This window comes from Lonchura striata, chromosome 21 (assembly GCF_046129695.1).
Source record: "Lonchura striata isolate bLonStr1 chromosome 21, bLonStr1.mat, whole genome shotgun sequence".
Classification (NCBI taxonomy): Eukaryota; Metazoa; Chordata; class Aves; order Passeriformes; family Estrildidae; genus Lonchura; species Lonchura striata.
Window position 1 is genome coordinate 3491476 of NC_134623.1, and position 71015 is coordinate 3562490.

Here is a 71015-nt window from a genome sequence, read left to right on the forward strand (position 1 = left end):
TGAGCTGGCAGCTCTCGCAGGGGGAAAGGCCTTGACCTACCCTCACCATCTCCCAGAGGCTCAGTGATGGCTGTGGGCTGGGAAGCTGCACCACCTTCACCAACAGGTTCAGCTGCAAAGAAAGGCAGGACAGAACAGCTCCCGTGGTGCTGTAGGAGATCCTCAGACTGCACCCAAGGCTCAGCCCCGGGGCACAGCCCTGGGCCCGGCCCCTTCCCTCTCTGCTCTTCTCTGTGACTGCACAGAGCACACACAAGGACACTCTGGCATTGCACACGGGAGGAAGATGGACAGCTAAATGCTCCTTCCTCCCACTGACAGTGATCCTGTGGGATCACTCAGGGCTCCAGAAAGGGAGCAGGGCGAGGCTCCCAGATTCCTTCAACCCTGAGGTGATTTTGAGGGAACTGGAATTGTGGAGAACTTGTGTCACATTGGCTCTGATTATTCTCTCAGGAAAGGCACACTGAAAACTTGCCTCCAACATCCTCCCAGAATGTCAAGCTATTTTCCAGTAGGGCTTCCAAATAATCCATGTTGTCATCCCAGTCTAGAAGGGAGCACAGATCAGAATAATTTCCATGGTGTGCTGGGTTCACCGTCTGCCTTTAGGAACTGAGCACTTCTAAAAGGTTCGCATAAGGCCTTGGGATCCACATGTGAATGGACAAGGCCAAAGGTGCACAGGGGCCTGGAGAGCTCTGAGCTGGCTCCTGGTCACTCCCCAGACTCTTTGCAGGCCCTACCGAGATCTATGGAGGGGAGGCTGGAGCAGTCCCAGTCCCTATGGTCTCTCTTCCTCCCACAATGGAAATTCTCCCTAAACCCCTGGGGAAGGTCCAGCAGGCAGTGCCACAGGTATCCCTGCCTCCCTCTGTCCCTCCTGCCCTCCTACTGCTGGGACAAATCCCCCAGCCCAGGGGCACATAGCCAGGCTCTCTCAGGGCACACTGCAGCCTTGCTCTCCCACGCTGACCTTCCCCACCACGGGCACCCTGTGCAGTCACTCCCAGGTTTCGGGATGTGCCTCCAATTGAGGGATCCCAAGCAAGACTGGTCAGTACCCGAGTGTCCTGAGCATAACAATTCCTCTGGGCTGTGCCGGCCCTGTCCGGGCTGTGCCCACACTGCCAAGCAGCAGAGAGGGCAGCTCAAGGTTCAGCAGGGCTCAGGCCCTGAGGCTCAGCAATTACCTCCTGTGACTGTGCCTGGCATCGCCTCCTTTCCTGCAGCAGAGGCTGCCAATGAGCCACTGCTTCCTTTTGGAAGCTCAGCCTTCAGCACAGCCTCTCCTTCCATCTCTGGGGCAAGGAAAAGAGATAGCTGCATCATCTGGGCTGTTTCCCAGCAGGAAGGTGGCATCTTCAGCAATCAGTGCTTGTCAAGTTCATGGTTACAAATTACAAAGTCTCTATAAACTATTTGGCTAAACCAGGGCTCTCCATTCTCCAAACTGGTGTCCTTTCTGATTGACACAGAGACTGGGAAATTGCAGGGGATCTCAGAGTGTGCATCGGCCAGGGTGCAGTTGGAGCTCCCTGTCAGCTGGTGCCAAATGTCTTTCTGAAGAGGCTGGGGAGAAGCTGCAGCCAGGCCAGGCTGGGAAACAGCCTTGCATGTCGTGAGAACAGCAGCGGGGCAGCGAGGCTGCCATGGATCCCTTCCTGCTGTGCTGAGCGCGGCCTGTCCAGATGTACAGGGAAACTTGCCTCCAACATCCTTCAAGAACGTCAAGCCATTTTCCAGTAGGACTTCCAAAGAATCCGTGTCGCCATCCCAGTCTAGAAGGGAGCACAGATCAGAATCCTTTCCATACTGTGCTATGGTCTCCTTCTGCCTTTAGGAACTGAGCACTTGTAAGGGGCTCAGGTAAGGCCAAAGGGGCCTGGGGAGCTCTGAGCTGGCTCCTGGTCACTCTCCAGACTCTTTGCAGGCCCTGGAAACCCCTCTGGATGATAGGGTGGAACTGCTCCATGTGCATTGGGACTCCCTCCCTCCCACAGAGGAATCCCTCCCTAAAGCCCAGGGGAAAACCATCCCCAGCGCTTCCCGGGGTGCATGGAGCACTGTCCTGGGAAAGGGCAGCCAGGCTGCCGGCTCACCTGCTCCCCATGCCTGTAGCGGAGCAGCCTGGGCAATCCTGGCAGGCAGGGCAATGGCCAGGAGGAGCAGGAGGAGGAGGCGCAGGGCAAGGGCCATGGTGCCTTGCCCTGTGCCAGTCCTGCTGCTCTTGCTGCCACCACTGTCCTGACACCGCTGTCCCAATGTCAGCACCGCTGCTGCCACCGCCGCTGCTGCCGAAGCAGTTCTGCTCCAGGACTGCCTGCTCGGGCGTTGTGGTGCTCTGCAACCACGGGGCTCTGGGACCTCTGTGACCTCAGAGCCTGCTGTGACCTCAGCCTGCTGTGACCTCAGAGCCTGCTGTGACCTCAGGGCCTCAGCTGTACCCCCAGAGTGTACCCCCTTCTGTACAAATGGCCTGCCCTGACTGTAAATGTTTTGTTTCATCCAAGGGCCATTGCTCAGTAAAACCTTTATTTTGCCTGCTGACATTGCTGGTCAGACTGCATCCCTGGAGATGCTCTTGATGCTTGCAGTATGAATTTATTTTATTGTTTCCTTGTTAGGTGGTTCGTTCTGTAGTACCCCCATGTTCTCCCTGAGTTTGTTCACCCCTGGATTTTACTCTCCCTCAAAGCTGACCCTCATGCCCTTCCCTGCCTCTTGTTCCAGCTCTTTCACTGCCTATCCTAGCAACCCAGACCCTTCATCCTCAAACCTTCCCTATCACTGTCGCATCCGGCCAATCCCTGATTGCAACACCCCTTTGGAATGCCCCAATTCCTCAAGGCCCCACTGGCCCCTGTGACCCATCCTCTCCACCCTCCTACCCCAATGGGCTCCAGACCCTGGATGTGATCCCCTCACTCCTCCCCTGAGGATTCCCTCTTGGTGAGCTGTTTGTATGCACCCCCTGACTTGTATCTTGCACTGGAGTGCCGGGGGCTCTTTGTTTCTGCTCTCTTCACCTGAAATAAACTCTTTTTTGTGGAACCTCAAGACAGAGAGCTGCCTCCTCTCTCCTCTGCCCGGTCCCTGTGGTGGCTTGTGTGTGGCATCTTAGAACAAGTGGCTCTAAAGGTTCTACCTCTGGTAAATGCCCATAGCGAGGCAGTTCCCCACTCCTGGTGTGGTGCTGGAGTTCTAAGAGCTAGACTGAGTTCTGGTAGTGACTTCACTAATCTACAGAATGCCCCTTCTTCAGTGCCTGCGCTGGTGCTCTGCCATCTCACACACCAGAGTGGGATTCACATTCTGCAGCCCAGAGTTAGGTTTTTGCAACATTGAAATGCGTGTGGTCAGCAGGATTGCTGGGGATAAATCTCTGCAAAGCTAAACAAAATGTCTGCACCATCCCTGGTGGCTGGATTTAAATAGGCACAGCAATTTTGGAAAGATGAGGACACAATAGCAGAGAACAAAGTAAAAATTAGCTGAAAATAAAAGGAGGAAAGGCTAAAGGAGTGATTTGTGCACATTTAGGGATTTATTTGTCTTGAATGCAAAGCAAAATCAGAAGGTCCTAAGTGCCCGAAAGATTGGCAATGTGAATGTCCTCCATAGCAGAGTGTTGGACCTCTGGATCCTTAATACAATTTTATTGTGCTGGAAGAGTGGCAGTTAGAGCTGGTGCCTCTGGGGGATCCTGAACAAAGAACCTCTGGGCTTTTATACCCTCCCAGCTGAAGTGTGATAGTCTGGGGCCTTCCTGCTGTGTCCGAGTGGCTGGTCACTGGCTGGCATTACAGGTCCCCAGGTTCTCTGCTGAGACATCCCTCTCCTACAGTCAGGTTTAGTCTGTCACATTTGGCTTTTCTTTCTGATCCACCACTGCCACGGTGTCTGTCCTGGAAAATGCTTGCCCAGCTCAGCTGGACACCGAGGTCAGCACTGGCCACCTTCCCAATCCTCGGGAGGTAAGGACAGCGGCTTTGGGTTTGGAATTCCTGATCCCCAAGGAGACCTTGGCTACAATGACAAAGGCAAGGAGTTGTCTCTTGCAGGGGTTTGTATTCCAACTTTATTTGGCAGCTCAGAAGAGCTTCTACCCGTCCATCAGTCGACGTTCTGGGTAGAACCTTCTAGAAAGAAAGGAAGGGCTGCCGAGTGATGGATGGGTCCAGGGCCGGTCCTCAGAAGGGCTAAATTTCAGGGGAGGAGGGAAAGGAGGATTGACCTAGGGATGGGAGGAGGCAAGGGAGGGCAGGACCACTTACAAGGGGGTACAGGAATAAACCACTGAACAAATGGAACAAACTCAATAACACAATACAACACACCACCAGGATCACAAGAGCCCATTGTCCTGAGGATGTAAAAATGCCTGTCCTTGCTGGAACGTTGCTGTTGTGTGACACTCCTGCAGGCAGAGCAGGCAGGTGCAGGGATGTTGACTCTCTTCCCTGGTGCCAGCCCTGCTGCATGCATCAGAGCTCCTGGGCCTTGGTGCTCGCTGGGACGTGGCCCGGCACCACAGGGAGTTACAAAGCATCTTCAAGGAATCCCCACACGTTGAACCACATGATTTAGTATGGGATTTTGAGTTGTTTCTCAACTTGAAGAGACCCTAAACAAGTCTGTAAAAGGCCTAAGCAAGTCCCTTATGAATTGTCTCCCTGGCAAGTTCAGTTCTGTCCCCGAATGCTCCTCGGCGTTCTCAAGGCAGTGGCAGGAGCCGGGTGCTGACCCGGAGCCCCGTTGGGCAGGGAGAGCGCGGCACAGAGCGAGCCCTTGGCGCCCGGGATGGCCACAGGCCCGGGAGAGCCGGGCGGGCAGCGCCAGGGCCCCGCTCAGGGCCCCCCGGGCTCCTCTGGCATCGGTTCCGTCCCCTCGGGCGCTGAGCGGTGCCGGTGCCGCCGCTCTGCCTGCGGGGCTGTCTGTGCCCGGCCCCGATGGAGGCAGGGCCGCGGCTGTGGCCCCTGGGCTCGGGGTGCCGCCTGCCCGGCGCTCAGCACCGCCCGTGCCGTGCCCGTGCAGCGCGACCCGGCGGGGCAGCTCCGCCTCGGCCCCTCGCCACAGCCGTCCCAGCACGGCGGCTGCCCCTGGGCCGCGGCAGCCCCGAGCCGGACGGGCCCGGCAGGAACCCGGGAGGGCTCCGTCCCCTGCGAGCCTCACAAGAGACTCCAGCCCCACTGCCTGCAGCAGGAGGGACGCAAAGCACCGGCACGCTTAGGAGAGTCCACAGCCCTCTCCACACCTGAAACGAGGCCCCAAAACCCCGTCCTGTGCTCAGCAGAGACCCCCAGCACCCTGCACACCTTGGCAGAGATCCCAACCCCCCTGCATGCCTCACATAGGATTCCAAATCTCATGCATGCCTTCAAGTGGACCCCAGTGCCCTCCATGCCTCAGAGGGATCCTAAAATATCCCTGTGTGTCTCACAAGGGACCCGAGCTTCTCCTGCACCTTATGGGGTCTCCAAAGCCCCCATGTGCCTTATGGGGAAGCCCAGGCCAGCAACGCCAAGTGTTTTGACCTGGAAATCAAGTGTGGTTGCAGCTGGGTTGTTGGAGAGCAATGTTGGAACAAGGCCATGATTCTATAGAATATCTGTTCCTAAAAACCTCTGTTTGAGACCCCAGAATCAGGCTATATCTGGCCTGGGAACAGAGCTTGGAAACCCAGCTCTGTGTCTAGGCCTGGGGAGCTGCATTGTTGTACAAGGTCTGGGAATGAGACAATAAGGACAGGCATAGCCTTGAAGATATGCTCAACAAAGATGAACTGTCCTTGGAAGACATGACTTAGAGATGAGAACTTGGCTTGAAAATCTTAGCTACAGCTGTAACATCAAGTAGGATAAAGAAAACAAAGACCTGTGTAAATTAACCAATGAGGGCTTACTGATGATTTTGCTTGTAAAATACCTATATAAGATAAGTGACTTTTTGATTAAAGGCTAGCTTGCTATCAATCATATTTATTGTGTGCTTGTTTCCCCACTGCCCACATCATACTGGCACCTGAACTCAGGGACTTGGTCTCTGCCCCAGGGACCTGGTCTCTGCCTGGTGGCTCTGTCACGAGGATGGTGAGACCAGTACAGCGCCGAAAAGCAGCATTTGGCAGGCTAAAAGAAGACCAATGCTGGCATAAGGAGTTGCTCTCATGCCTGAGTCTGCAAAACTCTCCATCCAGGAGGAGCTACAGTGCTTAGAAGGTACAAAAGGCTGCACTAAAAAAGGATAGATTATAATGGAAAGCAAAGTAGCTCTTCAATTGTTAACTATTTTCTTAAAGAAACATGAATGAGCTGATATAGATCTTGATAAAGATCCACTGGCATTATACACCTATGGCCAAGATCAAGGCTTGTTTAAAGCCTCAGGGGATCTCTTTGATGAGAAAGAGAGACTTGAATTAGGGAACATTCTTTGGTTTAAGGTGATTGATGATGATTAGGCTGCCAGAAAGTTAATGAAGGCTTGGTGTTCAGTCATAAATTGTTTGCAGAGGTATCAGGCAGAAAAGAAAGTTGCTGCTCTCACTACTGCAACCTTGGAAAGAGTTAATAAAGCAGGAATGCATTCCTTAGGGGTAGACTACAATCCCACTCCTCCAGTAGGGAATATTATTGAGATAAGGAGCAAACCAAATGAGAAACAACCTACTGCTCTTCCTGCTATTAATCCTGCCTCTAGTTCTACTCAGTTGCCCACAGATCCCCTCCCCGGGAGTGAACAATTAGCAACAAGGAATGAGAGACTCCCAGACAGCGAGGCAGAGCAGCTGCAGAATGAAATTGCTCAGAACCACCATAAAGGAGCTCTAATGATACCTACTGGTGCTCTTTCTAAACAACAAACTTTTAAAGAATTACCAATAATACACAGAATGGATTGGTTAAGTATCCAAAAGAAAGCAATAAGTAATAAGGATTATGCCATGTGTTCTGCTATTACTGACACAGATTTTCAGGCTTTCTCTGTTGTGTGTACACCAAATCCAGCAGGAGGGATGACAGCTAATTATCATCCTGTAGATTGGAAATTGCTTTCACAATTAAGAGCAACAGTTAATGACTGTGGGTTACACGGGGAGCCTGCAAAGCAAATGCTTGGTTACATAGGGGCTCAGTTTTGCTTCTTCCAGAAGACATTAAGGGTATCATGAGAATGATTATGATGCAGTCTCAGCTGATGATGTGGCAAGCTCACTGACTTCAATTGACTGATCGTTTTGCTGGAATTCTACAACAGCAAAATGTTCCTTTAGAAGGGGTGGCAGTTGAACAGTTGATGGGTACAGGACAGTTTGCCACAACTGAGATGCAGGCACAAGTAGGGGCTGAGAAATTAAAAGCTGCTGTGCAGTTAGCTAAAGAAGCATTCCTCAAGGTTAGAACAACACCAGTGTCTCCATCCTATATGTCCATAAAGCAAGGCAGAGAGGAATCTTTTGCCTCCTTTGTTGATAGGGTAACTGAAGCTATTAACCAAGGCTGTGTACAAGACTTTATGAAAGGAAATCTATTACGACAGTGTATTTTAGAAAATTGTAATGCTTCTACCAGAAGTGTTCTTAATACAATGAGCATTGAAGCATCAGTAGAGGAAATGCTAGAGAGAATGTCGAGAGTTCTTGCAGGTCCACAGGCAATGTTAGTTGAGGCACTTAGGGATGTAGGGAAAGATTTGGTGCAAGCCCAAATGCAAGCCTTTTCTTCTTGAATTCCATTGCAACCTATAAATAATTCTAAGCAACAACAACCTTGTCCAAAGTGCTCCAGGTGTAGGAAAATAGGACATTTTCTTTGTAACTGCAGAGAAGGGACAGTGTGGTGTAACAAATGTTCCATGAACTCCCACTCCACTGAAGCCTGCAGACAATTGGGAAACACAATGAGGAGCGTGAAGAGCTGTGGCACGAAAACCCCAACAGTGGCTCCTGTGTGGCAGGTCCCAAACAGCTACAGCCAGCCAGCTGCCTCCGGCCAGCAGCAAGTGGAAGCCTCGGCCTGGACCTGGCAACCACAATACACATTATGTTAATTGATAGAAAGCCTGTAAAGATCCCTACCGGGATCCAAGGACCAGTGATGCATAAAGAAAAACCTTGTGGTGCACTTGTTTTGGGTCGTTCTTCAGCAGGTTTGAAAGTACTTTTTGTACTACCTGGAGTAATCGATCCTGATTTTACAGGTGAAATCCTTATTGTTGCTGTGATATTTTATCTACCTCTGATTATTCCTGATGGCGGCAAAATTGCTCAGCTTGTACCTACGCTGCAGCTGACAGAAGCTGCCTCTTCCATTATGCAATGGCAGAGGGGACCAGAGGGTTGTGGATTTACAGGAGGTATTGCTTTATTATGTTTGCTGATGGAGGAATGGCCACAAGCTCCTGTTCTTTTGGAAAATGGCCAACAGAGGCTACAGCTATCTGCACTGCTGGATACTGGAGCTGACACCACCATTGCCAGCAAGGACTGTTGGCCTGCCAGCTGGCCTCTGCTCCCAATGCTCTCTGGTGTAGAGGGAGTAGGAGGTTCAGCTTCAGTTTGTAAGAGCAAGGACAAAATTCCATTATCACTGGATGGTCCCACTTGTGTACAATTTGTTACTGTTATGTCATTACCACACAATGTTCAAGCATTAGTTGGCCATGACATTCTCATGCAATCAGGGGCTCGCCTTGTGACAAAAGGTCGTTTTTAGTAGCAGTCACTACTTGGGCTTTCCTGATCTGCCTGACCTGGAAATCTGATGATCCAGTGTGGATCCAGCAGTGGCCGCTAAAGAGAGAAATCCTAGAACAAGCTCATTCCCTTGTTACTGAACAGTTAGAGCAAGGTCACATTAAACCTTCTACTAGCCCCTGGGATACTCCAATATTTGTTATTGAGAAAAAATCAGGAAAATTTCGTCAGCTGCATGATTTACGTGCAGTCAATGCCCAGATGGAAGCAATGGGGACCTTACAGCCAGGTCTCCCAAATCCAGCTATGCTGCCTGAGGGTTGGAATCTCCTTATAATTGATTGAAAAGTCTGTTTCTTTACAATTGGCCTTCATCTAAAGGATACAAAAAGATTTTCATTTACCTTACCTTCTTTAAATCATGAAGCACCAGCAAGCAGATATGAGTGGACGACCCTTCCTCAGGGAATGCGCAACAGTCCTGTGCTGTGTCAACCTTTTGTGGATGCTGCTCTGTTACCTGTTGGAGCTGCTTTTCCTGACACGGTGATATATCACTACATGGATGATATTCTGTTGGCACAAGAAAGCTCGTTCACTGCTCAGCAGGAGTCTTTCATTCTTGCGCAGTTGCTGAGTAACAACTTGTGTGTTTCTCCGGAGAGAGTACAGCACTCTGCTCCCTGGAAATATTTAGGCTGGGTGATTTCTGACATGCATATTTGGCCACAGAAAGTTGATTTGCAGCTGGAGTTAAAAACCTTACATGACATGCAACGATTTATGGAGATATACAACTGCTTCTTCCATTGGGGTTCTAATGAGATTATTCAAGTTGAGCACAGACTTTCTGTTCAGCAGATGCACAGGCAGGGGCTTCTTGGGCCACTGCTTTGGCACCTATATTTTTAAGTAGGGGATTGCAGGAAAAAAGAAGAGAAGCTCATCAACGACTGAAGAGAAACAGCCACAGAGAGGAACCAATGGGTGAAGAAATGTCAGGAGGAAAAAGGCAGAAAATACTAGATCAAAACAAGTTGTCTTGATTAAGGTAAATTTGGAAGAGAATTTTTGAAGAGCTTTTTTTAGAAAGCAGATTTATTTAGTGGTAGTTTTTGTTTAAAAGTTTTAGGCCAGATTTTGTCTCCCAGCTGTATAGTAGAGTAAGTTTTTCACATTTGGTCTTGTATTGACTGGGTTCAGGGTTATTGTCTGTTTAGCTGCTGACTTTGGTTCACTGTTTGGTTTAGCTATAACCTGAGTAGCTGGGCTGTTGACTGCAGCTTGAGTTACTGGGGTAGCTGCTGATTTATCTCCCTGCCCCCTGCTTCTGTCCACTCTTCTACAGTATTTAGCAGTCTGCGATAAGCAAAGGCTAGGGCCTAGCTTATTGCAATGATCTTTTTCTCATTAAAGTCATCATGGTAGCTCTCTCTAGATATTTCTATACCTCATCTGCCTTCTGAATTTGTTCATATGAAAATTTCTAGGCTGGGGGATCAGAAAATTCTTTCAGGGTTTGACTCATTCTCTCTTATTTTCTACACGACTCAGAATTCTCCCCGCTTGGGTCTACTTCTGGGTTGGGGGACTCATCAGCCCCTCTGGACATCTTAGCCCTCAGTCTAGAGAAGCTGTAGATTATATAGAGGAAGTTTACCAGATTAGGTATGAGGAAAGTGGTCTCTTTAACATTCAGGAGAAAATGAACATTTTCAAAAAGGGATGAAACAGATCCAAAGGATAAGAAGGAAAGGAAAGGCTGGAAAGCTTCATCCCTTGTTTTTCCTCTAATGAACTGGGTGTAATTTCTAATAAGCCCCAAAAACATACTACTGGAACTGGGACATAGGGTAGGATGGAGAAACTATAAACCAAATATATCTTGAACTTCAGTACTTTTGTAAACTCCCTATAAACTCCCTATAAATTATTATTACTGAGCCTAGCACAATAGCTACTCAAACTCATGCCCCTCTACTGTAAAAGCTATGTATTAGAACAATAGTGGAGCTGTTTTTAGATAAGAAAATAATCCTAGTGACTAGAAAGCTCTTACAACTTCAAAAAAGCCTTGGGACTAGAAGCGCGTGAAGGCCCCCACCCCGAGAGACATTACCACTTCAAGTTACATGGTTACTGACGGCTTTGCACCACTACAGAGTAAGCACAACCAAAATGCAATCATTACAGGTTTTTCTTCTTTCTTGGGCCTCACATTGGGTGCCAAAAATGGCTGGTTTAGGGTAAACTTGAGAGAGAACTTTTGCAGTGGTTTTTTTAGAAAGCAGATTCAACTGGCCCATCCCGCAACCGGTATGGGAAAAAATACTTCTTTGGAGAGAAGTGACAATAAGAGAAGGCGTTAACAAGAATGCAACTTCTTTATTGATGAATTCAATACTAAATTCTGTCATCTTAGACTAACTAATCCTATGTTTTTAACAAATAATCATCTACTCAATCCTAACTTGAAGAATCCTAAGAACTTAATCTTCTTTTAAAATAAAACAGCCTGAGTTCACAGATGTTTCCTTGCTGAAGCAGACGACTGGTGCCAGGACTCCACTTGCTGCTTGCCAAATTCAGATACTCATTGCTGAATGTGGGACAGCTTTTTGTGGAGGTGCTGGCATCTGCTCTTCATCTCAGAGTAGCTGGAGCTACCCTAGGATGGAGAAATCAAAAGAAAATTAGGGCATGTCAACATTTCTGCACAGTTTAGAATTTCATGACCTTTTCTTTCAAATAGCCTTGAGGCAGACTCAGAGGCTACCAAGCCAGGCCAGTCTGGTTTTATTCATGTAAAAAAATAAAATTACTCTCAGTTTGACTTTGGAGGTATTTTTCTCTGTGAGCCACCATCCTTCTGGGAAATTTGCAAACTGAGGCTGTTGTATTACACACCTAAGAACAAACTCTAGACAAGTCTGAAACCACAACAACAACAACAACAACCCAAAGCACAGCAGCTCCTAAAGAGGGCAAAACTCATTAACGCTTAAAGCCACTGAAGGGAGTCAAACCTTCTTCAATCCCTTCTCCCTCAAATCAACAGGTGTGAGGTTTATCAAGCTCATGATACAAACCCAAGATGAAGTGGCAATGAGAATAATCAATGCCACATCCCAACACTGTCACACCAAAGCTTCTGCTCCTCTGGGCCTGGAGATCTGGTTCTCTTTGCAATGACAAAAATTCATTCCACATGGGAATAAACACTTCAAACCATCCTGAGATAAATATTTACAAGGAATTAATCTTTAACAAGTTAAAATTCAATGCAAGGACAGACAACAACATATGCCAGTTATGCATCCCAGGCCAGATGCGCCTGACTGGTGTGCAGGATAAGTTTGAAAATAAAACTCTAGATGCCTTTCTACATTTTGAGAGGTTCCCGAGAAGCAGCAGCTTCGACTACTGGCCTCTGCCCAGTGACATTTGCTAGCAAGAGCCCGAGCACAGGCCTCACTGCACTGCTGCCCTGCAGGGCCAGGCTTGCCCTCAGCCTTCCCCAGAGCATCCCTGGCTGTACCCAGCGGGGCCCAGGGCCCTGCCTGCTCCAAAGGCCACAGCTGCCCCAGAGCCCCAGAGCTGCAGGAGCCTGCCTGCCCTTGCCAACATCACTGCTCTGAGACAAGCTGGGAGCAATTCCCAGTGTTTTATACCACACACACCCACACCCATTTCTCCCTCCCCTCCTGCACTGCAAATACGATGAGGGGATGCAGCAGCACTGCTGCAGCTGAGCCTGTGCAGCTGCACTGCAGGAAGGGAGGGCCCATCCGGGCCTGACCCACCTCGGTGTTCATCTCAGCACTTCTCCCCACCTGGCCCATATCCTCCTTTAGCTTTCTACCTCCTTAGCTGACATTTACTATTAAAGAATGTCTGTATTATTGACTCTGGAATATGGTCTTTCTTGCACCTTAATTCATGCAGAGGCTTAATCATCAAATCTTTACTCCATCATTATCCACACTGGAGTTAGGAAAAGATGCACATTGATACTTTCATGGAGATCCAAGGGACAGTACTGCTTCAGCCTCCCAAATTCTCTACACATCTTTCTCGACACGGTAGTCTTCAACACACAAGTGCTGTCATGGTAGAACTCAAAAATTTGTGTCTTTCTTGAACCTGAAGGGTGCAGGGGAAATGGAGCCGACATTTGCAGACAGGTAGAAAGTAGAATGGGATGTCACAGCAAGCACCCAGGAAGAAGAGTGGCCACCAGGTGCTGGCTGGAGGTAACTGAGCTACTGCTCAATCCTCCGCTTCTTGCTCATCGCAGGACTGGTCAAGCCAGAAGCCCAAAGCTGTTTCTACAACAATAACAAAACAGTTCATTAATCTCTGACTAAAGTCAGGTTTTGCCCCCATTCTAAAAAAGCAGGATTTGTGAACTGGCAAAGGCTGAAAACACATGTTCTTTAAATTAAAACAGCTGTCAAACATGGAGGACCTCCAGGTAAATATCTGTTCTTTCACATTCCTAGTTTCTCATCTTAGGACTTAGCCAGTCCTTCTCCAAGTCTACTGATAAAAGGCTTTGGGAAGCAGCCACTCCCTTCAGCAGTTCCAGCAAAACCTCCCCAAAGGGGAGAGCCAGTAAGTTTTATCTGGGTCCCAATTTCTGCTTGCACACACCAGGAAAAGACTCAGCTTTTGCTGTCAAACATCCACATGATTTACTGATGAGGCCCCTGGCTGTTTTAGAGTTTTATGTGTTAAAAACGAGATTAGTGCTTCACTCTTAGAATTCAGGAGTACAGGGTGTGACGGTTGGTTGTGAATTCTCATCAGGATGAACAAAGACAGCAGCCACATGTCAAGGAATTCTTGTGCTTTTAGGAGCAGCTGTCTTAAATCCAGCAGGCTACCTGCTGCGCAGACTCAAAAGCTGCTGGCTAACAAGCCATTGAATTTGTACAAGAGAGTGTCACAAGTGGTTACCAGCAAGCCCTCGCTGTTGCTCAGTGCCCTTCAATCATCTCTCAGCTCCTCCCAAGGACCTTCTCACAGCTGCTGATTCACAAGCCACAACACAGAGCCACAAGCTCCCCAAACCCCCAGCAAACTTCCAACCTGAGGATGGAGTAGAACAGGACAGCCATGTGTGCCCAGGCAGAGTGAGGGAGGAGAGAAACAGAGGCAGAGGAGGGACTGAGGAAATATCACCATTCTGTAGCTCCTGTGTTGGTGCAGCCACATGGATAGTGCAGAGCTGGAGTCAGCAATGAGAGTGACAGAGAGACAGAGGGACAAGAGAGCGAGAGGGCCCCATCTGCCCCAACCTGCTGCAGCCTCTTATGTACAGGAGATTTTCCCTGCAGAGCCAGCCCTTTGAGGCCTCCTCCAGGGAATGAGTTGAGGGTGGGGACTGAGCTCAAGTCTTCAGGCAGAGCAGAAATGTGGCTCAGGACAGTGCTGCTCCACCTCTGCTGGATCCTCTCTTCTCATCACATCTTCCTGTCACAGCACTTGGAATGTCTGAGGCAAAACATGCTTAGGACTGGTCCGGCACATTCACATCACAGCTTTTATACCACCAGCAAGTCTGCTGAAACCTAATACAGAGTACAGAATGTTAAAAATGCACAAAATACCTGAGCAGGTCTTGCTGGAGCATCTCTCTCAGAAGGCCCTGGAGATGTTGCTTGGCTGCTGCTAGTGGGGTTCTGAGATGGAGCTGCTTTTCTGTAAGGATGGTCCAATATTTCAAGTTACAAGGCCAAAATATCAACTGTCATAATCCTTTCCTTGCAGATCTTCAGTGCCAGGACTCCAGGAATCAGCATGAAGCTGAGTTGAGGGAGCTTTAGGCAGGATATCAGGAAAACATTCATGCCCCAGAGGGTGCTTGAGCACTGCAACAGGCTCCCCAGCCCAGTGGTCCCTGCAGCAAGGCTTCAGGAAGTGTTTGGACAGCACTCTTGGGCACCTGGTGTGATTCTTGTGGTGTCCTGTGCTGGGCCAGGATTCTGCCAGGTCCCTGCTGCCTCAGCATATTCTAAGAACCTAGGCTTCATTTCCCAGGGCTTTCTTTTGAAAAGGCTCTTTTCCTTCCCCAAAGGACTGAACTTACCTAGAAAGTATTAACTTCAAATTCGCTCTCTCAGTTTTGCTGTAGCCAGGCCAATCAGTCTAAAGGGTTTGAAACAGATGTTCCTTCAGCCTGAAGGAATTATCCTTTGCATTCAGGTCAGCAACCTACAGGAAGACATTTTGGAAAACAAATGTTCATTACACCTATATATGCAAACTACAGAAACCTACATGGGCTACTTGAGTTGGGATGGCAAAACGTGGCTCCCATTATATTGTGAATGTCTTCAGGGTGAAAAATCCCTGCCACTGCCCAGGACAAACACTGCAACAAACCTCACAGGTTCAGGGAATCAGTTCCTTAAAGTCACTGTAGGATCAACTGAAAGTGTATCCATGTTGAATTGGAGTCCTTTGACTAGGTTCCAAGATGCTTTTTCCTAGCTAAAGAGGAAATAGTCCTATTCGGTATATTAATGCTTGCATTATTCAGCAAAAGCCTATGTGGATGGGGAATATTTAAGAAGGAAGGAAGGATTTACTGCATCTTTCAATGGGTGTGCATTTTATGAAAGCCTATGAGAAAGACATCCCAGTGGAACTTAACTCAAAGGAGTATTGGAAAAGTCTCTAATTTAAACAGGTGAGGAAGTAGTAAAATTATGAATGGCAGAATAGCATGATGGAATAAGTTGTGGCACAAGCTCCACGATCTCACCTCCTGAAGGATTTTTCCAAGGGAATCCTTGTCCTTTTGCCTGACTCCATCTCTCTGCAGCCGAGCAAGTAACTCTGGCTCCTTGTAATCCCTCAGAGCAAGTAAATGAATCACCCTGTCCCTGTAGGGTTGGCCGTAAACAGCAGCGCAACCGCTCCAGTCAATGTCTGCAAGTCTCACAGACATCATCCTCTTCTTCTCAGGCACAGGACCTGAATTGCTTTGCTGGGCTCCTCTGACCTCTGCTTTTTCTCCTAAAGAGAGGGAAAACCAGAAACAAATAGTTCAAACTGGAGGTTTGGAGAAGGCAAGGAAGCTGATACAAAAGGATGTACCAAGACTTCTGAGCCTCTATTTGTCCGTCATTTACAGATCTCCAAGAATCCAAATGTAAAGCATTAAAAAGAAACAGTCATTAAAAGCTGGTAAAGGAGTGATGCTGGATGGGAAGTTTTTATGAAAAAATATTTTTATGCATTTTGCTTTTAGATGATTTCCCCAGTTTGTAAGCTCAAGCATTCAGCTATGTTCTAGAATGACACTAAGTGCACCCTCAGCAAATGCATCCTCTAGAATGGATTAGGTGCATCCTCAGCAAGTTTGCCAAAACCAGAGGCATGGGATGCCATCTGGAAGGACCAAGAAGTGGGGCCTTTGGAACCTCATCAGATTCAGCAAGGCCAAGTGCAAAGGGCTGCATCTTTGGGTTTGGGACATTCCCTGACACCAAGACAGTCTTGGGGATGAAGATGAGGACGACTTGGAGGTGCCGGTGGATGGGAGGCTAGATATGACTAAAAAAACATACCAATTTCCAGTAAAAAATGAAATGGAAGCATATCTAAAAGTGGTCCATCAGTTTCATACCCTTTGCACTTGGACTGTGTGACTCCTTTTCTGCTTGGGTCCTGCACTCTCTTTTCATCTCATTGGCTTTGCTCATGGCAGGCATTTTATCGAAATCCAAAGGATGGGATTCTTTCCCCCTGTCTAAGTCTGTTTTCTCACCTTTGGAGCTGGGAGTCTTCCCCTGCACCCTGACAGGCGCTGGGATTCCAGACAGAGTCCGAATTTTATCTATCTCTTGTAACTGATGGGTGGAGGTGGAAATGGAGCTGACACTTGGAGCCAGGTTCAAAGTTGAGCAGGATGTGGAAGGCAGGTCCAAGGAAGAAGGAGAGCGGCCAGCAGCTGCTGGCTGGATACTGCTGGGCTCTTGTTCAATCCTCTGCTTCTTGGTCATCACAGGATGGATAAATGCAGAAGCCAGAGGCTGTTTCTGCAAAGATGATTCCAATTAGTTTTGCTCTGAAAAAGCAGTGTTTCTGACCTGGCAATTGTTGAACACACACCTTTCTTACCTAAAACGGCCTGTCATACAAGGAGGTGCTGCAGCTCAATATGTTCTCTATTTCATTCCTACTTTCTCACCTGAGTATTCAGCAAGTCCCCCTCCAATTCTGTAGCTAAATGGCTTTGGGAGTGTTGCAGCATTTTTGAGAGAAAGAGGACATGAATTATGAGGTTTGAGCAACCCAGTCAGACTAGGCCTGATAAGCAGCCTTGATGGGGCCTCGAAGCCTTTGATGCAGTGAGAATTCAGTAGTGGCACAGTTAGAAATTATGTTAAGGTACCTACAAAGTAATCAGCTATCGGAGCATGAATTAGAGTAGAGCTGCAGTGTGAAAAGTACCTTAAGGAAAAGGTAAGCAATGTTAGTGTGCCAATCAGAGTGTCTTTGTAACTGTAAACTATGTAGAAGCTTATATAAAATACTATATTATCTCGAATAAGGGGAGAATGTTTGATTAACCACATTGGTTCAGATCTACATTTGTCCTGTCCAGTTTCCTACTTCCTGAGATTCCCTGGCTTTTTGGGAGAAAGACATTCCCTTCAGCACCTCTATTAAAGGCTTCCCCAAAATGAGGAGCTCAGGTTGGTTTTATCTTGCTCCCTATTTCTGCTTAGACACACCAGGCACACACTCAACTCTTGCTGTCACACAGCCACACGATTCACTGAAGTGGCCCCAAGAAGCGGTCGGTGCGGTGCTGATCACAGCGTGTCCAGTGCAGAGATGATAACAACAGAGAGAAGACCCAGTCTGGCTGCAGGTCTCATTCCTGCTGCTCTCCAGAGGAAACCCTGGATCACAGCCTCTTCCCTACCAAGCACACGCTGCTCCCACCATCAGCAGCTCAGAGCAGGACTGCCAGACACAGCTCAGTGCCAGCCTGCTGACAGAAGTGCTGTAGGCATGGAGGTAGGACATAAGAGGATGCTGGGCCCTGCAGCACTTCCTGCTCTGGCTGGGAAAAGAGCTTGGGAAAACCAGGGCTGTTTAAAGAGAATTCTTTAAGGTATAGAAAATATACCTTTCATGCAGTGTTTTCCAAGATTCTTTCAAAAGTTTTTCCTTGCCCTCTTGTATTGGCCATTGTCCAAGATTAAAAAAAAAAAAACGTTTTCCTATTTATCATCTGAGTAGGAGTTGCCTTGGGGCAGTTTTCCTTATCTGCTGTTAATAGCCCCATCAATGCCTTGCCCCACGACTCAGAGATAACACTGTCCAGGAGCAGGTGATTAAGGACACACCTCGTGACTCATAATGACCCATTGTGAGATGCTCTGCCCAGGGAGGAGGAGCTAGGCATTGGAACTGCTGCAAAATACCTGCACCCCAATAAAGCCACTGGTGTGAGAAGTGCCTTCTGGCCAGGCTGAGGCACTGCTGCTGTGGGTTTTGCTGCCCTTGCAGGTGTCAGCGGGGCAGAGCGGTACCAGCTGCCTGGTGAGCTGGGGCCAGCTGGGACTCACTTTTACAAATGCATGTGGGGGTTTAGATAAGCCCCTGTTCCTTGCCCAGGTCTCTGGCAGCAGGCAGGAAGTTTATTGAGGTGGCCAGCACCCCAAAACCCACTCTGGTTCACAAGTTTTTTAAGAATAGCTGACACAGTCTGTTAGAGAATGAATTCTTTCTTTAATAGACACAAAACAGACATAAGGCTTAAAACAAACTAATACTACTCAGGAAAAAAGACAAAAAGAGACTACTAGTAGGTATATACAGCATTGAGTTAAAGGTACCATTCATTTCACAGCTAGGGAAGAAATAATATGACTTAGGATCCAAAGGATCTTACTGTTGGAGTCCAGGACATCCCTCTGGCTGCCCTGGATGTCTCGAGACCCTGGCAGGGGGCTCGGAGACCCTGGCAAGAAGTCAAAAGCACCTATGGCTTTGGTTTTACTTTCTGGGAGAGGCTGCCAACACTGTATGAGGAATTACAAGCCAAAAGGGTTTGAGTAGTGTAATAGGTGAATTGACACAGGGTGCAAAAGTAGAATTTTAGAGTTTTTAGTATGTAATTCTGACCAAACTGATGCCTTGTAAAGGCTGCCCTAGAACAGAGGCTAGACTGAGTTAATGAATAAAGTAGGTGTGAGAAACTGCATTGACTTGTTTGTTCATCAAAAGTATGAAATTACGATAAAAGGGGGGGAAGTCGGGACATGGAATTTACAGGCTTGACTGGTAACCACAAACAAAGATTGTGAAAGATTTTGCAGGACTGGCTGGAACTGATAACCGCAGTGGAAACCCATTGTTGCTGAAAACTGATAAACCGCAGTGGAAGGAGACACACCACCCCACTTGTGAAATCCATTGTTTTTGGGACTGATAACCACGGTGGAACGAGACTCATCACCCCCACACATGCAAGATAAAAAGGGACTGAAGAGAAGGAAAGGTTGTCAGCTTTTGGCGGAGCCAGGCTCCCAGCTGAACCCAGCGCTGTTTTGCTTGCTATCGCTTGCTGTAATTAATAAAATTATTAATTGATCTTAACAGGCTGAATCAAATTATTCGCCTCAACTTATAACAGTAGGGATTTATGAAAAGGCCTCAATGGATACACCCTGAGCAGTACAAGACTCCAGCCATGTCTACAGCCCAGGTGAACCCAAAATGGTCACAAAATGCACAACTGCTCACAGGGTCTCTCACTTTGATCACTTCTGCTCCATTTGCATATTGGAGTCAATTGTTCAATTCTAGCTTTAGCCCATGAAGTCCCATCCTGCTTGTTTTTCTCTCTTCAACCCACGTTGTTTGTGCCCTTGGGCCTGAGATTTGGATGATTTGTCCTTGGTCCCCAGCTAGAGAAGGAATTGTTTTGTCTCTCTGCTCTGTACAGAGGGCTCACCATCCCCTAATACGAAGCCCAGACCCACACACTAAAGCAGCCCGGAATGTGAAAAATAGAAAAGTTAAAACCTGAGGCATCATTGGGATGCTTCACAATGTTTTTATGCAGTGAATCTTCCTAAAAACTAACGTAACTCAGGGCACCCATTGCCTTCATGGACATCCATGCTGTGGCTGGGCTCAGTGAAGAGTCCCTGAAAGCAGAACCAACTGGGTTCCTCTCACTGAACACTGCTCTTCCCATCACCAGGATAACTCCCACTTGTGAGAGTCTGAAGGACTTCTCAGCCCCAGTGTGGTGCTGCAAGGCTGACTTAGGAGGCTTTGTCCTGCTGCAGAGATTTCTTGGCTTTTGCTAATAAATCTTTATTCTAGTTCACCAATAGAAATACTTGGCACTATATGGCACTTCCCACATGGAGATTCCAAGGCAACTTAATGTACTGCTTAGCCCAGACAAGAGAGTCACCACTCAGATGGGAAACCTGAAGCTTTTGTCACTCAGCTGTCCTCCCAAAGTGCCTGGAAATGAATGGCAGCATCAAAGTAGCCTTAGAGCAAATTTAGGGCTCCAGCTGTGAAGTCCCTGCTAACAGCAGGTAAAGCCCCAGCTGGGCAGGTGCTCTCTGCAGTACCATTGTTACCTTCCCTTACCACAGGTGATGCCTTAGCATTTCTGCTTTTATATTTTCCATCTATTTCTAACCCTGCAGTTCTTTAGTGTAGAACTCTAAACTCCACACACAGTGTGAGCTGCTGCTTTCCCATTTTGGGCAGACACAGCAATTCCTCTCCAGGCCTGGCAGTCAAGGACACCTCACTGCCGCAGGCCCCCAGAGATGGAAACAAAAGTGAGCTGGGGGGAGCAAACTTGGGGTAAATGACTTCATTACCTGAAGCTGGAATTGGAAGCTGAACCCTCAATATGCAAATGGCCCAAACTTCTAAAAGTGTGAAAACCTGTGAGCCGTGGTCCATTTTTGGGTGCAGCCCCGGGGGGGCTTCATGTGCCCTAAATGTACCTGAAGGCCGTTCAATAAATATAAATGCTTTTTTATTGCCTTAATTTTGTCTGGCTTCTGTTTTCAGGTAGCCCAAAAAGGTGTCTTAGATGCCAAAAAGGCATCAGAGGTACCAAAGATACTGCATTCTGGCAAGTCAGAAAGTCAGATTTAATTTGTTTCCAGCTGTGATTTTAACTGGCAGCTTCTGCAAATGAAGGAGCAGTGAGAGCAGCTCATCAGCACATGGATCAGTGTCTCTGTGCATGCACTTGCCAAGAGCCCAGCAGCCTTCTTGTCTTTACAAGCAGTGTTTTCTTTGACCAGACATTCACTGTCCCCTTTGAGCTGACAGTGGTTGAGGCCCAATGCTACTTGAAGGGAAAATAAATGGAAATATATGACCCTTAATTAAAATAACATTTTAAAAAGGAAAGTAGACTTTCAGTGATTCATAGCAAGAATTGAGAGAGGGAAGAAGAGAGGTCACCCTGAGAAATTTAAGGAGACTTAAGCAAGATTTGATTTGTACAAAAGGATCTGCAGTGCACCTTGAGGCTACAGAACTATCAATCATGTTGTTTCAGGGCTCATTTATCACCGCAGTTTCCCCCAGGATTTGGCAAAGGAGGTAGAAGTCTTCCAGCTGTTTCGTGCAGCAAAGTGTCATTGATAAGTGCAAGCCTGCAAAGGAAACAATAAAATATCAATTATAAGTGAGACAGTTGCAAGGAAGCTGCCTAGAATCAGGTTTCCTCTGGCTTGCAGTGCTGTCTAGATAGTGTCTTCTTGCTCACTGGTGACACAGATTCCTGCATACTGGGAGATTCCTGCATATTGGAGATTCCTGTGTATTTGGAGCAGTTCTCCCGGGTGAAAATAGGTGACCCAGGCTTCACAGTAACTTACTCTCAGTAGCAGGTGCGCAGGAGTGAGCAAGGCCAGGGGAAGGTGCAGCAATTTTGACATGGTGGAACATTGGATCTGGGACACGTCCTGTGCCGGTCGGATTTTTTGGAGGCGGCAGCCCACTCAGGGCCCTGTACAGGCCCCTGACCAAGAACGCTGGCCCTTTTCCCTGGAAAACAAAGCTCGCAACCCCAGGTTCCTGGTGTCAGGTTGCCAGGTGAGCTTGGGACTGTCAGGGCAGAGCAAGTTCGAGGTGGTGGCAGGTTGGGGGGCCTGGGACACATCCTGCGCTGTTTGGATTTTTTGGAGTTGGCTGCCCACTTAGGGCCACAGGCCCCTGAACACAAACAGCGGCCATTTGCTCTGTGAAACAAAGATCGCCACCCCAGGTTGCTGATTTCAGTTTGCAGGGAGCACTTGGGACTGTCAGGGCAGTAGACATTTGAGTTGGTGGCAGGCTTGGTCTGGGAGACATCCTGAGCCGTTCCAAATTTTAGGCGGCGGCCACCCACTCAGGGCCACAGGCCCCTGATGCAGAATCGGCAGCGCACACAAATGAGAACTGGGATTTCAGGGGGTGGCAGGAGAAACTAAATCCATCTGCTCGCTTCCCTTTCCTGCCATGGCCACGCTGATGCAATTCAAAGAATTGCTCCTGCTCAGGAAGCTCTCAGATGATAGGAGCAAAAGCCACGTGTTTCTGAGGTGCTAGCTGCCAGTGTCTCAGATTTTCCTTCCCAGTTCTAAATGGTTTTGACTATTTTTTCCATTTCAACACTTTCTGTGCATCCCTGTGAGTTAATAGGCCCTCACAACCCTCTCCCTCAAAGCCTTGAGATACTGCCATAGCAGAACTGGTTCATGCTCTTTTCTCCTGGTGATTTTATAATCTTATGCAGACTCTGAAAGCAGGGGTGCCCAAGGCGCGGTGCAGGATCGGCCCTGCTCAGGGCATCGCGGTCCCCCGCAGCACAACGGCGCCCTTGTGCCCCTGGAGCCGGCACTTTTGGCTGTACAGCATCTTTCGGGTCCATTGTCCCCCAAACCTGTCAATGGTGGTCCCATTGTAATACCAAGTAGCAGAGAGCAGCACAAATGACACAAAGAAACTATGGCAAAAGAATAAGAGGAGATGCCCAGCGAGGAAAGGATGTGGTGACACACTGGCACATCAAATGAGCTGCACTCCCATAACCTCTTGGCTAGCAGGTCCTGGTCTCACATTCTCCATTTGTTTATTTATGTTTAATTTATTTTGGTTTTTTAAATCATCAAAATAAAATATATCCATGTTATAAATTTACGCCACAACGGATCATAATCCAATTAGAATTTTATTAATTACAGCAAGTAGGATATGAGCAAAAACAGCGCTGGACGGCCGGGGAGTCTCTGCTCCCTCTCTGCCATCCCGATTCGTCTAAACAGTTTTCTTTTTATTCCGTTCTTTCCATGAAGTCCTGACAGGCTCCTTTGTTTGCAGTTTCTTTCTGTTTAAGTAAGCCGTAAGTGTGGTTATCTTTATCTTGTATCTTCAGTCCCCAGGTGTTGTTTGTGATTTTTCTTTATCTTGCAAATGTTGTGTCCGCAGGCTATTTGCGTATCCTCATTTCCTAACCAATACCTTAGTCTGTAAGCAGTATGTATTTTCTCACACTCCGTTTCCTATCCTCCGTCTGTGGTTTCTCACGAGTCCGTTTCCTAACCTTTATATATATATCTTAATAAACAATACCTCAGTCTGTAGTTTTCCACAAATTTCCCCATTTTCTTGTTTTATCCCATTATTGTTTATTAGACACTGCTTTCACTTTCGGCATTGCAAATAAACCTTTTTCTACAATCCCAACATTTATCATAGCACTCACAAGGTAATACTTCACAATTACAATAGGCGTAGCCCCTACGTCGCACAACACATTCACAACAATCTTCATCCTCATCAATAGATGCACTTTTATATTTTGCCCCCGACTTTGTAGTTAAAATAAGTAGTTTAGCTAGGTTAAATAGTTGTTTAACATCGTGTAAAATACAGCGTAATATACAAGGCATAAATATAAGTCCCAGCATCAATATAATCAGTGGTCTTGCTAAGGCAGACAACAAAGTGGTTAGCCAAGGTGAAACATTAAACCAATTTTCATACCATGACCTGCCCGCCTCATGATCTTTTTTGCGTTGATTTAACCTTTTCCGGAGTGCAGACATAGTATCCTGGACTGTTGCAGTCATGCTGGCATGGTAGCGTGGAGGATTGTTTTAGAAAGGCCTTGGGAATGGTAAACTGAGGAAAAGGATACATTCATGTATGCCCCATTGTTTTAGAAAGGCTTTGGGAATGAGAAACTGAGGGAAAAGATACATTTATGTATGCTCCACTGTTTCGGGAAAGTCCCGCTTCAGCATTCCTCTGTAGACCCCCTTCTCCCCACCCCTGAGCAGTTCCCATTGGACCTGGCCCCTGGGGTGGTTCTGATGTGCCTTAGTTGAACACTGTCTCTATTGTTTAAGACCTTATCTCTTAATTTTGCTGTATAAAACTGTATCTGGGCAATAGCCCAGGGCCTTTGGTCACTGCAATGCTTCAGGCAATACAATCTCTCTGGACAAGCATACCATTGGTCTCTCTTGGTCTCTTTATCTCGAACCCTTGCGGCGACTGAGGCAGCGCCGCAACTCGGACCGTGCTAACCCACACGCTGCCTGGTGAACCCAGGGCAGCGGGACCGCGGAAAACCCCGGCCCCTGGAGGGGACAGCTAGCCGGAGGGTCCCGGGGGGCCGGGGAGGGACGGGGGACAGCGGTGAGTAACCCCCGAGAGCAAAGTGGCGGTCGAAAGAGAAGCAACAAGTGGCGCACCAACGTTGGGCTTTGCACTGGTCTGAGCAAGCCTGCCGCAGCCATCGTGGACAGTGCACTGGCTAGGAGCTTTTCCAGACACTTTGCAGTGTCACCGCGAGCTACAGAGCGGTGAGCGGTGTGAATAAATCGCTACGCAGGCTGTCGGCTGTGCGGGGAGAAGCTCTGGGATCACGCTGGTGGTGTGAGGCATTTGCCTCTCCACACAGCCCAGCGGGACTGTTGCCGTGGAGACAGACGCCGATTTCTGTCCGGCGAGGTCGTCACGGGTCGGACGGCACCTCTCCACACCCGGGAGACCGCCCGGGGTTCGGGAACCGTTGCTGCAGTGGTGTCTAAAGGACGGCGGTGGGTGAGTCTCGGTACTGGGGGGCAGGGGCCCGGCCAGGAGACATCGGCTCCTGTGTGCCCACGGGCGGACACGCCAGCGCGCAGGCGTGACGGGAGTCTCCGTCGTAGCTTTAGAACTTTGGGTTTGCCGCAGTAATTGGTTGAGATTTGCTGTGAAGCCAGCCATGGGTGTTAGGCTGACTACACAGCAGAAAGAGATTTATAAACAAGTTCAGGAGCCCCTGCTGAGTGCAGGTGTCAAATTTCCTAAGAGCCTTGTAAAAGAGTTTGTCAGATGGTTATCAGTAAGTATTCCGGAGGTAACAGAGCAAGTAGTGAGAGAAAGACGCTTTTGGAAGCGTGTTGGTGCAGTGCTGAGTGAAAGGACAAAGGCAGGAGATCCCTCAGTGAAAGAAGGTTTTATGAGAATGTTTTTGGTCATTTACGATGTTGTGAAAGAGAGTGCGGACACTCAGGGCGCCCAGGGAGCAGAAAAGCGCCCTGTCGCGTCCCCGGTGCCCCCCCGCACCCCCTGCGGTGAGAAAACTAACTGTGCAGATGTAGATTTAGTTTCTAACCCTTCTCCGCCTCCTGCTTTCGCTCCCGCAGCTGAAAATCCATGCTTTGCACCCCCCATTCCCCCCCCCGTGCAGCCCCCACAAGATGGAGGTGGCCACGCGGTTTCCCCTTCTCCATCCCCGCATTCCCTGCTCCCTGTGCCAGCCCAGAACACGCCCCCAGCCCTCGCATTCCCCCCTCCGCCTGTCCCTGACCCCAACCCCTCCTCCCTTGCGGCGATCCAGCCCACATTCCAGCCCCCGGTCCAGCCCTCAGCTCCTCCTCTCGCAGTTCCATCACCACCCCCTACCCCTGTCCCAGCCCCGCTCCACGCAGCCCCGCCGGCTGCGGCCACTCCCTCACAAGCCGGCCCTCCTCCTCCTCCCTCTCCCTCTCCCTCTCCCGGTTTCCCTGGCAACGGCAGCGCCCAGGCTGTCAGCCGGGAAGTGCTCAGAGAGACCGAGCCTGCGTTCTTAGCCCCTGTGATTTATAATGCCAGGGGACAGAACGCCAAATGGGAGCCCCTTTCGTATGATAGTATTAGGGAACTTTGCAAAACGAAGCGTGAGTTTGGGGAAAGAAGTGAATTTTTTAAGAGCATTTTGAAAGCTACTATATGCTCCAAGACATTTGTCCCCGCTGATTTGAAACGTCTTTTCAGTTGCTTGCTCCCTCAGTCAGAGTTTAGATTGTGGGAAAGAACGTGGAAAAGACTTGCAGCAGATCTCCTCCCAGAGATTCTGCAAAGTCCAAGCCTTTCCACAGATATAGAGGATGAGGAAATCACTTTAGAACATCTAGTGGGTGAGGGTGATTGGAGCCAAGCTGAAAAGCAAGCAGCAGGCATTCCCAGAGCAGTGTTAGACCTGTCCAGGGATGCAGCAGAACGTGCATTTTTTAATATGCCTTCTAAAGACCCTATTGTCTCATATACCACTTTAAAGCAGTCTGTTTCAGAACCATTCATGGATTTTGTGGATCGATGTGGGAACTCAAAATGCCTCTCAGACATTTTTAGAGGCTCCAGGCCGTGGTCAGATGCAGTCTGGACCCCAGCAGGCAGCTGGATTTAGCTGTGATTTCGAGTTTGAACCATGGAATGAATTACCAACTTTGAAGGTAGAACAAGCAGTCACAAAGTGCTAGATAATATAGTAAATGTAGTCACAAAGTAGGGGGAAATATTTTTTGGTAGTGTACAGGGGGGTTTTAGTGCATGTACAGGGGGGTTTTTACTTTGTACATGGGGGTCAGAAGTTCTAAGATGGAGGAAAGTGGGCTGAACCCATCCTCCTTCTTTCTTCTTCCTTGCCTCCATGTTCTTGGTGATGTTGGCACTCACAGATTGGTTTAGAATAGAAAAACACTTGGTAACGTAGGTAATAGGTATTGGGGGATAATTGTAAACATGTTATACGTAATATATCTTATAAAAGATAGCAGCAGCCCTGGGCGGGGAGAGAGGAGAAGAAGACACCGGACAGTCAGGGTGTCAGGAGTGTGTGCCTCTCTGCCTGGGCCGCTGACCAAAGGGCCGCAGCCCGAGAACTTAATCTGTTAGATAACTAGCAATAAAACATCTTGAGACCGAACAAGAAGAGACTGTGGAGTTTTCCTTTGGGAACGCGGGTTGGAGGAGAAGCTCTACCACCACACAGGAACCCCAGCCAAACCCGGGGTTCCGACAGATCGAGTGCGAGCCTCTGTGGAAAAGAGGGTGCAAAATCCAGAGCTCCAAGACCAACTTATATTAGAACTGGTCACCACAAATGCAAATGAAGTCTGTCAGCGAGTCATCCTATCCCTTCCATCATCGCCTCCCCCCACACTCGATCAGCTCATCAAGGAGTGCACCAGGAAAGCTATGCTGATGACAGAGGACTCAGTGATAAAACCAAGGGAAAGGGTGGTTGCTTCAGCAGCAGCAACCCCCAGGACTCCTGGGTTCAAAGGGCCTCCTCGACAAGGGGGGAAGGCGGGAGGGGGGAGAATCATTTTCCTTTATACTGGCAGAGCAAATTGTATCTTTTTCAGAGTTAGTTCACTTTGTTGTATGATTTTATCTCTCTTTCAGACTAGCAGAATGTCAATTTCCACATTCCTGCTCATCGTTTGGTTCCAGGGAATGGTCATCTACCCTTCCACGGTGGATGCATGGATTGTTCCACAGCCCAAGAAAAATGTGTGGGTCACGCTAGCCCAAGCCTTGCAACAGGATCATATGTGTTTGTCCACTGCCTCAGCAGAAAATCCGATGTCCACATGTTTAATAGGGGTTCCAAGTAAGGAGGATGAGTTTCCAATTGATCTGGTCCGTTTGCAAAAGCAGGTGAACGAAAATAAAATACCTAAAGGTGCAGGACAAGTTGAAGCACAAGTGCGAAATCCCCTCATTTTATGGCAAGGGTGGGTTTCACATTTGCCCACTGCTGAGGGGGAGCCCCAGGAATTAGAACTCCTAGGCTCTGCAAAAGCTGAATTTTGCATTCAATTTGATTTTTCCCCAACCAAAGAAGTAAAATTATATGAGCATGTTAAACAGTACAAGGTAGAATTCAGAGCAGGTCAATGGTGCACAGCTGTCTACAAGCTGAAATTTACATCCACCACTGATTTCCGTCCACGCAAGCTGGACAAGGGAATGTTTCTTATCTGTGGGGACAGAGCGTACCCAGGAATCCCATCTCGTCTTATTGGAGGTCCATGTACTTTTGGGCATCTGACCCTTGCTTCCCCCAACATGACCCAAATTCCAATTGGGCAAGCAAAAAGTGGGAAAAAAATTACTAAGCGGAGTGCAAGCCAATTTGACGAACATTGTGATGCAGAAATTTATCATTGGGCAAAATCCAAAAGAGTTGCTGTCTCTGTGTTTTTACCATGGGTTGCAGCAGCCAAAGCATTGAGTGAATTAGGCAATCTAGAATGCTGGGTGACCAAGCAGGCAAATTTAACATCAGCAGCCCTGAGTGACCTCCTAGAAGACGAGGAAATAACCAGGAAGGCTACCCTCCAAAATAGGGCAGCTATTGATTTCCTGCTGTTGGCACATGGTCATGGATGTAAAGAATTTGATGGGTTGTGTTGTTTTGATCTGTCATCTAAAGGACAGAGTGTCCACTCGTCCATTCAGGAAATGAGAAGCCTCATTGGGAATGTGAAGCAAGAAAATGAGGATTGGTTTAAAAATCTGTTCAAAGACTGGGACCTTTCTGGGTGGGCAGTGTCTCTTTTAAAAGACATCTTTTACTTTCTAGTTGCATTGTTTTTAGTTCTGTTAGCATTCGGAATTCTGAAGCGGATCGTCTCCAAGGTCATCACCTCGAAGCCGAAGGCTTCCGCGCCGGTTTTCATCGCTGCTGCCGCCACGGAAAGCGATTGGTGGGAAGACGACAAGCAGAAAGACACTGCAGTTTAAGAGCCACAGTTTACCTTCTCCCAAGGCATCGTTCATCTTAGTAATTGAAAAGCGGGGAATTGTTGCAGTCATGCTGGCATGGTAGCGTGGAGGATTGTTTTAGAAAGGCCTTGGGAATGGTAAACTGAGGAAAAGGATACATTCATGTATGCCCCATTGTTTTAGAAAGGCTTTGGGAATGAGAAACTGAGGGAAAAGATACATTTATGTATGCTCCACTGTTTCGGGAAAGTCCCGCTTCAGCATTCCTCTGTAGACCCCCTTCTCCCCACCCCTGAGCAGTTCCCATTGGACCTGGCCCCTGGGGTGGTTCTGATGTGCCTTAGTTGAACACTGTCTCTATTGTTTAAGACCTTATCTCTTAATTTTGCTGTATAAAACTGTATCTGGGCAATAGCCCAGGGCCTTTGGTCACTGCAATGCTTCAGGCAATACAATCTCTCTGGACAAGCATACCATTGGTCTCTCTTGGTCTCTTTATCTCGAACCCTTGCGGCGACTGAGGCAGCGCCGCAACTCGGACCGTGCTAACCCACACGCTGCCTGGTGAACCCAGGGCAGCGGGACCGCGGAAAACCCCGGCCCCTGGAGGGGACAGCTAGCCGGAGGGTCCCGGGGGGCCGGGGAGGGACGGGGGACAGCGGTGAGTAACCCCCGAGAGCAAAGTGGCGGTCGAAAGAGAAGCAACACTGGACTACTCCTGTATACATTCATTAGGAGTCTAGCTTGCTTTTATATATTTATCAGGAGCCTTTACTGATTAGCCCGAGGCTATTGTTTCACATCCCTAATAACTACAATAATAATGTCTGGGATAATTACAGTAAGACGGTCCAGAGGCCGGGCATATATAAAATGGAGGTCCTTTTTCACAATGTATTGGTACTAAATTACAAAGTTTTACTATGAATTCAGGTGGACCTGGGTTGCTAAAAGTGGCTATTGTTCTCGTTCCTTCCCAAGATATTAATTCCCATTTAAATGGTTCATGAGAATTTCCCCTTTCTGCTTGGGTTATTGTCAATATCAAGACTAACGGTATACCAGGAAAAAGGGTGTCTGTCCATTTTGCCAATTTAAGTATATTTTTACCAATCCTGGGGAAGTTCGGCCGTTGCTGCCTCTGCGTCCCATTGTTCTGGTTCTTTTCTCCACGGTTTGTTCCTCTTCTGCCTCGCCCGTCGACTCGGTTGTGTCGAGTCACGGGGGGTATCATCTTCTTGGCAGCAAGGGAATTCTTCAGGAGAACAGCTGTTTCGGGATTTCTGCCTCTTTATATAGGCTTCCCACTTTGCATCTTGAACTAATGGGGCAAAGCAAGACACAGTTAGTACTTCCCCTCTACACTTTATAGCCAAGATTTCAACCACAAAGGGGGACTGGTTTGTTGGAATGGTAATAATGATATTGAAGGTATCCACCTTCACAGTGTGTCCACCATTTATCCTGGCATACCTTGTACCTAAAACAAGCAAATGGATAACAATTATAGTTTATATCATTACTACAAATTCATATATTTAGAGTACATATATATTATTTACATCAGCATACCTTCTATATTCACTATGGTGTGGCTACATATGTTTAGCAATTTCCTTCAACACACTTTGTACGCTTCTATATATAATAGATAAAAAAAAGAAGTAATTATAGCATATATAAACAGCAATACACACTTTATACCAAAAGGTAATGCAGCAAAAAAATCAAATAACGTCTTTATCATTATGTTATCTTTTCAGGGTTATCTCGGTGTCACCTGGGGTATTGATTACTTTCCAGTGAGGTCTCGTTACTGGGCCTTTAAGGCGGCTGGCATGAGTCCATCCACGCTCAGCAGTCCGGACGGCTGTTTCTGTTGTCAACAAAACAAGATAAGGTCCCTCCCAATTGGGCTTTAGGGTTTCTTCCTTCCACACTTTAATCAATATCCAATTCCCAGGTTTAACGTTGTGTATTTTTAGGTCCAATGGGGGACGTTGCACCATCAGTCCATGTTCCCAAAGCTGGTTATGATGTTTTGCTAATTGTGAAACATATTCATTAATCACACGGTCTCTATCATTAATCACACGGTCTCTAATTAAAACATTTGTTTGTGGGCTTTCAATTCTGTAGGACATTCCGTACACCATTTCAAATGCTGATATTCCTACATCTGCTTGGGGTCTGGTTCTGAGAATTAATAGTGCCATGGGTAGGCATTTAATCCATGATAATTTGGTTTCTATAATTAATTTAGTCAAAATAGTTTTAATTTCTCCATTCATCTTTTCAACTTTTCCTGAACTTTGTGGATGCCATGGTGTATGGTATTCCCACTTTATACTTAAGCTTTCTGTCAATTTTTTTGTCTTAAATTTTTCTTTTTTCCTACTTAACGATGGCATATCTGGACAATTGTTTACTTTCTACTATTTGTGATGACCCATCTATGAATAATACTTCTCTACATTGTAGTTCTTCTAAGTCTGACCTAATGCGTGTTTGTTGTTCGATTGTTTGAAAACAATTGTGTAATGGTTCATTACTTTTTCCTGAGTACAAAAATTCAGCGGGGTTAACTGCTCCAGTAGTTTTTAAAGATAATTTAGGGGATTCTATAAGTATTCCCTCATACTTTAATAATCGGCTATCTGTAAGCCATTTTTCTGCTTTTTGTTGTAACACTCCTCTGATGTTATGAGGCGCATATAAGACAACTTCTCTATTAAAAGTAATGCGATTTGTTTCCTCAAGCAATAGGGCAGCAGCAACAATGATCTGTAAACAACTCGGCCAACCCCTGCTCACAGGATCTAACAGCTTTGATAAGTATGCCACCGGTTTCTTTTGTCCGGCCCATTCCTGAGTTAATACTCCGAATGCCGTTCCTTCATGTATGTTAACAAATAAATGGAATGGCCGTTTTAAATCCGGGAGACTTAAAACCGGTGCTTGACTTAGCTCCCTTTTGAGATTAGCAAACTGCTCTTGATCCTGAAGAGTCCACTTGGGTATTTTGTCTTTAAGCAGTTGTTCATATAGGAATTTAACTTTAAAGCTGTAGTTCTCTATCCATTGCCTACAATACCCAAATAGCCCTAATGCCTGCCGAATTTGCCTCTTAGTGACAGGCATAGGTAATTCCAGAATTCCTTTAATACGCTCTGGATCTAGTATCTTCTGGCCGTTAAACAGATAATGTCCCAGATATTTTACTTTTTCCTCTGCAAATTGTAACTTTTCCTGTGATCCCCGTAGTCCCTTTTGTGCAAGAAAGTTTAGGAGTCGAATGGTTTCTTTTCTTACATTCTCCCTATTATTCCCCGCTATGAGCAGATCATCTACATATTGTAATAGCACATTCCCCGTTTGTACTTGATATTCTGTTAAGAGCTCTTCTAGGGCCTGTCCAAACAGATTAGGGGACTCAGTGAACCCTTGGGGGAGCACGGTCCATCTTAATTGCTGTCTCCGGCCGGTCTCTATGTCTTCCCATTCAAAGGCAAAATAATTACGGCCTTCTTCTGCCAATGGACAGACCCAAAAAGCATCCTTTAAATCAATCACACTATACCAGGAGTTATGGGGTCCTAGTTTGCTTAGCAATGTGTATGGGTTTGCTACCACAGGGAACCGAGTAATAGTTCTTTTGTTTATTTCCCTTAGATCATGTACGAGCCGATATTTCCCATTAGGTTTCTTTACAGGCAAAATGGGGGTGTTCAAGGGTGACATACAGGGCTCTAAGATTCCTTGTGCCAATAATCGATCAATTTCTGGCTTCAATCCTCTTCGTCCTTCTAAGGATATGGGATATTGCCTTACCTTCACAGGTATGTGGGGTTCGGAAATTTGGATTTTAATCAGTGGCATTTCCAGTCTACTAATTGTGTCCGGAGAGTACCAGACATTTGGGTTAATTTGTTTTTGATCATCCACGGTCAAAGGATAAGCAGACACTGCCAACTCTTGATTTTTCACTTTAATTTCTAATTGTAATTCAATAATTAAATCTCGTCCTAACAGGTTAAACTCTGCTTCAGGGACGAGCAAGAGTTCACCCATTCCAAATTTATTTTCAGTTTCGAATACCACATTTTTGATTTTACTTACTTTAAAGGGTTCCCCTTTTGCCCCAATTACTTGTACTTTTTCAGGGGAAACCTTACATCCCTCAGGTATCTGTTTAATAGTTGATTTCTCAGCCCCAGTGTCTACTAAAAGGTGAACTCTTGTTTATGGGGACCTATTTTTAATTTTATCAAGGGCTTATAATGACTCCAGTCCCCTAAGATATAGAGCCCCTGACTCCCCTATTCTATTTTCAATGTTCCCTCATCCCTGATTCTTCCTCTGCAATTCCTCTTTATATGTCCCTTCTTTTCACAGTAAAAACAACACCTTTGTTCTCTCCTCCGGGTTAAGGAGTTTTTTATTATTTACCCAGAGGTTTAACTGCTGTCTCACCCAATCTTTTTCTGACCCATAGACTGGCCAAAATACATTTTTTTGAAATCTTCTTCCCTCCCCATATCTTAGTACAATATTCTATCATTTTTTGCTTATCTTTCCCTAGGGTTCCAGGGAAATATCTCCAATTATCTAAGATATATGCCAGAGGGGTATTCTTAGGTACAGTGGGTACCCTTCCCATGGGAGTTGAAGGCTTGCTGCCCTTCGCCCCCATCTTCTGGAATATCTCCACACACACACACACTCGCTCCTCTTGTTCCTGGCCCAGTCCCTCGCGGGAGATGGAAAATGCAGTACTTAAGAGTCCACACTTGCTTGGCTCAGTATATCGAACCTCTCATTCATTATATTCCAGGAAACCCAATCCCGCCCGAACGGAAAACCCATGAACAATTTCGCCGCGAACAATTTCGCTCTGTGAATAATTTCACTACTTACGCGTCCTGTGTCTTAGTCCGGACTCCTATGCACAGAATTTTTATGGGATTTTACCGGTCTCTCCTTTGCTCATTATCCTAGACTTTAGGTTCATCGGTAAGGTGGGGTAAGCTGTCGGTCGCGGGGCCGCGAAATGTCGCGGGGCGCCTCCCCGGAGGACAAAAGCCCACCGTTCCTTATCCGAGTCATGGCACCAGAAATTGTTATAAATTTACGCCACAACGGATCATAATCCAATTAGAATTTTATTAATTACTGCAAGTAGGATATGAGCAAAAACAGCGCTGGACGGCCGGAGAGGCTCTGCTCCCTCTCTGCTGTCCCGATTCGTCTAAACAGTCTTCTTTTTATTCCGTTCTTTCCATGAAGTCCTGACAGGCTCCTTTGTTTGCAGTTTCCTTCTGTTTACGTAAGCCGTAATTGTGGTTATCTTTATCTTGTATCGTCAGTCCCCAGGTGTTAAGTGTTTGTGATTTTTCTTTATCTTGCAAATGTTGTGTCCGCAGGCTATTTGTGTATCCTCGTTTCATAACCAATACCTTAGTCTGTAAGCAGTCTGTATTTTCTCACACTCCGTTTCCTATCCTCCGTCTGTGGTTTCTCATGAGTCCGTTTCCTAACCTTTATATATATATCTTAATAAACAATACCTCAGTCTGTGGTTTTCCACATCCAGTTAAAAAGATGTCATCAAAATTCAAAGATAAAGTCAAAACACATTATTCAAAACTATGAGAACATATGTACATCTCTAACTATACTAAAAGAAATCTATAAAAGTCTATAAAAATCTATAAAATTCTATTCAATTCTATAAATTTCAATAAAATTCTATATAGTTCTAAAAATGCTATAAATCCTATTCTTGAAACATTCTGCGGACGTTGGGAAGCTTCTTCCTGAGCCTGGAGGAAACAAATCTCTTCCGGACTGCAGGCAAGGACTTTATGGAAGAACATAAGTACATCTCTAACTATACCAGAAGAATTCTATAAAATTCTATATAGTTCTAAAAATGCTATAAAGCCTAGTCTTGAGACATTTGTTGGATGGTGGGTAGCTTCTTCCTGAGCTTGGAGGAAAGAGAGCTCTTCTGGACTGCAGGCAAGGACTTGGTGGTAAAGGGGACATAGAAGGTGTCCAGAGAAAACTTCTTGGTATCGCTACGACCAGTCAGATCTGCAAAGTGGAGAGACCAAGGGTAACAGAGGCCACAGTGCAAACCTAAAGCATATAAAGCTCCAGATTTCATGGGACAGACTCCTTGGAATCTTCTAAGGAGCTGCAGGGAAGCATGCTGCTGCTGGCAGCCCCTTGAAGCAGGCCCGGGGAAAACCCTGACCCGCTTCCACAGGGCTGCCACAGGAACAGCCTGGCCTCTGGGCTGTCCTGGGACAGCAGGGAGCCCAGAGCCCTGTGCTTTCCAGGAATGGCTCAGCTGCACATGCAGCCTCCTGCTCCTCTCCCTGCCCCACAGCTGAGCACTTGCAGAGCACAGCTGATTGCAGGGGCACATGCAGGGCACAGCTGTTCCCTGGCAATGTGCACAGGCTCTCTGGGCTGCCACAAGAGCCTTCCTCCCACCAGAGAGTGGCCCAGCTCCCCCCTCACCTTTTTGTGAGGCTGAGCCATGCTCAGCCTTCACATTGTCCTCATTGTTTGGAGTTGCTTCAGGGCTCCCATTTCATGACGATGAAGGGCGATGGAGAGAGCGGGGGTAGATGCACACCCTTCCTTAGTGTTTTGTCATTTTTGGCAGACGTAAATAAAGTCACATCCGGAGGTGTCCAAGTCAGAACTTTGTCATCTTTCCGGAGAACATGAGACCTTCACCAGCCCAAAATGTCAGAGAGGTTTTCCTGCACGCGTGGAGGCTTGCTGGCTGCACACTTCTTCAGCTTGGTGCCCATCACCTCGTAGAGGGCCAAGGCAAGCCTGGTGGCCACCGTGCGGACGCTGGCGCTTCGGACAGGCAGCGCCTTGTTCTCCAGGAAGGACCAGAGCACGGGCAGGGTGTAGCGCTCGACGACTTCAGGGCTCCTGGCATAAACCCACTCCACAAGCACTGCCGGGAGAGAGGCACAGCTTCTTACCCACCAGCCTCCATGCAAACAAGGGTCTACCTCTGCCTTTGCTTCTTGGAAGCCTTTCTGGCTAACATCAGCAAAATAGCACACAGAGCCCCATGATCCAGAAACGGGCAAAGCCGCTGATCATCCTTGAAACTGAACCACCAATACCTCAGGACTAATTTCTCCAAACAGAGCCTTGTCCCTGTGGCAGACTTTGTACTTTTACTAAATTATTTCACAATTTGTTTCTGCATGAACAATGAATGAAATATCAAATTGCCTTTTATTTCCATTTAGAAGTTGTCTAAACCCACAGTGAAGATTTGGAAATGCACTGTAAGGAGGCAGTTGAGTGATTTCTAATAAAGGGGGTGATTCCATTTTGTAACTTCCATGTAAAGTGCCAGAAGTCTTATCTGACTCCCCTTTGCTCAGTGGCACACAGCAAAGGGCAGTATTAGAACACACTTCAAAGCCCCAGCCCACCAGAGATGGCAGCTGCTTGACAGCTGCCTTAGAAACATCGGTGACTAGCCAGTGTCTTTGGCAGAATGCTTTTGTGCCTTTCAACACGGAGCTGTTTCAAACCTTAGCATGTCTTAGGGAATTACCCAGACCCCACTGCCATGGAATTTGAGCATCTTCATGTTTTAATGGCAGTTCCCCTCCAAATGTTAGTGGCATTTTTTCTTACAATGTGCACTGAAATAGGGGCATAGAGAAAGAAAAATGCTACACAGGGGACTGAAATGTAATCAGAAGGCAAGTGTTTTCTCACATTGTCTCTGAAATCTGCTCTCTGCTCATTTTCTGGACTGAACTATATCAAAAACAGACAAAAATTTGCTAACAACAGGCTCCTTGCATGGCAGATTTGACTGAGGGGTTAAAACCTGAAATGCTAGGGAGACCAGTCTTATTTTCTGATCAGACAAAAAGTTATCTAGTAGCTACTTATTATTCTGTGGTGGAAGAGACTTCATTTTCTCTATGCTGTTAATCCACCAGCAGTCATCAACACTGAAACAGCTCCTGAAAGTACCCAAAACCAATCCTGCTAAGCAGGAAACGGGTAATGGTCCACATTTCAAAATGAGACTTCATTTGAGTTGAAATGCAAATAAAGTCATTGGTCACGACAGAACTTCAGAAAGAGCTATCTGTTCCCACTAAACCTGAGTGAGGACATTTGCACTTTCTAAAGTAGTCCTCATTTTTGTTCATTCCTTTATTTGAAAAAGAGATCAAAATAACTGCAAAACTATATTCCCTGTTCCTGGGGATCTACTTGATTCAAATGCTCTTTGATGGTGGTTTGAAAGAGCCTTTGACATTCCCAATCGCTGAACATGCCCTGTTCAGATTCATAAGGAAGACACAAAGACTATGAAACCTTCTATTTAAAGATGCTGGCATAATTAGCAGTGCCATTAGCCCCAGTTAAAGCAAGGCTATCAGTCGTCTTCTCTACTGTATGTTGAGATTGTCATTTTTCCAATCCTTGGCTACTGCTGACACAGCAAGCTCCTCTGAGGAATCAATTCTCAGCTGCATTTGTAGCATTGTGGACAGTGCTGACACAGGAAGAGGCTGTTTGCACAGCCTGAAATGCTCAGTGCAGTGCCATTTTCACAGCACAGGCAGGCAGCCTCAGCACTCTGCTTCTGCCCCTCTGCCCCCAAAGGCTGCCTTGCACTAAATCCATGCAAGGATAAGTGTGATAGACTCTAACAGAGTATCTGATAGAGTGAGATACACTCTGTGTGGTGAGTTTTGACCTAAGCTGTGACCCCAAGGCTCCGCATGCTTCAGCCTCAAAACTTTCCAAGAGCAAAACAAGAATTCTGTGAGAACAAAACAAACTGATCCCCTGAAACAGCATTTGCCACCATTTTTCCTAAAGGCTCACAGATGTCCCTGAGGCTCCAAGAGAGGAGCCAGCTGGGCTATTTTTAGCCCCTTCCTATCCTGGAGGTGGGTTCTGAGATGTCCCCGTGAGAGCTCAGCCCCCAGGCCCAGCACCGCCCCCATCTCAGATGCTGCACAGCTCTGCAGCAGCCAGGGAAACCTGCCAGAGACACCTGCCCTGGGTATTGGGCAGGAGGGACAAGCTCAGCACCTCCTGCTGTGGCGGAGCTACTCTACTGTCCATTCCCAGGCATTCCCTGTAAATAATCCCCTAGAGGACCTCTTGGCTTAGAAGGGGAGGCCATACCTGTGATACACTCCGTGACAGCCAGCAGAGCTTCGCCATTCAGTTGGCTCCATTGGTTGCTGAGCTCTTTCATCAGTGATACTTTATCTACAAGTGAAACACACGTTTCTGCTTACTCTTCTGAGGTCATAGCAGAAAGGACAGTGGGGAGGGAAAGGGCAGGGGCAATCCCATTTTATAAAAGAAAGTCATATTCTGCTGATTTTTGAATCCTTTTCTTCTTTCCTGCCAGCCTACTTGGCAGGGTTAAAAGTTCCAAAAGAAAAGCTCTCCTTTCACATTTGAAAATCCAAAGTTGTCTTCTGTACCAGGAGCTAAGTTAACACATTTCACATCAGGCACCTCAAGAGTTCAGTTTCATGTAAGCACTGAAAAGGTTTTGCATCCCACAGTAAAAAGGAAGAACTCCATCCTTGGGACACAGAAAGGCACTGAGTCAGGCAGTTCATGAATTCACAGAGCAGCTGAGGTGGAGAAGGTGGAAACACCCCTTGAAGACCTGCCTCCTCACCACTCCATTTTTCAGGCATTTTCAGAGCTGACAACAATCTGTGTGGCAAAGGAATTTAGAGCAGCCCTTGTCTATGTAGGTGTTTGCTAGAGCCACCTTGCCCCATGCAAAACAACATGTGGAACAAGGCATGATTGACAGCTGGATTTAGACCAGTTTGTTCGAAGGAAATGAACTTGGTGAATCCTAAGTTCCCCTTTGAAAAAAGAAGACAAAGAAGAAAGGTGGAAAATAGGCAGCTAATGCCTATCATGTAGAGCCTTCCAGGTGGCTGCTCTGCAGAAGCTCTGATGGGCTGGTGTCCCTTCATGCCAACAGCAAAGCTGTTCATTTGGGAAGTCAGATGGGGCCCAAGCAAACTTTGCCTCTGAATTGTAGCAAAGCTGTAGTCCAGGACTTTGTCTTCAGATCAGCAGCACAGAGCCAAGGGCTCCTGGGACTTTTGGGAATTGCTGATCACATTCAAGCCTGTTGGAGGACTGGTTCCTAAGGACTGCACCTCCAAAGCTTCTGTGGGTGTCTGCGAGAGCCTTCCACAGACAACAGCAGCTGTCAAGGCACTCAGCGTTCTCTTGTGTCGCAGAGACAGAGACGCAGTTGAGGAGAGTCCATGCTGGGGCTCAGCCTCACCTAAATGAGCAATGGATCCTTCCAGCGCTCTCACAGCTGCGGCATGAATCCCGGGATCCTTTGAGTTTAGATTCTTTGTTATTCCTTCCACCAAACGGATGATCACGGGGCTCAGGGCATCTTCCAGGAGGCCTATGATTTCTGCCAGCACGTCCAGCGCCTTCTGCCTCACTCTCTTATGCGTGTCACATAGTCTCAGGTCAAAATAATCAAAAATCTGTGAAGAGAACAAATAACATGAGAACTTGATTAAAATGACCTTGTTTGAAGAGGGGGTGTGGAAATGAGCACTCAGCAATGTCAAAGGTGAAAGTGATCCTTTCTGTCAGGTCAGCCCTTGCATGCACAATTGCAATGTTTTCCTGTGGGCCTCTCGCTGGAATGGTTCTGCAACCTCATGCTGGTTGAAAGATTTTCATCTGTTTTAAAGAGGTTTAGTTGGGGACAGGAGAGTTCCTATGATGTTTCTCCCCAGCTATAAATCATTCAATCAATTCCCTTTATTAACTGATAAGACTACCTTTGCTTTACAAGAGTGGAAGCTGATATTTACAATGCCCGGGTTTCTATACAGTTGCCTCAAGTACTGAGGGCAATTATGATTCTGCCAAAACTATGGCTGGAGGAGATATAGGTTTTATTTTGTTTGTCTCAGAACCTGTGTCTGGAGATGGGCAGGGCTCTGATCAACTCTTCCAGGACTCAGACCATTTCTCTAACTAACAGGTAGACTTCTAAAATGCAATGTGCTGTACAGCTCTCATTAGAGCAGGCTCAGTCCCTTGAAAGCCCATTATCAGGCACCAGTTTCTGGAAGAAGGGGAAAAAGCATCTACTGGGAGGAGAAAGGATAGCTCTGTCCTTAACTGTTTTCCTCCTTTTCCAAAGAGAAAAAAAAAAGCCCCCCAAGAAGGGTGAGCACCATCTTTACCTAGAGGAATAGGGACAAGGATGGAAATGAGTAGCCAGAGCTGTGCCTGTGCCAGACAAGATGGAGTTTCCAGAAGTATCCTTTAAAAACATTTAGTTGAAACCAACCCAGCCTGAAACATCTCTTCCCCACTCAAACCCATTTTTTGTCCAGAGAATAAGTGCCATTATTGCTTTCAATGGCTGGATTCCCTTCACATAACCCAACTGGCAGTAGGAGACAGCAGCAGTTAAACCAGCAGGAAATTCTGTCATCATCTGATCAACAGCATCAATATAGAAAGCTGCCAGACAAATACAGCTGGACTGAAAAAACTTGTCCTGAAGCCTGGACCTGAATTCAATTTCTCTGGGGAAGAGGGACCAGCCTGTCCCGAAGAGCCAGGATGTCCTGCCAAGACACACTGAATTAACTTTACTTCCCCAGGCCTGGGAAAGGAGCTGATGGAATGGAACAATGAAGATACCCTACATACTTGGACAATGTTAGTGGAGATGAGCTGGGGTTTGGTTTTGGACAGGTCTAGGAGGAGTGCCACTCCTTCCATCCGTGTCTGAAACTCCTTGGCTTCCAGGAGAAGGTAAAGCTTCTGGAGCGGCTTCATCTCTTCCACAGCTGGAGGTAACGTGACCTGGGCTTTTGCACGGTGTAGGAGGCGTCCATCAGAGGTAGACTCCACCCTGGAAAATAAAACCAAATTAGGACCTGTTGGTAATAATAGCTTCAGTTAATTGTGACCAAAACATCTTGAGGAGCTTTCCTAGTGATGTCATTTCAAGCTAGAATATCATGAGGCTCTGAAGAACAACGTGAGCCTCACGCCAGTCATTACAGGAGACAATCTGCAAGTAACATTCTCACACTGCTCACTCAGAAACACCAAGGATGAGCTGCATCTGATCTATCTTCAGATGACTTCCAAGGCGAACTGCTCACATTGCTTTGTGGGGAAAGATAGACGCTACTTCCAAGTTTAAATGCCTCCTCATATGGGAGGTGTGTGTCTTATAATAAGGAAACACATCATTCTGGAGAAGTGTCTCTACACCAGGCATGACAATCTGGAAAAGTAGCTCAGATGCATTTGAACAGATGAACAGGGGCGTATCTGAAGGGTCCAGAAAAGCAGTAACAGAGATAAAAACAGAAGCCAGACATGCCAGAACTACGCTCACATTTTGTTTGCTTCCCTAGAGACCAGATCCACAGCTTAACAAACCCACTGGGAACAATTCTCCTGGATCAACCTGTCTCTTCCATGAGCATGGGCAGATGCAAGCCATGCTACTGAGACATGTGGTCACTTTCCTGCCACCGCTGAGCGGGACAGCTCTAAATAAATCCCCTCTGTTATCAGAGGAGAACAGGCACAAGCAGCTCTGCCACTAGCATGAAGAGACAGCAAGAACCAAATTCCTGTCTTAAACGCTGATTGCAGCACAGGGGAAAATAAACCAAACATGCTGTCCATCAAGTAAACTATATGAAGGACAGGAATATCAAGACAAAAAGTCCACATTGAGGCACCTGTTGGCCAAAGTTGCTCAGGAATTCCCTTACTACTACTACTGCTACTACTACTCAAACGTCATACTGTTTGAGGGTAAAAAAGCCATGAATCAGCCAGGCCAAACCACATGGATGAGAACTGTATCTTTGGGGAATGGCATCTTGTTTCAAGACTGGGACTTCTCATTAAAACACCCATCTACAAAAAGACAAAAGACTACACTGGGATTTAAAAAGAACACCCTGGTTGCATTTCCTTGTCCCAAGTCAGGCAGCAGAAACCTGGCCCTCTTCGAGCCTCCACAACACTGCCCTTGCCACTGCACTGGATGGTCTGAGCTGTTACCAATGGGTGTCTTTTGTTGCCCAGTTTTTGTGGAAGCCTTCCAGAGAAGTTGTGTTCAGCATAATGCAGAAGTGGACAATTTTTATCCTAGAGCATTTGTAGGGAAAGGAAAGAATCTCTGGCACTGGTCATCTCCAGCAGAAAGATTTTCCTGAGGAAGAGGCATGTAAAGCACATGTCATGTACTTTGTCACATCTAACAAAAGTGCTCCCATCTGACAAAAGTACCGATTGCTAGAAGGCGATGTGGCCTGGGGCTTCTTTGAGCCGTCGCTCCTCTTCTTCACCAGGTTCTTCACAGATGGGCGTTCAGCCTTCTGGTTTTCCATCCCCTACAAAGACATCAAGAAACTCCATGAATCTTTAGAATTCAAAATAGGGAATTCCTGGATTAAAACACAAGTTAGAACCAGGACCACTGCTACCAAGGCTTAAGGAAACATTTCCTAACTTACAGAAATAAATGGAGCAGAGATTCAGTGATGCCAACTCTTTGTTTACAATAGCCCAAGGCAGGTTATGGGTGCTATCATACGGCAGTGAGCAGCAGTCTAAAATCCTAAATTCATTATTCTTGAGCATAAATGGGAATAATGCAAACTGGTAGGCAATGAGTGTTCTCAATGGAAGCAGCAGATTTGGACTCCTTGGGGGTTGGCCCACTATTTGGTTCAACACTTACTCTCCCTGCTCCTGCACAAAGTCACACTCCCTTCTATAATGTAGATAAAAAGAAGAAAATCCCCCCCAAACAAACAAACTATTTTCCACTGGATGCTGATGGATTCACCAAGCCTCTTCCAGCTCCACAAGGCTTGACAGCAGGGAAGATATTCCCAAAAGACCAACAGTAATTATAGCAATTAGGTTTGACTTGGACATCTTTTGTATATTTGGAAATGTCCTTGGCACCACTACTTCTGGTGTCTTTTGCAAAGACACTGTTATCCTCAGAAGCACTATTCTCACTTAACTGCTTGACTGGGGGCAGAGTAGGGAGAGCCCGTGGGGCCTTGCCCTTGGATGTAAACCCATTTTCTCCTCTTTCCCTTTCCACTTTGTGATATTCAAAGAATTCAAAGCCCCACTTTTTCCCAAATAATATCAGTTCCTCTGTGGTCTGCAGATGAACAGGCTGGGGATTAACAGCTCATTCCAGGAGCAAAATGATGCAGCAGAAGAGGAATGAGGTAAAGACACATCGAGTATGTTTGATCTCATATTAGCAGTGGCAATACTTGCACAAAGGAGACACTGCTTCTGCCAAGCACTTACTTTCTTCTTAATTCTTGCCAGGATATCTTCCAGGTCATGGGTGGAAAGAGATTGTTCCAAAAACTTCTTAAATTTTGGATTATTCAGCAGCATCTTCACCATCTCCTGTCCATAATGCCTAAGGAAGGAAGGAAGGCAGGAAATGAAAAGTGAACAAAGGAAGAGTGTTAACAGAAGCAGCTGATACCTTAAACTGATCAGGTGCAATCCTTGCAAGAGAAGGCATTACCTACTCAGCAAAGAGGGACATTTGCTTCACTGGACACTGCACAGTGTTGTCAGCTGAACACAAGGGACAAGAGGAGAATGTGGGGCCACAAAAAAATACCATTTCACTCTGAAACTGTGGGTGTGCTTCTGTGGGATCAAAGGATCCCAGGGAACAGGCAAAACACATCTGCTTTGTTGTCAGAGCCTATTAGCAATGTCCTGCTGCCATTGCACAATAATTTGCCTTTCTTTCACTGGCAGGGAAGCCGGAACAAAACACCTCATGCTTGCTTTGGATTATTCTATACTATATAGAATAATCAGGGGCATGGGCAGATAGTTGCTCTGGTCTCCCTGGCAGCTATTAATGGGAATTTCATCATCAAAGTAAGGGGATTTTGGTGGTTTGGGTTGGTTTTGCCACTAGGAAATGACAGATTTCTTCAAGAAGAAATTTGGAGGTCACTGAGCCACAGATAACAGCATTCTACAAACCTGCAGAAGTAGTTTAGAAAGACTGAATACATAGGCTAAAGACCTCTGAAATATTTCTAGGGAAGTCTTAGGTTAATGTGAAATAGATGTTTGGGATCCTTCAGTGATGAAGCCAACACTTTGCCTTTATCGTGTGCACCTAAGGCCAGTCAAAACTTTTTGACTGGCTAATCAGAGCTCTTTTGATCTCAGTAAAGAATCCTTCAAGTCACAGGAAGTTGGCAATGCTCTTTCTTGGTGGCCAAGCTCAGGTTACCCACTACAGTCATTTCCCCAGGCCATCCAGAGCAGTGGTCACAGCACCAAGGCTGACAGAGATCAAGAAGTGTTTGGACAATACTCTCAGGCACATGGAGTAACTCTTGGGGTGTCCTGCACACAACCAGGAGCTGGACTTGATGACCCCGATGGGTCCTTTCAAACTCAGCATATTCCATGATTCTGTGACCCTTATCCACACTGTGAGGTAACTTAATGTAACCTTTAGTTTCCACTCCTTTGTAGTTTTACCCTTTATAGCCAGACACAAAACCATGTTCCCGTTTTGGGAGGTGAAATGAAGATCATTACCTTGTGTCCTGGTGACAGTCCTGAGCAAGTGTCCCTGCCACGTGTGCCAGTGTCTCAGCCCTGGGTGTGCCTGCCAGCTTCGTGACTCCAATTCTCTGCACCAAGGACAGGAGGAGCTCGGCCGCGCACTTCCGCACCTGGACGTAGCGGCTCCTGGGAAGAAGAGAGCAAACCCTGGGCACAGGGAGAAGGAACAAGAGCAGCACAGGCCTTGGCCAGAGCCTGCTCCCTGTCCTTGCTGGGGGAAGGAGGCCTGGGCTCTCCCTGCAACTTCAGACACCTGTAGAAGGTTCTGTCCTCAGATAAACACAACGTTAGCAGGGAAAACACGCTGTGGGGCGGGAAGTTGCCGATATCCAGCAATGCAGCCTCTGTCTTTTATAAAGATTGGCAAGGGATACATCTGAGTGTTTTGACCCTATTCCAAAGCTGAGGAAAGGGTGGCAGGCATTTTGGCCAGGTTGTCCTGATCTAGAGACTGTCTCTTGGGAACTGTCAGGCCCAGCACCAACACTTAAGGCAGCATTTTCTTCAGCTGTCCCGTTGCACTCAGCCTGTGAAGGTGCCTGTCAAGTGATTCATCATCTCAAGGCTAAGCTGAAATATCAGTTTGAATGGAAAGTAGAGCTCTCAGGCCAGGACAGTCATACAAGCCTCCTTTCGGCAGGAGCTGCACCTGCTGTGCAGGCAGTGCCACACCCAGCACATTCTGCCCCATGTGCTGCACGCCCCAGCAAGTACCCTCCGTATTTCTCACGTTAATTGAATCATGAGGATACGTGGTTTTTCCCAGCACTGCAAAATACCCAACAGCGCTCACAGCGGTAATTGCAAATGTTTTCCCTCTTCCCAAAAAAGCACAAGGCTTTCTCCTTGGCCTTTGCAGGCACTTTCATTTCCCCAGTGGTCACCAGGTCTAGGAAAAGCTGACAGACTGGGAGAACTCCAGGAAGCAGCAGGAAGCTGAGTCAGAGGAACTTTAGACTGGATATTAGGAAAAGGTTTTTCACCCAGAGGGTGGTTGGGCACTGGAACAGGCTCCCCAGGGCAGTGGTCACAGCATCAAGCCTGACAGAGTCCAAGAAGCATTTGGACAACAATCTCAGGCACTTGGTGTGAGCCTTGGGCCCTTCTGTGCAAGGCCAGGAGCTGGACTCAATGGTCCTGATGGGCCCCTTCCAACTGCCCCTATTCTACAGATCTGTGATTCTGAGAACTAAGAGGCTGCAGCAGGGCAGAAATAGGTGACAAGAGGAAAGAAATGAGGTTGAAAGAGAATCAAGTCCCTGAGTTCACAGAAGACCCAGGATACAGGACCCTTCCCTGCGACCATTCCCATTCTCTCTCTCTCACCCCTTCCCCCACCCACACAGGAGAAGGTGAAGAATATCACTCAAAGAAGAAGAACCTACTTGGCTCCCTTGTCCATGAGAACAGTCATTGCTCGTGCAGGAGTCACCTTCTCTACCATGATGGCCAGGGCCTGACAGGCTGCCTTCTGAACAAACTCTGGGGAGTTCCACACCATGTGGAGAAGGACCGGAGCAACCTCATCCACCTCGGAATCCATGTCCTTCCTCAAGAGTGCAAACAGCTCTCCCAGAGTGACGATTGCAGAGCAAGACAGCTTTGACCGCAGGCTGGTCACCTGGGGAAGTCATGAGGGGAAACATAAGAATCACCTTGAAAAGAAAACCAGTTGCCTTAGACAAAACTCCCGGGAAATCACAACACCTCCCACTGTGTCCAGAGGAGCAAAAAAGCACAGTAAGAGCAGAAGAGCCCAAGCACAGAAAGGTACCTCCTCTGGCACCAATTTCTGCCCTCAGACCTGCTTACTACAGGCCTAAAAAATATATTTCACTAAAGTGTGCTACTTGACCCTTCTGTAATAGCAACTGCTTTGATTTTAGGGCCTTTTGTTTGAAAAAGAAGCAATTAACGCAAGGGCTGCTTTCAAACCATAAAGGCACAAGTCATAAAGATAAAAGACTCAGGTGCTCCTGTTCAAAAAAGCAACAGCTGTAGTTGAAGCACTCAGACAGGAAACACAAAACACAGGCTCAGGTCTACAGACTAATTTGCAGTGTTGAATTACAGCTTGGGCAGAGAAGGCACACCCTGAGCACACATGGAGATGAGCGAGCACACAGCTACTCTACACACTGTGTATGAAGTGTGGGGGACAATTCAGAACAATGTTCTCACCTCGCTGGTAACTGCCAAGCAAATCTCACTAAGTCGACAAAGCAGGACTTCTGAATGGGACTCAGCCAGCTGTTTGATGATGCAGAGTCCCTTCTCCTTCATCTCCCTGAAAGGCAAGTACCAAAAAGATGGATTTTTCTCTAGCCAAGAGCTAGGCAGCACCCTCTGAAATGACCAGGCTGGCAGCTCAGTCAAACCATGGGAGGTGCTTTTCATAGCGTAGTTAATGAAATCATAGACTCAGGATGCTGTGGCTGTCAAAAGCATACAAAACTCCAAGAGGCAAACAGGGGGGTGTCAGAGTCTTCATTTGTGGCCTTTCTGAAAACCTCTGGCACACCAAGTCTCTCTGTCACTACTTCGTAGAAGTTGTGAGGCCAGGCCATGCTGCTGTTTCTTGTCACGTCCCTGTACCTGTCCCTGAGACACAGTCCCATGGGGCTGTTCCTGGGACATTTTCCTTCTTTGTCAGCCCCAGCAGGCAGTTCAGCAGGGAGAGTCTGCGCTGCCACTCTGGAGCCAAGTTTCCACTCTATAGTCTCGGCCTGTGTGTCACCTACTCCACTGCACTGCACACTTTCCCCCAAAAAGCATCAGAGTGTCCCAGAACGGTTCCACCCCTGGGCAAGAACTGTTGAAACCCTGGCTTTTCCCAAAACACTCCTACCTAAAACAACCCCCACAACAGCAACATGTTATTTAAGAGGTGCAAACAACTCTATCTCTCAGCACTTGCTTTGCGCAGGCTCTCAGCTACAGGAAGGTCTGAGGGCTGCAGCACAGGGCTGGTGACCGATCCCACGGGCACCCCTGGGTGTCCTCCAGACCCCCACACCTGCAGGAGCTCTCTGCACCTCACAGGGCACCAAAGAGAAAGGGGAAGAGAAAGCAGAAGAGAAAAGGCAAAGCAAAGGCGACTGCACAAGGAGGCAGATTTTTCATGCTTATCCCAGTGGGAATGGAGGCCTTATCCCCCTGTGTGAATGAAGCATCCAGCAGAGAGTGGATGCTAACCCAGACATCACAAAGAGAACCAGTATCACCTGGCATTTGTAGAGTTATCACCTCTGGGCCTCCTTCTGTCTGTGTAAAATGTTGGGACACATTGTGAGTATTGACAAAACATCTCAGGCCCATATGAAGCAGTGAGAAGGAAAAGTTGAATTCCAAAAATGCAAGGCTCCTAGAGGATTTTCTTTCTTTTTCCTTCTCTTCTGCCATGAGCTCTTCAGAAGTAATGACAGACTGAGGGACTTGAAAGCACAACTCAGTCGGTTTCTCAGAAAGAGGAACTCCCTGAAGCTGCTTCTGGGACTGCCATGCAGGAGGTCACAGGGAGACCCTGTCACCTGCCATTGCTGGCAGCAGTGGGAGCAGAGAGGAATCTTACTCAGTCCCACTGGCCTAGTGGCCCAAGGCACCCAAACCTGCACTCCAAACTGCTGCCATCCTGCTTCTCCCTTCAGCCAGCAAATCATGTCGTTCCAGGGCCTTCTCTCTCCCCTCAAGATTTCCTTTGCAGCCCCGTGGAGCAGCAGGCAAAGCGAGGAAGCAGCACGGACCTGCTGCAGCTGGAGCACTGCTGCAGAGCAAGGCTGAGAAAAGGCTGCTCTCAAATCTTGATCCTCTCAGTGCTCTGCAGTGGTTTCACCAGTGCCCTTCGGCCCTCTGGGCTCTCGGGGCTCAGAGGCAGCAGCAAGACTCACTTCTAACCAACCTTAATGCTAAGAGGGACGCAGCGTGAACGGGGCCTTTCTTACCAGTCGTCGCTGCCGAGCGAGGACAGTGCCTCCTGCAAGGACTGCTGTGGGTCTGCAGAGGCCGTGTCCTTCTGCCCAGTCCCACGGCGCGGCTGCTCTCGGCGCTGGGCACCAGCGGCCGTCTGCGAGGTCACTGTAAGGACAGGGTCGGCCATGGGCGCTGCAGCCCCGGGCAGGGCACCCCGCCATGGAGCGGCCTGCAGCCCATCTCCCAGCCAGGGCTCCCTGGGCACACACGGGCACTGGGGCAGAGGCTTCCCTGCTGCCTGGCGCCTTGGGCTCCTTGCTTTCCCCCAGCCTCCCCGGCTGGGCACAGCTCCAGGCTGAACCTGACCATGGCCCCGCAGCGCCAGCTCCCCAGTGCCACAGGGGCCACAGCCAGCGGCAGGTTCCTGCGGCCACAGAGCTCCCGCTCCCTGCCAGACAGGGCCGGCAGCAGGGCTGGCCAGCCAGGAGGGAGCCCCTCAGGTGCCTCTCTTGTCTCAGCGCCCTGATTTCCCCCAGCCCTGGGGATGGGGCACTCTGCAACTCCCTGAGGAGAAACCTGCAGCTGCCTGGCCACAGCACCGAGCCAAGGCTGAACAGCCCAGCCCTGCTGGGCCCGGCTCAATCCCCACGGAGCAGCTGCCAGGGAACAGCCACACCTGACCCTTCCCACCTGACAGTGCCTCTGCCTCCACTGACCTCAAATATCCTAGACAGCAGCCAGCTGAGTGTACATACATTTAGCCTGCTATTGGGAAGGGAGTAATTTATGGATTTGCTTCTTTCCAAGCATCATGAACCTTTACTCTTTCAGAGGTACACACTTGCTGTATTTCAAAGATGCTGAGGTGAAATTTATTTGTCACCAAATGGATGTGTTTGCATACTGTGCACTGCCTAAGCTTTCTCTTGCAATTTCCAGTCTAGATGGTTGATAAAAAAGCCTTCCAAATGCAAACTGGGGAAAAAAGAATGCGAACACCGATGCAAATTGTTGGCAGACGCACTCTCTTGATAAAAAGCTGCATGCAGAGCCGGACAGCAGCACAGGCAGAGGGCCCAGATGGTGAGTGCACAACTGATCCTGGTGGTTCTCGTAGGTGCACGGTGAGCACACCCTGGCAGGCTGCCCTGCAGCTCATCCCTGCAGTCACAGCAGCCTCCTGGCACCAGTTATCCAGATGGGCAAAAGGCAGAGCTTAGGCCTTTACCCCGATTTCATTCAGCTCAACTTTCCAATGGATTTCTAGAACCAACTGCTACAGTACTACCAAGCTGGAGTAACTCCAAAGTAGATTTGATGTTCAATCTCAGGACAGGCTATGGACCCGAGGTGCCAGCTGTTCTGCCTGAGGCAGGAGGCAGTTTGTGCTCCTTGTGCAAGGAAAAACCCGTGCAGGGAAAAAGCTGCCAGGGAGCAGGCTTACCTGTGGAGTTGCGTGGGAAGCTGCCATCCCCATGGATGGTGGACGTACTGGGCAGTAAGGGCACGTTGTCCTTCACAACCTGCTTCTTCAAGTCGCTACCAGGCTGTTTTCTCTGCCCACTAGCAGCTGTGCCATCGACAGGTGGTAGCCTAAAGCCTGCAGGGACCAAAGAGGAGCTTGTAAGTGGAGGGTGCTGGGCAGGGTGACAGTCGAAAGTCCAAGGAAACTCGCTGGAGGTGGGTAACATCTCTGTTATCCCAAAGAACTTCAAGTATAACAATGGCACACTAACATGGGACAGTGATCACAGAATCACAGAATATTAGAAGAGTTTGGGTTGGAAGGCACCTTTAAGCACCATCTAGACCAACTCCTATGTACAGGGACATCTTCATCTAGATCAGAGCCCCATGTAAAGTGGCCTTGAACACCTTCAAGGATGAACCAACAACAGCTTCTCTGGGCAAACCCTTCCAGCTTTTCATCCCCTTTAATTTAAAAACAAATTCTCCCTCATATATAATCTAAATCTACCCTCTTCTAGCTTAATAGCAAATTGCAGTGATGCTTGCCCTAAGAAACAAGGAAGAGCCAGTATTGCTTTGCTTTTGTTGTCCTGTTGCAGAGGCTGTCAGGGGAAGTTCCCAAAAGAAAGTGCAGATAACCTTGCATGATGCTCTCGGGCTGAGTGCTGCCTCCTTAGGGCCCTGCTGCCGCCCTCGGGGCAGCGCTCCCAGCCCTGCAGTCAGAGCCCCTGGGCCGGGATTCAGTCGGGAACGCTGCTTGCTCCTGGGGCTACAACAGAAGCAATGGATGGGGCTTCAGCACAGCTCAGCAGTGCCAGCTCCTCAGCAGGGAGCGGCAGGAGGAGGAGCTCTGGTGTTTTAATCAGAAGGAGCTGGACTTTGTTTCTTCCAGGCTGCAGCCTGGTTGAAAAGCATTCTTTTGGACTTGCCTTCCCTGGAGGCTGCTCTCCAGGAGAGTCTGAAGCCCCAGTGTACTTTGCAAGACAGAATTTTCTACTCTGAAAGACTGCAGAGGTGAAGGTGGGAAGCTGATATTCTGGTACTGACTCAGTGAGGCTATGGGCAAGACACTTCATGCATCTGTATTTTTCTTTGGCAAACAGAAATAAATCCTATGCAAGCTTCCGCCCCAATGCAAGCCAAACAGCATCCCAGCCTGATTGCAACACTGTGCAAAGGGCAAGCAAGTGGTCAGAAAGGACCACAAGTGTAGCCAACACTTACTTGCTCCAGCTGCATCCCCAGGCTCAACTGGCTTAAGAGGAAGCTGCAAGGATGCTTGATTTTGTCTCCTTCTCTCCAACTCTTTCTCCAGAAGCTCCATTTTCTTCCGCTCCAAGTTCTTTTGAGCCAACTTGCACAATGCAGGACGGATCTAGGTGCAATGGAAATACAGCACAGACTGTAAGCACAGACACACAAACTAAACACAACATCTCATCAGGAGCACAGAGTCCACAGAGTGCTACAGGCTTCAGTGCAGCTCCACAGATATTCCAATAGTTTCAGAGGAAGGTCTCCCATCCTCACCCTGGCTATTACACACAGTGAGGTGAAACACTTCAGTGCCATAACCTTCTACTGCTGCCACTGCAACCTCTGTCAGGAAGGCCTGCTTGAGGCATGAAAGTCATAGGAGTGCCCCAAGACAGATGAAGAGCTCACATGGCCAGTGAGCAGGCAGTTCAGTTCCTACAGGCCATGGCAGGAGAATAAACACTGTGTGCAATACCCAGCAAGGAGGGGTAATGAGCTGCTGCTTAACACTCATGGCCAGGAATTGCAGCTGTTTCTCACTTCCTGCCTTCGCAAGGATTCAGCTCTGAAGGGATCTGAAGGATTTGGGCTCTGAGACCACGAGACCAAAAGGAGGAGTCATATGAAAACAAGTTGTAGAAACACTGATGTTAATGAGCAGAAAACTTGAGAAGGAGAAGGCTGTGAGATGCAGCCAAAGGTATCCTGGAAAAGTCAAACTCTCCCATTTAATTTTGCAGCCTTGCTTACACTCAACATTAGAACCTTTGCTTCTCTGCTTCTGAGGATGCACTTTGCCCACGTTCACTGATGGTTCTCTGCCATTCAGAACTTCTCTAAAAGAGCTTTTGCACATAAAGAATGCTTCTGGCATGACCTTAGCACCATCTCCAAACCAGTGACCCTTTCTGGCACCACTGGAAATAGCCAAGCAATTGCTCTGTAGCTGTCCAATAGATTCCCAAGATAATCTCCATCCCCATCTCCCAAGGGGTGGAAGATGATAATTTCCAGTGACATTTTTGGCCAAGCACTAAACAGCCACTGGAAATGAAGTCTGCTCATCCCTGTGCTTACCCCTTACCTTTCCAGAGCTGTCCCTCAGGTCACTGTCACTCATTAAAACAGGACTGGTGGGATGATCCATCTCCTTGGCCTGGCTCAGTGGAAGGCCTGGTAATGGAAGCAAAGGTTCATGTAAATCTCTGGCAGACTTCAAGCCCCCAAAAACATAATTGTGGGCAACAGGCAAGTCAGGTTGCAGACTGCAGAGCTTCCATAAAACACAGAGATTGGGATGGAGAGCAGCAAGGTACATATGCCTAGAGTGTGATGGAAGCTTCCAACTTGAAAGCATTGGCTGACCCAGATGCACCAGAGATGGCATTTTGTCTGGCACAATTCCACTTGTCAGGGATCAGGCAAGGCAGGGAGGGAGGACAAGGCAGAAGGCATCTCCTCCCCCAGCCTCAGCCTGCCACTCTGACACAGGCAGAGAGAGCTGGGGAAGAGATTTCCAAAGGACTTTCTGTTCTAGGAGGTTTCCCTATTTCTGCCAGTGCAAAACCAGGCAATGCCCATGAACCTCCTTCACTCCTCAAAGAGTTCAGCTCAGAAACTGCCCCAGGGAATGGTATTCTGCTTCAAAGGCAGGAGGAAGGAGTGGGAACATTTGTCATTTCATGCTAAATGCCTTCCTTTGCTCTACTAATTTTGACTCTCAAAAGCTTGCAGGGAGATGAAAGCCATGTGAAGCATGGAGAGGAATGTTTCCTTTTCCTGCACTGCATTTCCTGGGCCCCAAAGTACCATTCCATCTCCTGCCATTCAACACTTCATACTGGAGGAATTTTCACTGTACCACCAGAGAACACTCCCAGTGACTGGGCTTTGGGAGAGTCCACTGAGCCAATCAAGGAATTGAAATGACTTTTAAGGAATGTTCAAAAGAATTGGTTTGAATCTAGTTTTCCAAATGTTCACCTCTGAGTCTAGGTTCCAATAGTCATTTTAGGACAGACATGCCCTGTACCTACCTGCATGGTCAGAGCTCTTCCCTTGGCTACTGCTGCTGGGTCTTGGCCTGGAGGAAATGGAGGACAAAGGAACAAATGAGGAGATAGAAAGAGAAGGGAAGGAACGAGTGTATCATGAAAGGAGGCAAACCTTCTTAGCATGGTCACTGATGAAGGAGGAAATGCAACACATAAAGATGCACAGCAAGATGGAAAGCTGATTAATTGTCCTTAAGCTTTCAGTTGCTGTTGTCACTCAGAGCTGGCTAAGCTCTGGGTGAAATAATATCCAAGCCCTGACTCCTCTTCCCCACCTCCACCTCTCCTCTGGGGCCGTCAGTGTTGGGTTTGACATTGTGCTGGCCCTTCATAGATGGGCAAAATACTGAATGCACATAGATCTGCCTAAATACATGGGACACTTTGGAAAGTCACTGCATAAAATGAGAAGAGAGATGTGAACAGCACCCTGGAGCAGCAGACACCTTGGCTTACCTCATCTCCTGGGACTCCTGGAAAACCAGCTGGAGAGGGCTTCGCACTGACCCTGCAGCACTGCCAACAGGGAGATTTTCTGCCTTGCGTATTGGGGGGATCAAAGGTGGTCCCAGTGACCTCTTCTTCAAATCCCCTTCAGTGGAATTCACCATGGAAGCCTGGAAAGAATAGAACACAGTGCTCAGATCAAGCATCCAGCCTTGGCCTGATTCATGGCCCAAGACATTTAGGTATGTTTTCAACTGGCACACGGCAGGAAACAACAGTCAAACTCATGGAGCAGCTTGGCCCAGGATGGGAAATGCAAAGGGAACTGCTGAGGGAGAGACCACGTCACACATTTGACACCTCTCTCCTCACACTCCTTCCTCTGCAAGTGTGGCTACATTTAAACATGGCATGCAGATGTGTGACATCAAGATGTTCTGAGACATAAAGATGGTTCACAGATACATGTAGGATACTAAATGGAGAAGGATTTATCTTCCAGAGTGGACAATTTTAGCGGCTCTGACTGCCAGTTGGTGTTTTCTCCACCATAACACAGAGGAGGAACCACGACACAGCCCAGAAGCCATTCCAAGACCTCTCCTGTTACTGACACATGCTGAGGACACGAAGCCTGCACTTCACACCCACTGCAAAGGCAGCCTGAAGTGCAGTGTCCAGCTGAGATCTTCCTTGACTCAGCAGCTTCCCTGGGCTCACACCACAGGAAGAGGTCTCCAAGTTCTGCCTACAGCACTTTAACAGAAATTCTACCATACAAGACTTATCTTGGCATTCTTACCTTACACCTTATTCCATCTGAGCTCAGCTCCAGGCTCTTTCTTCTGATATCATTGTAGGCAGTGCAAATTTGGCTTTTGTCTTTTTCTTCATTATATATCTTGCTTGGTTTGATGGAAGAAGAGCTCTCGGGGATGGGTGGCAAGGGCTTGGAGGGAAGGAGTGACATCAGATGTGTCTGGGGAAGGTTCTTGGCAATAGTGTAGCCAGTTGGGGCTGCAATGTGAAGACACAAAATATAACAGAGGCCACAATGTAAATCGAAAGGATCTGAAGCTCCATGGCACACATTTCCTGGAATCTTCTAAAGAGCTGCACAGGGAAGCATGCTGCTGCTGGCAGCCCTTTGAAGCAGGCCCGGGGAAAACCCTGACCCGCTTCCACAGGGCTGCCACAGGAACAGCCTGGCCTCTGGGCTGTCCTGGGACAGCAGGGAGCCCAGAGCCCTGTGCTTTCCAGGAATGGCTCAGCTGCACATGCAGCCTCCTGCTCCTCTCCCTGCCCCACAGCTGAGCAGCCCACAGCTCCAGGGGCACTGGCAGAGCACAGCTGATTGCAGGGGCACATGCAGGGCACAGCTGTTCCCTGGCAATGTGCACAGGCTCTCTGGGCTGCCACAAGAGCCTTCCTCCCACCAGAGAGAGCCCTACTCTCCCTCACCTCTGTGTGAGGCTGAGCCATGCTCTCAGGTGAAGAAGGGTGTTGGGTGAACTCCCACCTTTACAATCAATCCATCCAAGGCTTGATGGGGTACCCAAGGGGATTTTTAATTAATCAGGCGATAACTCTCTTTTTATTTTTCATGAAACTAGGATCACTACAATTCCTCTGGACTGCATGGAGCTGGTGAGCCAGCAAAGAAAGCTTCTACAACTTTGCTTATGTGCTGCTCCTTGCCAAATCTACTACATTCACATCCCTTTCCTTCTAAACTGTTGGCAATCCACATGGTCGCCAGAATTTGGCAATTACACCTAGGAAGTAATTGTTTTCCAAAGCTGCTTGTCATGGCCTTTGTTTCTCTAACTCCCGCTCAGTTCTGGGTTGGGTTTGGTTGGTTTCTTTTACTTCTCCTCACAACAAATGAAGTGCCAGCTCATGAACCATGGCACTTCATTTGTTAGAAGAAGCTTTGCAATCCACATTACATGTCCCCAGCATTCAAGGAGTCTGTATCTGCAGGAGAAACACTGGCCATGAAATTGTAAATTGCCAATTTTGCCCTGCTTCATTGCTCCATGGGATTTTCCCATGCTTTCTTTCCTGCAGAGATAACCAAAAGCAACATAAAACATTAACTGACTCAAAACATTTATGATCCTGGCTAATACTGACAATTCCAAATTTCCTTACTGGAAATAGCAGAGGGCAGGTCATTCTGAAATACTCTCCAACAGAGTGTTTAGAACTAAAAGAACTAATTCTTTACATGGTTTCACAGAGGATAAAATCATGTGGCATCCTAGCAGGAAGAGAGGAATACCTGCCATAAAATAGGATTTCCTTCCCTCTCTCAAATGGTAAGGACTTTAATAAAACATGGGCAGGTAAGGAATAAGGAGATAGCTAATTCCAAGGCCAGAATAAATCCACAAAAAAAATCACCTTATTTAGTCGGTAATACTTCTCAATAGCTGCTGCTCCAAGACATTCCAGCTTCAGAGCAGCAATAAAGGAGTCATTCCAAAGGAAAATCTGACAGAACCCAGGATTTGGCACAACTAACCCTGAGCAAAGGAACCAGGGTATCGGATCCCATTTCTGCACCAGCAGAATAATTTCTTCAAATCTCACCTTCCCTATCATTGCACACCCAGAGATGGCAAAGGACCAACAATAGGGCCATGGAAACTTTCAACTTGAAAGCATTGGCTGACCCAGATGCACCAGAGATGGCATTTTGTCTGGCACAATTCCACTTGTCAGAGATCAGGCAAGGCAGGGAGGGAGGACAAGGCAGAAGGCCTCTCCTCCTCCAGCCTCAGCCTGCAACACTGGCACGGGCAGAGAGAGCTGGGGAAGAGATTTCCAAAGGACTTTCTGTCCTGGGATGTTTCCCTATTTTTGCCAGTGCAAAACCAGGCAATGCCCATGAACCTCCTTCACTCCTCAAAGGGTGCAGCTCAGAAACTGCCCCAGGGAAATTTTTTCTACTTCAAGGGCAGGAGGAAGGAGTGGGAACATTTGTCATTTCATGCTAAATGCCTTCCTTTGCTCTACTAATTTTGACTCTCAAAAGCTTGCAGGGAGATGAAAGTTATGTGAAGCAATGAGAGGAATGTTTCCTTTTCCTGCACTGCATTTCCAGTGCCCCAAGGTACCATTCCATCTCCTGCCATTCAACACTTCATACTGGAGGAATTTTCACTGCACCACCAGAGAACACTCCCAGTGACTGGGCTTTGGGAGAGTCCACTGAGAACATCAAGGGATTGAAATGAATTTTAAGGAATGTTCAAAAGAATGGGTTTGAACCTAGTTTTCCAAATGTTCACCTCTGAGTCTAGGTTCCAATGGTCATTTTAGGACAGACATGCCCTGTACCTACCTGCATGGTCAGAGCTCTTCCCTTGGCTACTGCTGCTGGGTCTTGGCCTGGAGGAAATGAAGAACAAAGGAACAAATGAGGAGGTAGAAAGAGAAGGGAAGGAATGAGTGTGTCATGAAAGGAGGCAAACCTTCTTAGCATGGTCACTGATGAAAGAGGAAAGGCAACAAATAAAGATGCACAACAAGATGCAAAGCTGATTAATTGTCCTTAAGCTTTCAATTGCTGTTGTCACACAGAACTGGCCAAGCTCTGGGTGAAATAATAGCCAAGCCCAGCAGAGGGGCTGTCCTGCAGGGCTTTGAAGCCCTGCCTCCTCTTCACCACCACCACCTCTGCTCTTGGGCCATTGGTGCTGGGTTTGACATCGTGCTGGCCCTTCATAGATGGGCAAAATACTGAATGCACATAGATCTGCCTAAATACATGGGACACTTTGGAAAGTCACTGCATAAAATGAGAAGAGAGATGTGAACAGCACCCTGGAGCAGCAGACACCTTGGCTTACCTCATCTCCTGGGACTCCTGGAAATCCAGCTGGACAGAGTTCCGCACAGACCCTGCAGCACTGCCAACAGGGAGACTTCCTGCCTTCCGTATTGGGGGGATCAAAGGTAGTCCCAGTGACCCCTTCTTCATTTCTCCCCCACGGGAATACAGCAAGGAAGCCTGGAAAGAGTAGAACACAGTGCTCAGATCAAGCATCCAGCCCTGCCCCCATTCATGCCTCAAGACATTTAGCCACGCTCTTAGGTGGCACCTGCAGGAAAAGACAAGTCAGACTGATGGGGCAACTTGGCCCAGGATGGGGAATGCAAAGGGAGCTGCTGAGGGAGAGACCATGTCACACATTTGATGCCTCTCTCCTCACACTCACTGAGTCTGCAAGTGTGGCTACATTCCCAGGTGGCATCCACATGTGTGGCATCAAGAAGTTCTGGGTGCCACTGGCTCCACTGGCATTTTTGGATGGCACAGGAAGGGGTTTATCTCACTGTTCTCTCCCTGCTCCTAAAGGTACCTAACAGGCAGGGCTGATCTCCAGCCCAGTCCCCACAAAGCCATTCTGCAGGATGTCAAACCCTGCTTTTCTCAAGCCCCTCTTTGCTTCTGCTGCTGCCCTTCCCTCCTGCAGTTCCTCCACAGCCTTTGAGCCCAGATGCTGCTGAGCTCTCAGGATGCTCGCTGCTCTCCAGCTCCCACACTTCCATCATCTTAGGCTCACTGGCATTTAGGAAGTTCAGCAGAGCTCCCTGTCCTGCAGCTCTCTGCAAGGTCTCAGCCTGCCCAAGTTCTTCCAGGCCCCCATGCCGTGGCCAGGAAGGGAGGTGGAGGCAGCGGGGACAGACTCACACCCATCCTTAGCAGCCCATCATTTCTGGCCCAGCTAAAGAGCCAAATCAGGAGCTGTCCAAACCTCAGCAAAAGGGTCAGTTCCTGTCAGGGAAAAGGTCTCAGAGCCCTGCCAACAGCACAGAAACTGAACATTTACCACACAGGACTTAGCTTGCTCTCCTTACCTTATGTCCTTTTCCATCTGAAATCAGTCCCTGTTGTTTTCTACTCTCCTCATCACAGCTGCTGACGTTTTTCCCCTTCTCCTGTTCTCTGCTGCAAACCTGGCTTGGCTTAGTAGATGGAGAGCTCTTTGGGATGGGAATCTTGGAGGGAAGGAGCATCAAGGGACTTGCCGCAGAAAACCTCTTGGCAAGAGGGTAGCCAGTCAGGCCTGCAAAGTGGAGACAGAAAATATAATAGAGGCCACAATGCAAACCTAAACCATTTGACACTTCATATTTCATGGCACACTTTTCCTGGAATCTTCTAAACAGCATGGAGAGGAACGTTTCCTTTTTCCTGCACTGCATTTCCTGGGCCCCAAGTTACCATTCCAGCTCCTGCCACTCAACACTTCACACTGGCAGAGTTTTCACTGCACCTCCAGAGAGCACTTCCAGTGACTGGGCTTTGGGAGAGTCCACTGAACCCATCAAGGACTTGAAATGAATTTTGAGGAATGTTCAAAAGAATGGGTTTGAACCTAGTTTTCCAAATGTCACCTCTGAGTCTAGGTTCCAATGCTCATTTTAGGACAGACATGCCCTGTACCTACCTGCATGGTCAGAGCTCTTCCCTTGGCTACTGCTGCTGGGTCTTGGCCTGGAAGAAAATGAGGACAAAGGAACAAATGAGGAAGTAGAAAGAGAAGGGAGGGAATGAGTGTGCCATGAAAGGAGGCAAACCTTCTTAGCATGGTCACTGATGAAGGAGGAAAACATATAAAGATGCACAGCAAGATGGAAAGCTGATTAATTGTCGTTAAGCTTTCAGTTGCTCTTTTCACTCAGAGCTGGTCAAGCTCTGGCTGAAACACAACACTCATTCTTCAGCTTGCATCAGAACTGCCCAATTCTGCTTTCTCTCCTTTTGGAGCCACGTGGCTCCTACAGCCTCTCTGAAGCAGCCACAGCTGCTGAGCTGACACAGGAGTCTGCATGCAGGGCAGCAACTTCTGTACTGCTGCCAGAGCCTGACTTTGCCTTCTCGTGCTACCCCAGGGACAGCCTTGTGCTACACGTGGTGAGAGCACTGCTGTCTCCTGAGAATGATATTACACCTCCTGGCTCTTTCCAGAACAAAAAGGCTCCTTCCAACTCAGCTGCTAGGCAAGGACACTCAGATTGCACTTTAAAAGCCCTACCAAAGATTTTCAATTGGAATGATAATTCTGTGATTCCCTCTTTATTATTATTACTCAGATAAGCTGGACAGCTACGTATTCTCAAACATATCCAAGCCAATATCTTTCCATTAGGTGATGTCCTATAACACTTCTTTAGCACCTTTCCATCTTTGACATTAAGCCCAGAAAAGAATATTAAACATAAAACGGATTTTAAATCTATAGACTAAAACTTGTCTGGGATTTCATTTCACAGTGGGGGCTGAGAAACAGAGAAATGACACCTGAAGTTTACAGAAGCAGCATCTGAATTTGCAGACACCTCTCCAGTAGCCAATATTTGCACAAGCCTATTCTCAGGGGAGGACAATTTAACACCCAAAGATCACAACATTCAAAAGCCTGCAGGATCTAGACCCGTGCAAAACACTACCAAAAGGCAGCACAAACATTACAGAGGGAATGTGTAAGCAAGCCCAGCAGAGGGACTGTCCTGCGGTGCTTGGAAGCCCTGCCTCCTCTTCTTCACCACCACCTCTGCTCTTGGGCCCTTGGTGTGGTGTTTGACATTGTGCTGGCCCTTCATAGATGGGCAAAATGCTGAATATACATAGGTTTGCCTAAATACGTGGGATATTTTGGAAAATCACTGCATGAGATGAGTAAGGGGAACAGCACCCTGGAGCAGCAGACACCTTGGCTTACCTCATCTCCTGGGACTCCTGGAAAACCAGCTGGAGAGGGCTTCCCACTGACCCTGCAGCATTGCCAACAGGGAGATTTCCTTCCTTGCGTATTGGGGGGATCAAAGGTGGTCCCAGTGACCTCTTCTTCAAATCCACTTCTGTGGAATTCACCAAGGAAGCCTGGAAAGAGTAGAACACAGTGCTCAGATCAAGCATCCAGCCTTGCCCTGATTCATGCCCCAAGATATTTAGATATGTTTTCAACTGGCACATGGCAGGAAACAACAGTCAAACTCATGGAGCAGCTTGGCCCAGGATGGGAAATGCAAAGGGAACTGCTGAGGGAGAGACCACGTCACACATTTGACACCTCTCTCCTCACACTCCTTCCTCTGCAAGTGTGGCTACATTTAAACATGGCATGCAGATGTGTGACATCAAGATGTTCTGAGACATAAAGATGGTTCACAGATACATGTAGGATACTAAATGGAGAAGGATTTATCTTCCAGAGTGGACAATTTTAGCGGCTCTGACTGCTAGTTGGTGTTTTCTCCACCATAACACAGAGGAGGAACCACGACACAGCCCAGAAGCCATTCCAAGACCTCTCCTGTTACTGACACATGCTGAGGACACGAAGCCTGCACTTCACACCCACTGCAAAGGCAGCCTGAAGTGCAGTGTCCAGCTGAGATCTTCCTTGACTCAGCAGCTTCCCTGGGCTCACACCACGGGAAAACGTCTCCAAGCTCTGCCTACAGCACTTTAACAGAAAATCTACCATACAAGACTTTGCTTGGATCCTTACCTTACAACTTACTCCATCTGAGCTCAGCTCCTGGCTCTTTTTTCTGATATCTGTGTAGCCAGTGCTAGTCAGTCTTTTCTCTTTTTCTTCATTATACATCTTGCTTGGCTTGATGGATGAAGAGCTCTCTGGGATGGGTGGCAAAGGCTTGGAGGCAAGCAGTGGAGCAGGACTTGCCAGGGAAAACCTCTTGCCAATAGGGTGTCCAGTCAGGCCTGAAAAGTGGAGACACAAAATATAACAGAGGCCGCAATGCAAGACTAAAGTATCTGGAGCTCCAGTTTCATGGGACAGATCTCCTGGAATCTTCTAAAGAGCTGCACAGGGAAGCATGCTGCTGCTGGCAGCCCCTTGAAGCAGGCCTGGGGAAAACCCTGACCCGCTTCCACAGGGCTGCCACAGGAACAGCCTGGCCTCTGGGCTGCCCTGGGACAGCAGGGAGCCCAGAGCCCTGTGCTTTCCAGGAATGGCTCAGCTGCACATGCACCCTCCTGCTCCTCTCCTGTCTGCTTCCACAGAGCTTCCTTGGGAACAGAGGCATCCCAGCGCCTGTCTTACACTGAGAACTCTTTTCCTTCATTCTCTGGCTTTTTGGTATAGACTCAGACGAACTTGTAGACCAGGTACAAGAGAAGAACTGAGTTCATTGAACTCACACCTTTACAGTCAGCCCTTCTAATGGGTGAGGAATTCAAAGTATAATTTAGTAACTGAAAAGCTTGGTTGTTTTTTTATTAGTCATGAATCTAGCAGCAGCTAAATTTCTCTGAACAATATGGAGCTCGCAAGCCAAGAGAGAAGGGTTCTACTACTTCATGTGTTGCCCCTTGCCCCCCCCTTTCCTTCCAAACAGTTGGAACTTCACCGTGATCTCTAGCATCTGACACTGGCAAGGAAGTAATTGTTTCCAAAAGTAGTTTTCAAGGCCTTTGTATCTGTATATCACTCCATTCTAGGTTGGGTTTTGCAGTTTTGGGATTTTTTATATTACTCTTTACAATAAAGGAAGTGCTGGGACACAAACAATGGCACCATATGTTAGATGCAAAAGAAGCTTTGCTTTCTCCATTAGATATGCCCAGTATTCTGTAAGCCTGTATTTGTAGGGAACAAAGTGGTCATCCAAAAGTTCCACTTTTGTACTACTAACTAGTTACTGGGGTTTATTCTCTGTGTTCTCTTCAACAGAGACAGCCAAACCCAACATAAACATGACCTGCCTCAAAACATTTCTGATCTTGGCTAATACTGACAATTCCAAATTTCCTTAAAGGAAATTGCAGAGAGCAGGTCATTCTTAAATACTCTCCAACAGAGTTTTTAGAACTAAAAGAACTAATTAATTACATGGCTACACAGAGGATAAAATCATATGGCAGCCAAGCAGCACGAGAGGAATGCCTGTCTTAAGCCTGGATTCCTTCACCCAGTAGAGTGCTTGGGTCAGTAATAAAAGTGAGACAGGTAAGGATTAATGACACAAGTAATTTCCAGTCCAGAATTATTCCTGAAAAAAAGGTACCTTACTTAGTGAGCAATACTTCTCCCTAGCTGCATTAGGCATTCCAGCTGCATATCAGCAATAAAGGAGTCATTACAAAGGGGCCATACCAGGATTTGGCAGAATGAACCCTGAGACCAGGGGATCTGATCCCTTTTTCTGCACCAGCAGAATTATTTCTTCAAGTCTCACCTCTCGTATTGTTAAACACCCAGAGATGGCAAAGGAACAAGAAGAGTGCCCTGGAAGTATTCAACTTGAAAGCATTGGCTGACCCAGATGCACCAGAGATGGCATTTTGTCTGGCACAATTCCACTTGACAGGGATCAGGCAAGGCAGGGAGGGAGGAAAAGGCAGAAGGCATCTCTTCCCCCAGCCTTACCCTGCCACTCTGACACAGGCAGAGAGAGCTGGGGAAGAGATTTCCAAAGGACTTTCTGTCCTGGGATGTTTCCCTATTTCTGCCAGTGCAAAACCAGGCAATGCCCATGAACCTCCTTCACTCCTCAAAGGGTTCAGCCCGGAAACTGCCCCAGGGAAATTTTTTCTACTTCAAGGGCAGGAGGAAGGAGTGGGAACATTTGCCATTTCAGGCTAAATGTCTTCCTTTACTCTATGAATTTTCACCCTAAAAAGGCTGCAGGGAAATGAAATCCATGCACAGCACGGAGAGGAATGTTTCCTTTTCATGTTTCCTTTTCCTGTACTGCATTTCCAGAGCCCCAAGGTACCATTCCAGCTCTTGCCATTCAACACTTCACACTGGAGGAATTTTCACTGCACCATCAGAGAGCACACCCGTGAGGGAATTGAAATGAATTTTAAGGAATGTTCAAAAGAATGGGTTTGAACCTAGTTTTCCAAATGTTCACCTCTGAGTCTAGGTTCCAATGGTCATTTTAGGACAGACATGCCCTGTACCTACCTGCATGGTCAGAGCTCTTCCCTTGGCTACTGCTGCTGGGTCTTGGCCTGGAGGAAATGGAGAACAAAGGAACAAATGAGGAGGTAGAAAGAGAAGGGAAGGAATGAGTGTGCCATGAAAGGAGGCAAACCTTCTTAGCATGGTCACTGATGAAAGAGGAAAGGCAACAAATAAAGATGCACAACAAGATGCAAAGTTGATTAATTGTCCTTAATCTTTCAGTTGCTGTTATCACACAGAACTGGCCAAGCTCTGGGTGAAATAATAGCCAAGCCCAGCAGAGGGGCTGTCCTGCGGTGCTTTGAAGCCCTGCCTTCTCTTCAGCACCACCACCTCTGCTCTTGGGCCATTGGTGCTGGGTTTGACATCGTGCTGGCCCTTCATAGATGGGCAAAATGCTGAATGCACATAGATCTGCCTAAATACATGGGACACTTTGGAAAGTCACTGCATAAAATGAGAAGAGAGATGTGAACAGCACCCTGGAGCAGCAGACACCTTGGCTTACCTCATCTCCTGGGACTCCTGGAAATCCAGCTGGACAGAGTTCCGCACAGACCCTGCAGCACTGCCAACAGGGAGACTTCCTGCCTTCCGTATTGGGGGGATCAAAGGTAGTCCCAGTGACCCCTTCTTCATTTCTCCCCCACGGGAATACAGCAAGGAAGCCTGGAAAGAGTAGAACACAGTGCTCAGATCAAGCATCCAGCCCTGCCCCCATTCATGCCTCAAGACATTTAGCCACGCTCTTAGGTGGCACCTGCAGGAAAAGACAAGTCAGACTGATGGGGCAACTTGGCCCAGGATGGGGAATGCAAAGGGAACTGCTGAGGGAGAGACCATGTCACACATTTGACGCCTCTCTCCTCACACTCACTGAGTCTGCAAGTGTGGCTACATTCCCAGGTGGCATCCACATGTGTGGCATCAAGAAGTTCTGGGTGCCACTGGCTCCACTGGCATTTTTGGATGGCACAGGAAGGGGTTTATCTCACTGTTCTCTCCCTGCTCCTAAAGGTACCTAACAGGCAGGGCTGATCTCCAGCCCAGTCCCCACAAAGCCATTCTGCAGGATGTCAAACCCTGCTTTTCTCAAGCCCCTCTTTGCTTCTGCTGCTGCCCTTCCCTCCTGCAGTTCCTCCACAGCCTTTGAGCCCAGATGCTGCTGAGCTCTCAGGATGCTTTCTGCTCTCCAGCTCCCACACTTCCATCATCTTAGGCTCACTGGCATTTAGGAAGTTCAGCAGAGCTCCCTGTCCTGCAGCTCTCTGCAAGGTCTCAGCCTGCCCAAGTTCTTCCAGGCCCCCATGCCGTGGCCAGGAAGGGAGGTGGAGGCAGCGGGGACAGACTCACACTCATCCTTAGCAGCCCATCATTTCTGGCCCAGCTAAAGAGCCAAATCAGGAGCTGTCCAAACCTCAGCAAAAGGGTCAGTTCCTGTCAGGGAAAAGGTCTCAGAGCCCTGCCAACAGCACAGAAACTGAACATTTACCACACAGGACTTAGCTTGCTCTCCTTACCTTATGTCCTTTTCCATCTGAAATCAGTCCCTGTTGTTTTCTACTCTCCTCATCACAGCTGCTGACGTTTTTCCCCTTCTCCTGTTCTCTGCTGCAAACCTGGCTTGGCTTGGTAGAAGGAGAGCTCTTTGGGATGGGAATCTTGGAGGGAAAGAGCATCAAGGGACTTGCCAGGGAAAACCTCTTGGCAAGTGGGTAGCCAGTCAGGCCTGCAAAGTGGAGACAGAAAATATAATAGAGGCCACAATGCAAACATAAAATTTCTGGAGCTCCAGTTTTCATGGGACAGACTCCTTGGAATCTTCTAAAGAGCTGCACAGGGAAGCATGCTGCTGCTGGCAGCCCCTAGAAGCAGGCCCGGGGAAAACCCTGACCCGCTTCCACAGGGCTGCCACAGGAACAGCCTGGCCTCTGGGCTGTCCTGGGACAGCAGGGAGCCCAGAGCCCTGTGCTTTCCAGGAATGGCTCAGCTGCACATGCACCCTCCTGCTCCTCTCCCTGCCCCACAGCTGAGCACTGGCAGAGCACAGCTGATTGCAGGGGCACATGCAGGGCACAGCTGTTCCCTGGCAATGTGCACAGGCTCTCTGGGCTGCCACAAGAGCCTTTCTCCCACCAGAGAGAGCCCTGCTCTCCCTCACCTCTGTGTGAGACTGAGCCATGCTCTCAAGGGAAGAAGGGAGGTGGGTGAACTCCACCTTTATCATCAGCACATCTAATGCTATTGGTACTTGAGGATTTTTTTAATTGCTGAGAAAATTGTTTTAGTTTTATTTTTCATGGAACTAGTCTCTCTTTAATTCCTCTAAGCAGCATTGAGTTAGCAAGTCTAAAGTGAGATGTGGTAGGCTCCAATGGTAAGAGAGGAAAAAAAGATTCCTTCTTCAGGCTGAACTTCTGTGAATCTCCAGGAAAAACCAGCACAGCTGTGTCTGCTATTTCTGCAAACCACAAAGACCTCTCTGCAAGCAGCAGGCCTTGGTGCTGTTTCTATAGCACTGCAATACCACCCTCAATGCTGGACCCAATCAGCAAGGAGAGGAAGAAGGGGAAATTTATCTGTCATGAGACCCAACATTGATGGCAAAGAAAGAAACAGGACTTGCACCTATGACCATGTCCAATCTGTGGTCAGCTGTGGCCGCAGTCCCTGTCCTGGCTGACAATACGAGTGCTTTGGCTACTATCAAAAAGGGGAAAGCAGAGTAGAGTAATGATAGAATGTTGTGATGCCATGGGCATCCTTGCAGGATCATCTGTAGCTGTCAGCCCCCTACTCTGACACAGAGCCAGCACTGACCACCATGGACCAGTTTTCCCAATAATCTGGGGGGATTTTTTTTTTCCATTTGGCGTCAACCTTTCAGCTCCTTTCTATCCTCACCTTTTCCTTCAGTGGTCTTGCCTTTTCTGGTAAAGTCCATCTTCGAACCCGTGCTTCTGCCTCGCAGAAGTATCTGGGCTTGAATTTGGGAATGCTCTCAGAGTTGACAGCGATGGGAGCTTGGTACCCAGCCTTGGAACAAGGTCGGGTGACTCCAATCGCCAGCGCTTGGCACAGAGAGGCAGAGCCAGACGCGTCTCCTGCCGCTGTGGCCCTGTCAACCACAACCCTCACACCCCCAGCCTGGGGCTGCCCTTTGTGATGCAATGGCCCATGGCTCTCTCCTGGGGCTGCCCTTTGTGATGCAATGGCCCATGGCTCTCTCCTGGGGCTGCTCCTTGTGATGCAATGGCCCATGGTTCTCTCCTCACTGCCCTGCTGTCCTTGCCACGCCCCTGGCAGCACAGCCAGAGCCAGCAGTGACGCCTGCAGCCATTGCCCACTGTAGAGGGATCCCTCTTCTGAAGCCAAGGTTTTCTCTGGCAGGGAATGGCACTGGAACTGCTGCAAAATACCTGCACCCCAATAAAGCCACTGGTGTGAGAAGTGCCTTCTGGCCAGGCTGAGGCAGTGCTGCTGTGCGTTTTGCTGCCCTTGCAGGTGCCAGTGGGGCAGAGCGGTACCAGCTGCCTGGTGAGCTGGGGCCAGCTGGGACTCACTTTTACAAATGGATGTGGGGGTTTAGATAAGCCCCTGCCCCTTGCCCAGGTCTCTGGCAGCAGGCAGGAAGTTTATTGAGGTGGCCAGCACCCCAAAACCCACTCTGGTTCACAAGTTTTTTAAGAATAGCTGACTCAGTCAGTTAGAGAATGAATTCTTTCTTTAATAGACACAAAACTAACAGACATAAGGCTTAAAACAAACTAATACTACTCAGGAAAAAAGACAAAAAGAGACTACTAGTAGGTATATACAGCATTGAGTTAAAGGTACCATTCATTTCACAGCTAGGGAAGAAATAATATGACTTAGGATCCAAAGTATCTTACTGTCGGAGTCCAGGACATCCCTCTGGCTGCCCTGGATGTCTCGAGTCCCTGGCAGGGGGCTCGGAGACCCTGGCAAGAAGTCAAAAACACCTGTGGCTTCGATTTTACTTTCTGGGAGAGGCTGCCAACACTGTATGAGGAATTACAAGCCAAAAGGGTTTGAGTAGTGTAATAGGTGAATTGACACAGGGTGAAAAACTCGAAGTTTACTGGTTTGAGTATGTAATTCTGACCAAACTGATGCCTTGTAAAGGCTGCCCTAGAACAGAGGCTAGACTGAGTTAATGAATAAAGTAGGGATTTATGAAAAGGCCTCAATGGATACACCCTGAGCAGTACAAGACTCCAGCCATGTCTACAGCCCAGGTGAACCCAAGATGGTCACAAAATGCACAACTGCTCACAGGGTCTCTCACTTTGATCACTTCTGCTCCATTTGCATATTGGAGTCAATTGTTCAATTCTAGCTTTAGCCCATGAAGTCCCATCCTGCTTGTTTTTCTCTCTTCAACCCACGTTGTTTGTGCCCTTGGGCCTGAGATTTGGATGATTTGTCCTTGGTCCCCAGCTAGAGAAGGAATTGTTTTGTCTCTCTGCTCTGTACAGAGGGCTCACCATCCCCTAATACGAAGCCCAGACCCACACACTAAAGCAGCCCGGAATGTGAAAAATAGAAAAGTTAAAACCCGAGGCATCATTGGAATGCTTCACAATGTTTTTATGCAATGAATCTTCCTAAAAACTAATGTAACTCAGGGCACCCATTGCCTTCATGGACATCCATGCTGTGGCTGGGCTCAGTGAAGAGTCCCTGAAAGCAGAACCGACTGGGTTCCTCTCCCTGAACACTGCTCTTCCCATCACCAGGATAACTCCCACTTGTGAGAGTCTGAAGGACTTCTCAGCCCCGGTGTGGTGCTACAAGGCTGACTTAGGAGGCTTTGTCCTGCTGCAGAGATTTCTTGGCTTTTGCTAATAAATCTTTATTCTAGTGCACCAATAGAAATACTTGGCACTATATGGCACTTCCCACATGGAGATTCCAAGGCAACTTAATGTACTGCTTAGCCCAGACAAGAGAGTCACCACTCAGATGGGAAACCTGAAGCTTTTGTCACTCAGCTGTCCTCCCAAAGTGCCTGGAAATGAATGGCAGCATCAAAGTAGCCTTAGAGCAAATTTAGGGCTCCAGCTGTGAACTCCCTGCTAACAGCAGGTAAAGCCCCAGCTGGGCAGGTGCTCTCTGCAGTACCATTGTTACCTTCCCTTACCACAGGTGATGCCTTAGCATTTCAGCTTTTATATTTTCCATCTATTTCTAATCCTGCAGTTCTTTAGTGTAGAACTCCAAACTCCACACACAGTGTGAGCTGCTGCTTTCCCATTTTGGGCAGACACAGCAATTCCTCTCCAGACCCGGCAGTCAAGGACACCTCACTGCCGCAGGCCCCCAGAGATGGAAACAAAAGTGAGCTGGGGGGAGCAAACTTGGGGTAAATGACTTCATTACCTGAAGCTGGAATTGGAAGAGGAACCCTCAATATGCAAATGGCCCAAATTTATAAAGGTGTGAAAACCTGTGAGCTGTGGTTCATTTTTGGGTGCAGCCCCGGGGGGGCTTCATCTGCCCTAAATGTACCTGAAGGCCGTTCAATAAATAGAAAGGCTTTTTTATTGCCTTAATTTTGTCTGGCTTCTGTTTTCAGGTAGCCCAAAAAGGTGTCTTAGATGCCAAAAAGGCATCAGAGGTACCACAGATAGTGCATTCTGGCAAGTCAGAAAGTCAGATTTAATTTGTTTCCAGCTGTGATTTTAACTGGCAGCTTCTGCAAATGAAGGAGCAGTGAGAGCAGCTCATCAGCACATGGATCAGTGTCTCTGCGCATGCACTTGCCAGGAGCCCAGCAGCCTTCTTGTCTTTACAAGCAGTGTTTTCTTTGACCAGACATTCACTGTCCCCTTTGAGCTGACAGTGGTTGAGGTCCAATGATACTTGAAGGGAAAATAAATGGAAATATATGACCCTTAATTAAAATAACATTTTAAAAAGGAAGGTAGACTTTCAGTGATTCATAACAAGAATTGAGAGAGGGAAGAAGAGAGGTCACCCTGAGAAATTTAAGGAGACTTAAGCAGGATTTAATTTGTACAAAAGGATCTGCAGTGCACCTTGAGGCTACAGAACTATCAATCATGTTGTTTCAGGGTTCATTTATCACCGCAGTTTCCCCCAGGATTTGGCAAAGGAGGTAGAAGTCTTCCAGCTGTTTCGTGCAGCAAAGTGTCATTGATAAGTGCAAGCCTGCAAAGGAAACAATAAAATATCAATTATAAGTGAGACAGTTGCAAGGAAGCTGCCTAGAATCAGGTTTCCTCTGGCTTGCAGTGCTGTCTAGATAGTGTCTTCTTCCTCACTGGTGACACAGATTCCTGCATACTGGGAGATTCCTGCATATTGGAGATTCCTGTGTATTTGGAGTAGTTCTCCCAGGTGAAAACAGGTGACCCAGGCTTCGCAGTCACTTTCTCCCAGTAGCAGGTGCACAGGAGTGAGCAAGGCCAGGGGAAGGTGCAGCAAGTTTGACGTGGTGGAACGTTGGCTCTGGGACATGTCCTGTGCCGGTCGGATTTTTTGGAGGCGGCAGCCCACTCAGGGCCCTGTACAGGCCCCTGACCAAGAACGCCGGCCCTTTTCCCTGGAAAACAAAGCTCGCAACCCCAGGTTCCTGGTGTCAGGTTGCTAGGTGAGCTTGGGACTGTCAGGGCAGAGCAAGTTCGAGGTGGTGGCAGGTTGGGGGACCTGGGACACATCCTGCGCTGTTTGGATTTTTTGGAGGTGGCTGTCCACTTAGGGCCACAGGCCCCTGAACACAAACAGCGGCCATTTGCTCTGTGAAACAAAGATCGCCACCCCAGGTTGCTGATTTCAGTTTGCAGGGAGCACTTGGGACTGTCAGGGCAGTAGACATTTGAGTTGGTGGCAGGCTTGGTCTGGGAGACATCCTGCGCCGTTCCAAATTTTAGGCGGCGGCCACCCACTCAGGGCCACAGGCCCCTGATGCAGAATCCGCAGCGCACACAAATGAGAACTGGGATTTCAGGGGGTGGCAGGAGAAACTAAATCCATCTGCTCGCTTCCCTTTCCTGCCATGGCCACGCTGATGCAATTCAAAGAATTGCTCCTGCTCAGGAAGCTCTCAGATGATAGGAGCAAAAGCCACGTGTTTCTGAGGTGCTAGCTGCCAGTGTCTCAGATTTTCCTTCCCAGTTCTAAGGGGTTCTGACTGATTTTTCCATTTCAACACTTTCTGTGCATCCCTGTGAGTTAATAGGCCCTCACAACCCTCTCCCTCAAAGCCTTGAGATACTGCCAAAGCAGAACTGGTTCATGCTCTTTTCTCCTGGTGATTTTACAATCTTATGCAGACTCTGAAAGCAAGCTCATGCTGTAGACAAAAGATTGACCTGGGTAGCACAGGGCACTTTCTGGGTGTGTGTCTTTGTCTGCTTTTCACGGCCTTTGGGTGAGCACGGTGAGGCCGAGGCCTGGGGCCCTCAAGATGGCGCCGGGCAGCCCCAG

At 47.9% G+C, this 71015-nt stretch overlaps 2 protein-coding genes across 2 annotated transcripts; one reads left to right on the plus strand and one right to left on the minus strand.

Annotated features, from left to right (window-relative positions):
• Positions 1–26428: 26428 nt before the first annotated feature.
• LOC144247277 (uncharacterized) lies at positions 26429–28759 on the plus strand. Its single transcript, XM_077787689.1, has 2 exons — positions 26429–26460; positions 27416–28759. Exon 2 carries the CDS (start codon positions 27425–27427, stop codon positions 28757–28759), a length of 1335 nt encoding a protein of 444 aa, XP_077643815.1. The 5' UTR covers positions 26429–26460; positions 27416–27424.
• Positions 28760–34685: 5926 nt separating this feature from the next.
• LOC144247278 (TOG array regulator of axonemal microtubules protein 2-like) lies at positions 34686–55336 on the minus strand. The gene is made up of 18 exons (XM_077787690.1): positions 55303–55336; positions 54389–54603; positions 53596–53756; positions 53122–53168; positions 52170–52258; positions 51053–51203; positions 49803–49958; positions 48391–48523; positions 46631–46736; positions 45835–46070; positions 44423–44575; positions 43148–43265; positions 42101–42204; positions 40493–40697; positions 39183–39303; positions 37946–38032; positions 35496–35723; positions 34686–34837 (listed from the first exon to the last, which is right to left on the minus strand). The coding sequence occupies exons 1-18, from the start codon at positions 55334–55336 to the stop codon at positions 34686–34688; spliced, it is 2496 nt and encodes an 831-aa protein (XP_077643816.1).
• Positions 55337–71015: the final 15679 nt, after the last annotated feature.

Coding starts and splice junctions, on each gene's coding strand:
- LOC144247277 (XM_077787689.1), top strand. CDS start 27,425: ATGTCAATTTCCACATTCCTGCTCATCGTTTGGTTCCAGGGAATGGTC.
- LOC144247278 (XM_077787690.1), bottom strand. CDS start 55,336: ATGTGGATTGCCAACAGTTTAGAAGGAAAGGGAT. Junction 46,071..46,630: donor GCTTGGCAGTTACCAGCGAG/GTGAGAACATTG, acceptor TGACTTCCCCAG/GTGACCAGCCTGCGGTCAAA. Junction 39,304..40,492: donor TCTCCACTAACATTGTCCAA/GTATGTAGGGTA, acceptor TTCTCTTCACAG/ATTTTTGATTATTTTGACCT.